This window comes from Oryctolagus cuniculus, chromosome 1, assembly GCF_964237555.1.
Source record: "Oryctolagus cuniculus chromosome 1, mOryCun1.1, whole genome shotgun sequence".
Classification (NCBI taxonomy): Eukaryota; Metazoa; Chordata; class Mammalia; order Lagomorpha; family Leporidae; genus Oryctolagus; species Oryctolagus cuniculus.
Genome location: NC_091432.1, coordinates 16,138,248 through 16,210,336, shown reverse-complemented (window position 1 = coordinate 16,210,336; position 72,089 = coordinate 16,138,248). Strand labels below are relative to the sequence as shown.

Genomic DNA, 72,089 nt, shown 5'->3' with positions numbered 1-72,089 from the left:
TGGTAAGTTAGGCTCTAGAATGGAATTTTTAACTGAAAGCAATGGACAGTAACTTTGTTAAGTTATGTGATAACAGGGTCATATAAATGAAATTCCTTAAATTTTTCGATAATGTATTTGAAGAGTTTCTCAAGGGTTAATAAGTAAAGCCCTGATTGAAAATTAAATGATATGCTTTAGGGAAATATTTATAATGTCACTTTTATCAACATGTTGGAAGGTAGGTAGAATAAGTTGAAGGGGGAAAATACACAAAATTATAGAGAAATAAAATTATTCTGAGTAGATCAGTGTTGTAGACCAGCAATAAAGAGAAGGGGACATATGCAAAGAGATATTTCATCAAGGTTATCAACAGAACTTGAGAAATGCTTAGAACTGTGGTTTTATTTTCATTTTATGGAGAAAAGGTGTATAATAACTGGAAAGTTTTGATTCTGTGATTAGTTTGATTCATTACTTAGAAGGAAAAGCAATGTGGTGAGAATCTGAGTGTCACACAAGTTTTATAGAGAAGGCTTTCTAAAGGTTCATTTATTAAAAGGTAGAGATACAGAGAGGCAGAGGCACAGAGAAAGAGAGAGGTCTCCATCCACTGGTTCACTCTCCAGATGGCCGTAACGGCTGAGCTGTGCCTATCTGAAGCCAGGAGCCAGGAGCTTCTTCTGGGTCTCCCATGTGGGTGCAGGGGTCCAAGACTTGGGCCATCTTCTACTGCTTTCCCAGGTCAGAACAGAGAGCTGGATCTGAAGTGGATCAGCTGGGACTCGAGTCAGTGCCAATACGGGATGCTGGCACTGCAGGTGGCGGCTTTACCCGCTATGCCACAGCACTGGCCTGGAGAAGGCTTTCTAAGGAAAGGGTTTGGCCAGGAACTAAGCTCCGGTGTCATAAGATGTTCACATATCAGCAGTAGGATCAGAACTGGAGCAAAGAGCAGACAGAGAGAAAAGTCTAAAAGGTAGACCCAATCATTTGTGATGTAGTAACTATGGGACTCCTAGCTCCAGTGAAGTGAAAGACAAGTGACTTAATTTATACATGAAAAACTGACATTCACCAGGATTAAATTCCTGGCTTCTAACTTTAGCCTGGTCCAGCAAAGGCCATTGCTGGCATTTGGGGAGCAAACCAGTGGATGGAAGATTTCTCTCTTTCTCTTTGTGTCTCTCCATTTTTTTTTAACTATTATTTAATGAATATAAATTTCCAAAGTACGATTTATGGATTACAATGGCTTCCCCCCCATACCGTCCCTCCCACCCACAACCCTCCCCTTTCCCACTCCCTCTCCCCTTCCATTCACATGAAGATTCATTTTCGATTATCTTAATATACAGAAGATCAGCTTATTATACATTAAGTAAGGATTTCAACAGTTTGCCCCCACACAGAAACATAAAGTGAAAAATAATAGATGATTTTTTTTAAATGATGATGAAATCAGATCAGACCTATTGTCATGTTTAATCCCAGTGAGAGTCAAGTTGGGAGTTGATAATTTCTTTTTTCTTTTTTTTTTTTTTTTTTTTTTTTTTTTTTTTTTTTTTTTTTACAGAGGATCAGTTTAGTATGCATTAAGTAAAGATTTCAACAGTTTGCACCCCCATAGAAACACAAAGTGAAATATATTGTTTGAGTACTCATTATAGCATTAAATCTCAATGCACAGCACATTAAGGACAGAGATCCTACATGAGGAGTAAGTGCACAGTGACTCCTGTTGTTGACTTTACCAATTGACACTCCTGTCTATGGCATCAGTAATCTCCCTATGCTCCAGTCATGAGTTTCCAAGGCTATGGAAGCCCTCTGAGTTCTCCGATTCTTATCTTGTTTAGACAAGGTCATAGTCAAAGTGGAGGTTCTCTCCTCCCTTCAGAGAAAGGTACCTCCTTCTTTGAAGACCTGTTCTTTCCACTGAGATCTCACTCACAGAGATCTTTTTCTTAAGTGTTGAAATTTAACTGAAATGTGATCCCTGTTAAACATAAGAGTAGGAATAAGAGAGGGAAGAGATATATAATTTGGGACATGCTCAAGCTGACTTGCCCCAAATGGTAGAGTTAGAAACATACCAGGGGACTCCAATTTAATCCCATCAAGGTGGCATGTACCAATGCCATCTCACTAGTCCAAGTGATCAATTTCAGTTCACAATTGATCATAATGAAAGGACTAAGAGTCAAAGGGAGCACATAAACAAGTCTAGTACCTGCTAACACTAACCGATAGAATAAATAAAGGGGAGAGTGATCCAACATGGGAAGTGAGATACTCAGCAGACTCATAGAATGGCAGATGTCCTAAATAGCACTCTGGCCTCAGAATCAGCCCTAAAGGCATGTGGATCTGGCTGAAAAGCCCATGAGAGTATTTCAGGCATGGAAAGCCAAGACACTCTCCATTTTTTAAATAATAATATATTTCATATATTATTGTTTTATATTTTATATACAATGTATATCATTTATACATAATCCAAACATATATAATATGAATATGTTATTTAAAATATTTAATTTATGCATTTATATATTGTTGCTATTATAACAATAAATATTTTAAATACATGTATTTAAAAAAAAAGGTTGCCTCTGGCTACTGTATTAATACAAATGAAGGTTATGAAAGACTCTTGAGGGAAGGAAGGAGCGGGTGGTGCAAGGCTAATTAACAGGTACTAAGTTATAGTTAAACAGGAGTGAAAAGATTTGGACTTACACTACACAGTATGAGACCACAGATAATGCTAACAGAATGCATAATTCTTTTTTAAAACACTGGAATAAAATATTTTGAATGTTTTTATCATAAAGAAAATTTAAAAGCTTTAAATATAGACATTACACAATGCATTTAATATATTGAAACTTTACACCATGCTATAAAATGTGCAATATTTATGTCTATTAAAATGTTTACAAAATAAAATGATAATAATAAACAGACCATAGAATGGCAAGAGTAGGAAAAAGAAGCCTAGATAAGAGGCAACATAATAATTCAGGTGAGTAGGTATCACGTCAAGCAAGAGCTGTCCTAATGAGGCTTGTTGAAAATAAAAATACAGGATATATTGTGAAAGGCCACCACAAAACACACCAAACACCGGAGTAAGGGAGAGGATTTAGTGACCAAGGAAACTTGAAGGCTGAAGGGAAAGAGCGAAAAGAGGCCTTATTAGAGATTTGCAGGGATGAGGGAATGAGAACAGCAGATCCCCTTAGAGTGGGGGTGGGGTTGCCACTTCCGGTTGGGCCATTTGGTCACCTGAATCCTAGGAAGCCAGGCTGGGTCCTGGAGAGGCCAAACTTAGCACACAAGTTGGCAGCTGGGCCAACTTGGGCTCTAGATGGCACCTCAGATAAGATGGCACCATTTCACTAATGTGATACAGAGAGTGGCAGGTTAACAAAAGAAAGACAAGTCAAAGAAGACTACAGTATTTTTTAAAGAAGGCTACAATATTTTTTCAACGGACAAGGAGACACAGATAAAAACAGCCTCCCAAATTTATAGACCCTTACATGATACTTACAATGCTGACTGTGGGGAGCAACTGGGAGCAACTCGGACTAGACTAAGTTACTCGAATTAAGACTTATTCTATGCATCTGCTCTCCCACAATATGGCACTGAGAAGGGAGAAACAGCTTTTACACAGCTGCCTCCAGTTCAACCAATAAACTGTAGGACCTACTCCTGATTGGAGGAGAGCAGTGTACTTGGCGTGTGGGTAGCAGAGTTGGGATTGGCGGAAGAGGACTATAAAGGAGGAGAGAGACAACATGCACCAGGAACATCTATGGGGAACATCTAAGGGAACCCGTGCAGCCCCCGAGAAGAGCCGGCCGGCGGTGTGCCGCTCCCCTGCGGAAGTGGGGAATGCGGCCAGGGGGAACTGCCCTTCCACGGAGGTGGAAGGGATAGTAGCCAACCCGGGAAGAACCAGCAGCAAACCCGGGGAGGGCCGAGCAGACGAAAGAACAGCGCAGGGTCCTGTGTTGCTCCTCCACGAAGAGGGGGAGCGACATAATGGTGCCGTGACTCGGATATGAAGCCTAGGCAGGGTTCAGTGTCGTTCCTCCATGAAGAGGGGGAGCGACATAATGGTGCCGTGACTCGGATAGGAAACTTAGGACGGATAGGAAACCTAGGAGGGAAGAAATGGGAAGAAGTGGAAAATACCGGAGAGAGAGACTAGCAAAGAGCCTAGGGAAAAGCCGGACAGAAAAGGTGCCGGAAGAAGCTATCGAAAGCCTAGGCATAGACTCGGATACGGACTGTGGGAAAGAAGTTAGGATTTAAAGTGAAAGCAAGAAGAAACTTAGACTCAGATACGGACTGCAGGTTGAAAGTGAAAGTGAAACCTATAAGAAACTTAGACTTGGATACGGACTGTGGGGAGAGGCCAGGAGAAATGAGGGAGGAATATTGTTGGAAGAAAACTTAGGGAAACGTACCGGGTAGAGAAAAGTGTTAGGGAAATTGAAGCCACGGGGGGCAGGCCGAGGCGGATACGAAAGCCACTTTGGGATTCTCAAGTTAGCCCGGGAATAGGGGGCGAAAAGTTGAAACCAGAAGCTGAGACGCAAGCCAGATTGGGATCCGTCTGATTAGCCCGGGGAGCAAAGGACGGGAAGCCAGACCGAAAGGCGCAGACGCGTGAGCTAGGTTGAATTTGCCAGGTTAGCCCGGGGAACTTAGATTGAATACCAGTGGTGGCGGAAACGTAAGCTACGCTGTGTGACTCGCGGAAGCTGCCGCGTGCAGAGAGAGCATGGGGCGTGAATAGATAGGGAACGTGGGGCTAGTGCGAGGCCGTGGTGTAGGCGCGAAGGGGCGCGGAGACCGCAGAGTGCGCACGCGAAGCCGGGAAGCCGCGCAGATGAGAGAAGCGCGGGCTGAAGCGGCTCAGAGCCAGGAAGCCGCCGAGAAGCAGCCTCAGGGCGGGCGCTGGGAAGCCGCAGGGATAAGAGAAACAGAAGTTTAGAAGTAAAAGAGAAATAGGAATGCTGGAAGATAGAAGTAAAATGGGAGAAATAGGAATGCCCGGAGATAGAGAAATAGAGAAATAGAAAGGCCTCCCCACAACATGGCAATTAGAAAGCTTGGATTCGGTCTGCCCGATAAGTGAGGCGATGAGCACCTGCGGCGGCTAGCAGCTTATGCGCCGCAGGTCACCGAAGACAGGCACGAATTAACATCAGTAAGTCTCCCCACAAGACGGCAATGGGAGGGCTTGGATTCGGTTTGCCTGATTGCTAGGGCTTGTAAGCACCTGCAGGCAGTTCTAGCAGAGCAGAGATGCGCTGCAGGGCACCGAACACAGGCACGCATCAGCGCCTAAAAACCTCCTCACAACATGGCGAAGAGAGGACCCGGATTCGGTTTGCCTGATTGGTAGGCTTGTAAGCACCTGTGGGCAACTCTAGCAAGCAGAGTAGAGTGTGTGCCGCGGGGCACCGAAGACAGGCGCGTATCAACGCCAAAAATAAAAAGAAAGGGGGATCTGTGGGGAGCAACTGGGAGCAACTCGGACTAGACTAAGTTACTGGAATTAAGACTTATTCTATGCATCTGCTCTCCCACAATATGGCACTGAGAAGGGAGAAACAGCTTTTACACAGCTGCCTCCAGTTCAACCAATAAACTGTAGGACCTACTCCTGATTGGAGGAGAGCAGTGTACTTGGCGTGTGGGTAGCAGAGTTGGGATTGGCGGAAGAGGACTATAAAGGAGGAGAGAGACAACATGCACCAGGAACATCTATGGGGAACATCTAAGGGAACCCGTGCAGCCCCCGAGAAGAGCCGGCCGGCGGTGTGCCGCTCCCCTGCGGAAGTGGGGAATGCGGCCAGGGGGAACTGCCCTTCCACGGAGGTGGAAGGGATAGTAGCCAACCCGGGAAGAACCAGCAGCAAACCCGGGGAGGGCCGAGCAGACGAAAGAACAGCGCAGGGTCCTGTGTTGCTCCTCCACGAAGAGGGGGAGCGACAGCTGACCATATGACACATCAAAAAAGTCTCAATGTGTTCCAAAGGATGACATGTACACATTTTATAATGACAGACAACATTCTTAAATTTGCTAAATCTTTTTTTTTTTCATTTGAAAAGAGGGAAAATGTTATCACCTCAAAATTTCACAGATGCCAGTCATTGTGGGAAGATAAATGCTAAATTATCTCATATTACATCTCACACTGGGGGAAAGTGTGAACATGTACTGCATATTAAATATCTCACTGTTATATAAACATAAATATTGGTATACACACAAAGACACACACACAAATAGAGAGGGAGAGAGGAAGAGGGAGAGACAGATAGAAATGGGTAAAGATAAACAGCATTTCAGCAAAAATACCTGGAAAAGCAGGATAAGATAAAAAAAAAATTATCTCTTGAAATGCGACTAAACAGCCGTTAAGGAAAAGAGAACTAAAGTGGCTGCAAATTTAGAGCAGTGTAACCTCAGAGAAATGGGACAACTTTTACAACACTGATTCAGGGCAGACTTTAAAATCCATGGTATCTTGCATAAGGACTTTGCCAGTGTCAGAGGAAGCAGTAGTCTTTTTGAAGATACTATGTGGCTGGCGCCACGGCTCAATAGGCTAATCCTCTGCCTGCGGCGCCAGCATACCGGGTTCTAGTCCTGGTCGGGGCGCTGGATTCTGTGCCAGTTGCCCCCCTTCCAGGCCAGCTCTCTGCTGTGGCCCGGGAGTGCAGTGGAGGATGGCCCAAGTGCTTGGGTCCTGCACCGGCATGGGAGACCAGGAGAAGCACCTGGCTCCTGGCTTCGGATCAGCGCCGTGTGCCGGCCGCAGCGGCCATTGGGGAGTGAACCAATGGAAAAAGGAAGACCTTTCTCTCTGTCTCTCTGTCTCATTGTCCACTCTGCCTGTGAAGAAGAAGAAGGAGAAGGAGAAGGAGAGGAGAAGAAGAAGGAGAAGATACTTTTCAATTTTCATCTCATAAGATTCCGTTTCCACTCAGGACAAATCCTTAGCCAAATCCTGCACCTGAAGAGGCCTAGAGACTATACAAATAGAGAAAGCAAAAGATGGATATAGACTGGTACAGACACACATAGAAAGATACAGAGATACACCCCTAGATGCCAGGTGATTACGTGGACAACTGACAAGCAGACAGGTGCTTCTGGTGAGTCTCAAGCAACACAAAGCCATGACCCCCACAGGTGGGCTACCGCTTCTGGTCATGTGTCCTGTGCCTGTTTTGGGGAAGGAGAATACAGTGGATTGTTGAACATTTAAGTGGGCTGGGAGGTGAATTTGCTTCTATAGGGGCTTAATCAGACACTTGGTTTGGGGTGGGGGGATATGGGGTAGAGGAAATTTATAGGGACTGAAGACAGTGAGAGATACAGAGGCAGAGAGAGGGAGACCTCTTATTAAAAACTCTGAGAAGTCCATGGCCAATAACAGGGACAAGCAGAACAGGATGGGTTCTAACTCCGAACAAGTCTAGCAACATCCCGATTAATAACTGAATTAGCATGATCCACAATCCACCTTTAAGCTTATAGGAAAAACAAGACTCTCTCCTGTTGAGAATAAAGGTATCTTCCATTTCTATGATTCATTTATTTATACACGTATATTCAGAAAGTATAATCAAGTGTAAAAATAAGCAAAGTGAAAACAGACTCACAGAAGATCTTCCTGGTGGAGTTAGAAGAGGATGTCAAAAATGCTATGGTTAAGATATTGGGAAAAATTTAAGATGAAAAATTTTAAGAAAATTTAAATGTGTAAAATTCTAAACAAATGAAATTTTACAAATAAAACAAAATCCCATGAACTATGACGATGAGAACTGATTGGGAAGATTTAAGATCACATTGGAAAAACAATTTAAAAAGGGGGTTGTTAAATCCAAATGCATATCAGTACAAATTTATGTAACTGAAAAGCAGAGAGAAAACAGAAATCAGAAGCACACATCAGAGCATAAGTGACAGGTGTTCACCCAATCAACTGAATTGTGGTAAATGTGCTCAACCCTGATAGAAATAAGAGATAATGGATAGAATAAATATTTTGATTCAACAAAGATAAGGTTGCTAAATTTTTTCCAAAACTGATTTCCTCAAAAACATAATGCTGAATTTAAAAAGATTCCACTGCTTTTATCAGTTTTACGGAAAATATTTATTAAGTAGAAATAAAAAGTCAAGTTTAAGAAAATGAATAAATATTTTGATATATTAAAAATTATAGGCCACACAATGTTTTCTAAAAATTACTAATACACACAAATGGCGTAACAATTTCACAAATATTATGCTTTATAAAAGAAGACAGTTACTCTACAAAAACAATCAAACACCTTGGAATAAACTTAATCAAGGATGTTAAAGATCTCTATGATGAAAATTACAAAACCTTAAAGAAAGGAATAGAAGAGGATACCAAAAAATGGAAAAATCTTCCATGCTCATGGATTGGAAGAATCAATATCATCAAAATGTCCATTCTCCCAAAAGCAATTTATACATTCAATGCAATACCAATCAAGATAACAAAGACCTTCTTCTCAGATCTGGAAAAGTTGATACTGAAATTCATATGGAGACACAGGAGACCTCGAATAGCTAGAGCAATCCTGTACGACAAAAACAAAGCTGGAGGCATCACAACACCAGATTTCAGGACATACTACAGGGCAGTTGTTATCCAAACAGCATGGTACTGGTACAGAAACAGATGGATAGACCAATGGAACAGAATTGAAACACCAGAAATCAATCCAAACATCTATAGCCAACTTATATTTGATCAAGGATCCAAAACCAATTCCTGGAGTAAGGACACTCTATTCAATAAATGGTGCTGGGAAAATTGGATTTCCACGTGCAGAATTGTGAAGCAAGACCCCTGCCTTTCACCTTACACAAAAATCCACTCAACATGGATTAAAGACTTAAATCTACGACCCGACACCATCGAATTATTAGAGAGCATTGGAAAAACCCTGCAAGATATAGGTACTGGCAAAGACTTCTTGGAAAAGACCCCAGAAGCACGGGCAGTCAAAGCCAAAATTAACATTTGGGATTGCATCAAATTGAGAAGTTTCTGAACTTCAAAAGAAACAGTCAGGAAAGTGAAGAGGCAACAAATAGAATGGGAAAAATATTTGCAAACTATGCAACAGATAAAGGGTTAATAACCAGAATCTACAAAGAAATCAAGAAACTCCACAACATCAAAACAAACAACCCATTTATGAGATGGGCCAAGGACATAAATAGACATTTTTCAAAAGAGGAAATCCAAATGGCCAACAGACACATGAAAAAATATTCAGGATAACTAGCAATCAGGGAAATGCAAATCAAAAAAACAATGAGGTTTCACCTCACCCCGGTTATAATGGCTCACTTACAGAAATCTACCAACAACAGATGCTGGCGAGGATGTGGGGAAAAAGGACACTAACCCACTGTTGGTGGGAATGCAAACTGGTCAAGCCACTATGGAAGTCAGTCTGGAGATTCCTCAGAAACCTGAGGAACCCTACCATTCAACCCAGTCATCCCACTCCTTGGAATTTTCCCAAAGGAAATTAAATTGGCAAACAAAAATGCTGTCTGTACATTAATTTTTATTGAGGCTCAGTTCACAATAGCTAAGACCTGGAATCAACCCAAATGCCCATCACCAGTAGACTGGAAAAAGAAATTATGAGACATGTACTCTATAGAATACTATACAGCAGTAAAAAAACAACAAAATCCGGTCATTTGCAACAAGATGGAGGAATCTGGAAAACATCATGCTGAGTAAATTAAGCCAGTCCCAAAGGGACAAATATCACATGTTCTCCCTGATCAGCAACAACTAACTGAGCTCCAAAGGGGAAACCTGTTGAAGTGAAATGGACACTATGAGAAACAGTGACTTGATCAGCTCTTGTCCTGACTGTTGATGTACAATGTAATACTTTATCCATTTTAGTATTTTTTTTGTTCTAGTACTATTGGGTGAACTCTGTAATTAACACACAATTATTCTTAGGTGTTAACTGAAAAGTGATCCCTGTTAGGAATTTGGAAAACATTATGCTGCGTGAAATAAGCCAGTCCTAAAGGAAAAATATCATCTGTTGTCCCTGATTGGTGACAACTAACCGAGCACCAAAAAGGAAACCTGTTAAAGTGAAATGAACACTATGAGAAACGGTGACTTGTTCAGCCCTTGCCCTGATTGTTGATGAACAACTTAATATGTTATCCCTCTTAGTATTTTTTTTTGTTTTTTCTACTTAATACTTTAGGTTGAATACTGTAATCAATACACAATTATTCTTAAGTGTTGAAACTTAACTGAAAAGTGATCACTGTTAAATATAAGAGTGGGAATAAGAGAGGGAAGAGATGTGCAATTCGGGACATGCTCAAGCTGACTTGCCCCAAACGGTAGAGTTAGAAACATACCAGGGGATTCCAATTCAATCCCATCAAGGTGGCATGTACCAATGCCATCTCACTAGTCCCAGTGATCAATTTCTGTTCACAACTGATCATAATGATAGGACTAAGAACCAAAGGGATCACATAAACAAAAATAGTGTCTGCTAATACTAACTGATAGAATCAAAAAGGGAGAGAACTATCCAACATGGGAAGCGAGACACACAGCAGACTCATAGAATGGTAGATGTCCTAAATAGCACTCTGGCCTCAGAATCAGCCCTTAAGGCATGCGGATCTGGCTGAAAAGCCCATGAGACTATTTCAGGCAAGGAAAGCCAAGACACTATGAAAAAAAAAAAAAAAAGTAAATGAAAGATCTCTGTGAGATCCCTGTGGAAAGAATGGGTCATCAAAGAAGGAGGTACCTTTCTCTGAAGGGAGGAGAGAACTTCCACTTTGACCATGGCCTTCTCTAAATATGATCAGAGTCGGTGAACTCAAAAGGCTTCCATAACCTTGGCAACTCATGACAAGAGCCTAGGGTGATTACTGATGCCATAAACAAGAGTGTCAAATTGTTAAGTCAACAACAGGAGTCACTGTGCACTTATTCCTCATGTAGGATCTCTGTCCTTAATGTGCTGTACATTTTGATTTAATGCTATAACTAGTACTTAAACAGTATTTTTCACTTTGTGTTTCTATGTGGGTGCAAACTGTTGAAATCTTTACTTAATATATGCTACACTGATCTTCTGTATATATAGAGAATTTACAATGATTCTTGATATGTGGAAGGGAAGAGGGAGTGGGAAAGGGGAGGGTTGTGGGTGGGGGGGGGAAGTTATGGGGGTTAGCCATTGTAATCCATAAGCTGTACTTTGGAAATTTATATTCATTAAATAAAAGTTAAAAAAAAGAAAATTAGGTATACCAAAATCACAAAATCTATTTTTAATAAAGTACAATTTTGTTAAACTTCCAGAACTATAAAAACCACTGACTTCAGCATATGAAGGGGTTTCTATTGATATATTTAGTGGTGCTAAACAAATAAACTAGCAGATATGGCTTCTTATTCATTATTTGCCAACAAGTACTTGGGTCAAATAGCTAAATCCACAGCCCAACCAAGGAGTTAAAATGAATCTGAGTCACAAGAAAGCAATATAAGGGGACATTGAGAATTTGCTTTTTCTAAAGCTCAAACTTCCCCATTTTATCAAACACATAATAATTCACCACTAGATCTTGATTTGATTTTCAAAATACATGAGTAAATTGTCTACCAAGGTATAAGGATTAAAATATTCCACAAACTGTAACATGTAATATTGGACCTTCATAGCCTGGGTCAGTAGGCCATGGACTGCAAAGTACATCCACACCATCCCCCATCAATAGCACAATACACTATTTCCATCTTTGACTTTTTATACAGTACCAAAAAAAAAAAAAAAAAAAAAAAAAAAAAAAAAAAAAGAAGACAGATTCTGTGGCTGGCACTGTGCTGGAGTGGATTAAGCCGCATCAAAAGTACCAACATCCCTTATGGGCTCTGTTTGGAGTCCTGACTGCTCCACTCCTGATCAAGCTCCCTGATAATGGCCTGGGAAAGCAGTGGAAGAGGGTCCAACTGCTTGGGCCCCTGCACACACGTGGCAGACCTGAATGTAGCACCTGGCTCCTGGCTTCCTTCTGGTCAATCTCTGACTATTGTGATCAGTTGGGGAGTGAACCAGCAGATAGAAGATTCTTTTGATCTCTCTCCTTCTCTGTTTCTCTCTCTTCCTCTCTCTCTCTCTCTCTCTCCCTCTCTCTCAACAAATAACCAATTGTTACGGTATAATCATCATAAAAAAGCATTGTTCTTAAAGAATTACTGATTTTTACATTTTCATCTATTCTTTTTTTTATTTGAAGGGCAGAGAGATACCAACAGAGACCTCCCATTTTTGTTGTTAATTCCTTAAATGTCTTCCATAGCTGGAACTTGTTAATACAAAGCCAGGAGCTCAACCCAGGTCTCTCATGTGGCTGTCAAGTGAGCCATCATCTGTTGTCTCTCAAGTTCTGCATTTGTCAAAAGCCTAGATCAGAAGTTGAGCTAGTAATCAAACTCATGCACTCTGATATGGGATGAAAATCTCCCAAGTAGCATCTTAACCACTACAGCTGCCCCTAAAAAGACATTTTGAAGTGCTGGAATTACTGGTATCATGATATGAGGGGTATTATACTGGTGTAAGTAAACATAAGATTTTAATATTCTTTAAACATAAAATTAGGGTGTTTTACAATGTATTTTTGTGCATGTGTGTTAAACTTCCTTCTCAGAAGAAACATTCAAAACATATACCCTCAATCAAGACAACATGGGGGCTGGCCCTGTGGCACAGCAGGTTAACACCCTGGCCTGAAGCACTGGCATCCCATGTGGGCACCGGTTTGAGTCTTGGCTGCTCCACTTCTGAACCAGCTCTCTGCTGTAGCCTGGGAAAGCATTAGAAAATGGCCCAAGTCCTTGGGCCCTTGAACCCGTGTGAAAGACCTGGAAGAAGCTCCTAGATCCTGGCTTCGGATCAGCACAGCTCTGGCCATTGCAGCCATCTGGAGAGTAAGCCATCAGATGGAAGACCTTCTCTCTCTCTCTTTCTCTCTGCCTCTCCTCTGTCTGTGTAATTCTGACTTTCAAATATATAAAATAAATCTTTAAAAAAAAGACAATATGTGAAGTGTAAGGAACACTAAATATGAAATTAATGCATAATTATACACAGTGGTTGAATTTTAACACATAGTAATAATATTTTAGTGAGAGTTTTACAATAGGTAGACTTTGTATTCATGGGGAAATAATACTCTATATATGTTTTATTAATTGAGACAAACATAAACTAATGGATGAAATAATCAGAAAAGGTGAAGATATACCAATAGAAATTCTCATTTGAAAAATAAAAATAAATGAAAATCTGTACAGCTTCATAAAGTGTATCAATAGACACATAGTTCAGGTCCCAGAAGAAAAATCTGAGAAATAATTACATAAAACAAAACAAAACAAAGCAATCTGAAGTAACAGACACAACTTCTTGAATTTGAGAGAAAAAGTTTATTCAATATTTTACTGGAGATTGTTAATACATAAAGAATGATACTCAAAATAAAGTCTAGCACTCTAGGCATAGATAGACATAAATGTGAAAGGAGAATACTAAAAAAAGTGATGAAAATTAAATAACAAAGGAATGAATATTAAAAAAAAGAATGTAAAGACCTCCAATGGCAAAGGAAGCTATACAACTCTCATTTTCCTTAGAAGACAGCATTGTTTATGTTGAAAATCTTAAGCAATACTTACAAAATCAAAATACAAAAATCAACTGTGTCTCTATATATGGTTAGCAAGCAATCTGAACTGAAATTAAGAAAATATTTCCATTAATAACCATATTGGCATACAGTATTTAAAAACAAGTTCCATTACTGAAGTCAAAATTAACTGTCAGACCTAAGAACTGTAATAATTGATGACAGGAATTAGAGTAGACCTAAGCAAATGGAGAATTATACAATGTAAAGGGACTGGATGGCTCCATTCACAGATACTTACTCAGGAGGACCGAGCATGTGTATCTACAGTTGGTCTTAGCCAAGTATTGAGCCATTATCTGCTCTCTACCAGTGTGTGCATTATCAAGAATCTGGATCAGAAATGGAAGTGATAATGGGATACAAGAGTCCTACGCAGTAGCTTAACCTGCGGTATCACAATGCCTGCACCAGTTTGGATTTACAGAATGCATTTATTTGTTTATGGTTTTTTCATTCTTGCCAATTGTCTTGTCACTTTTTTGCCCATAATGTACAATATTCTAAGAGAAAAGAAAATATTGATCAGAGAAATTAAATGCCTTTTTTTATATTAGGATAGGGAGTAAATTATAGTTTACAATAATGGAGAATGCATCAGGTACTAAGATTATTCTAGGTCTTCCAAAGGAATGGATCATGGATCACCATCTATCCTTCTTCAGTCTTAGGTTACGGCTCAGTCCCCACCCTTACCACCTGCCTATTAGTTTATAATTTAAGAAATTTGCAATTAAGGTTAGTTTCAGCATAAAATGAAAGTCAACTCTTATTTAAATACATGTGTAAACCCATATGTACAGTTTCAAATATTGCTATCAAAATCCTTCTTGATGCAGTTTAATCTGATGGCAGAAACTTCAATAGTGTTTGTCAGCAGACATGTTTGACTGAAGAAACAGACGCTCAGGAGATGGATGGTTGGGGTCTTCTTAAGAAATTCTACAAAGGAGTAGATTAAATTTTCTCTGATAACACTCTTGCCATATAAGTGAGTCAAGAATTGGAATTTATTAGGTCTTACTCTACTACCTTAACCTTCTTCGATTTTCAGGTTTTGTTTCTGCTTAATTTTTTTCTGTCATGGAGGACCAAGCAATGTGCTCTTTCAAAGTATCCATACTCAATTACTGAGCAGGCATCACCATCCATATTATTGCATTTTTTTTTTTTTTAGAGTCCATACATTCTGTTTTCCCCCACACTTATTCTGCATTTACTTCCATTCATTATAGTATGCAGGAAATGAAATGCCTCAGGGAGTCATTCTATTCTTTGGAGTTCCCTAAATCCCTCAAGAAGCATGAGGGATTTTGTTAATACAAGTATTGTATCTTTTAATCAGAAGATTAACTCTGGGGAGTCTATTCCCATTTGAACTAAGGTAAATATATCACTGAACTTTTCATCTCAGCATATGATGTTTTTTAATCACCTTGATCTTACTTTCAGACCAAGGATGCTATGCCTTTGATTCTTATGTGTTAAATAAGTTTAAATTTCAGTCTCGCTCTCTGTCAGTACTATCTTACTCAATTTCTGGATCACTTTAAAAGTAAGATGTGCTTAATGGACTTGATGGGTTCTTTTGTTTGCCTATAATTGTTTTGGGGGAATATTAAGAAGTAAACTATGAGCATGGGTAGTCATGAGGTTCCAAATTGAGCTGAAATGTTTAATATTATGCCTTACATTGGCAAGTTAAAATCACTTATTTGTATATCTTTTGTAGACACAATCTACAAATCAGTTAAAATTTTGAAAAGGAAAAAGGAGGGATTTTTTTTTTTTTTCTAAAAGAAGAATTATAACCAGCTGGTGCTGCAGCTGACTAGGCTAATCCTCCGCCTTGTGGTGCTGGCACACCGGGTTCTAGTCCCGGTCGGGGTGCCGGATTCTGTCCCGGTTGCCCCTCTTCCAGTCCAGCTCTCTGCTGTGGCCAGGGAGTGCAGTGCAGGATGGCCCAAGTGCTTGGGCCCTGCACCCCATGGGAGACCAGGAGAAGCACCTGGCTCCTGGCTTCGGATAGATGTAGCTCCAGCCATAGCGGCCATTTGGGGGGTGAACCAACGGAAAGAAGACTTTTTTCTCTGTCTCTCTCTCTCACTGTCTAACTCTGCCTGTCAAAGAAGAAGAAGAAGAAGAAGAAGAAGAAGAAGAAGAAGAATTATTATTATTATTATTATTATTATAACCTAGGCTGTAACTATATATTTTCATGGAAATAATTTACCTGTCTCTGTAGATAGTCTTTATTTATTTTTTTATTTGAGAGAGTTACAGACAGTGAGAGGAAGCTACAGAACGGTCTTCCATCCATTGGTTCACTCCCCAATGACCGCAATGGCCAGAGCTGTGCCGATCCAAAGCTAGGAGATAGGTGCCTCTTCCTGGTCTCCCACGTGGGTGCAGGGGCCCAAGGACTTGGGCCATCTTCTACTACTTTCCCAGGCCACAGCAGAGAGCTGGATTGGAAGAGGAGCATCTGGGACTAGAACCAGCGCCCATATGGGATGTCAGCGCAACAGGTAGAGGATTAACCTACTGTGCCTTGGCGTGGGCCCTAATCTGTAGATAGTCTTGAAACAACGTTTTGATTGTCTTATTTGCTATAATTCAGTAGACCTCTAAGATTGTTTTTGTTCTGAGTTTTACCCACCTTAAAGGCAATGTGTCTTTCAGTGAAAGGATCATGTTATGACAAAACAAAGGCATCAATATCCTGATTTGTCTGAATTTTTAAAAATGTGTTTTCACCTGGCCCCGAGGTACCCAGAGACGTTTGCAGCCTTTCCATCCTTACTTAAGATTCACTTTTGAGATTTAATGCTATAACTAGTACTCAAACAGTACTTTTCACTTCATGTTTCTGTGTGGGAGCAAACTGTTGAAATCTTTACTTAATGTATGCTAAACTATTCTTCTGTATATAAAGAGCATCGAAAATGAATCTTGATGTGAATGGAAGGGGAGAGGGAGGGGGAAAGGGGAGGGTTGCGGGTGGGAGGGACGTTATGGGAGGGAGCCATTGTAATCCATAAGCTGTACTTTGGAAATTTATATTCATTAAATAAAAGTTAAAAAAAAAAGATTCACTTTTGCCCAGGTTGTCCTCACAGCAACTTCTCACTGGCAAAGGCTGACAGTGACTGCTGGATCAGCCTGGATGACCCAAGCACACAGAATCTTGCTGGATCTGGCTCCATCAGGATACTGGTGCCTTTTGAAGGTCACCCCTTCCTTGTTCTGTTTTTTATGCTTCTAAAATAAGTAAGACTTGATTACAAAAGCAAGTAAGTCAAATAAAGTAGCACAAAGTTCTGAAATACTAAAACCCTAGTCAGCAATGAAGACTTTTCCTTTTAGCATAATGCAGAATAATGAGTAAGAGAAATTATTTGAAGGACTGTGTGAGGAAAAAGGTTATAGATTCCTCTTATGATGGAGGAACCAGGTGAGAAATATTTTTGAGCATGATTCTGAGTAAGTAAAACTTCACTGGATTTCAAAACATGACAAATGGTACGCCAGGCAAGATTCTGAACCACGCAAACTAAAAGCACAAAAATCTTACCCTAAAATGTACTACTAATTTATATTTTATGCTTATCAATGTTTGTGTTATAGATATGAAAAGATAGTTAAAATTCTCAGTCAAAACATAGTACTAACAAATAGATATGCACTGGTAACGTGGGAAATAATCGGGTGTTCTAAGAATTGTGTTGCAAATGAAAGTGAGGAAGTGGTACAAAGAAGTATCTGCCTATTTCATGAGCTTATTTTATTCTACAGGTTTTCTTTTGCTTCTTTTTTTATAATAAACATAAGCACTTCTCTTTCCTGAGTATCTGTAAGGTACTGCTGTTGGTTATCAAAGAGCTCTTTTTTTTTAAAAGAATTATTTATTTTATTTGAAAGTCAGAGTTACATAGAGAGAGAAAGAAAGAGACAGAGAGAAAGAGAGAGAGAAAGAGAGAGAGGTCTTCCGTCCGCTGGTTCACTCCCCAAGTGGCTGCAACTGCCAGAGTTGTACTGATCTGAAGCCAGGAGCCAGGAGCTTCTTCTGCATGTCCCAAGGACTTGGGCCATCTTCTATGGCTTTCCCAGGCCATAGCAGAGAGCTGGATCGGAAGTGGAGCAGCCAGGACTCCAACCGGTGCCCATATGGGATGCTGACACTGCAAGTGTCAGCTTTATCCGCTACATCACAGTGCTGACCCCTGGACTTTTTTTTTCTTTACAATGTCTTTATAATAAAATTCACTTTAGTTTTTTGTTCACATTAAGACCAGCAATCTGGGACCTTCATTGTAGTGTAGCAGGTTAAGCTTCTGCCAGCAATGCTGGTGTCCCCTATGGGCTTCAATTCAAAACCTGACTGTTCTACTTCCCATCCAGCTCTCCGTTAATGTGCCTGGGATAACAGTGGAAGATGACCTGAGTGCTTAGGCCCCTGCATCCAAGTGGGAGATCCAAAAGAATCTTTGTGCTCCTGGATTCAACCTGGTCCAGCCCTGGGCCTTTGCAAGCATTGGGGGAGTGAACCAGTAGATGGAAGATTTTCTCTCTCTCTCAGGTCCACCTCTAACTCCTCCTCTTCCTTTCCCTTTAACTCTGCCTTTCAAGTAAATAAATAAATAAATAAATGTTCAAAATGTGTTTGAAAATACCAGAGTTTTGAATGCAATCTGAAGTTAATTTCTTGACATTTTCTTTCTTCACTTACGGAATTTTGATGTAGTGGAAAAATAAAGTACTTGAAGAGGCTAGAAACTACTTGGTTACTACTTGGTTTCTAATATTATAGGTAAGACAACTGGGGAAGAGAGGCCACTATCTCAAGTCACACAACTGTTCAAGAGTTCCTGGAGGTATCATAATTGCAACACTGTTACTCTTCAGTTTATGCCTATCTTCTTGTCATTATCAGGTACCAAGAAACACAAACTCATGGCTGATGCCAACCTCACACTGGTGACTGAGTTTGTCCTTTTGGGACTGACAGATCGTGCTGAGCTGAAGATGTTCCTCTTTGTGTTGTTCCTATTGATCTACACCATTTCCTTGGTGGGAAATCTCGGGATGCTCTTCCTCATACAAATTACTCCCAAACTCCACACACCCATGTATCATTTTCTTAGCTTTCTGTCATTTGTTGATGCTTGCTATTCATCCATTTTTGCGCCCAAAATGCTGCTGAACTTCTTCGTAGAACAGGAGACAATCTCATTTTCTGCTTGCATTGTGCAGTATTTTTTATTCGTGGCACTCCTTACCACAGAGGGTTTCTTGCTGGCAGCAATGGCTTATGACCGTTACGTGGCCATTGTGAACCCTTTGCTTTATACGGTGGCTATGACTAAGATGGTTTGTGTAGTGCTCGTATTGGGATCATGTGTGGGAGGTATAATCAACTCACTGACACACACAATTGGCTTAACAAAACTGACTTTCTGTGGGCCAAATGTTATCAGTCACTTCTTCTGTGACCTTCCCCCGCTGCTAAAGCTATCCTGTTCTGACACATCCCTGAATGAACTGTTGCTTTTAATCTTCTCGGGTGTTATTGCCATCATCACTTTCTTGACTGTAATGATCTCCTACATCTTCATTGTTGCTGCCATCCTGAGGATCCGCTCAGCGGCGGGGAGACACAAAGCCTTCTCCACCTGTGCCTCTCATCTCACTGCAGTGACGTTGTTCTACGGCTCCATAAGCTTTAGTTACATTCAACCGAGCTCCCACTATTCCCTAGAACAGGAAAAGGTGGTGTCTGTGTTTTACACCCTGGTGATTCCTATGTTAAACCCATTGATTTACAGCCTAAGAAACAAGGAAGTGAAGGAGGCTGTGAAAAGAACCGTAGAAATGAGACCTTTTTCTTGCTGATTCCACACCATGTATGTCCAAAAATGGGATCCACAACAGTGCTTCCTGTAATAATGTCTATACATTTCTAATACAGTTTTAACCCCATAGATGTCTTAGCCTTTATTGAATTTGACTCTTCTTATGTTTCACTGCCGGAGAAAGAGACCTGGAAGAATAACACGCCATAGGACACATGGTTGACACATGGTCCAGATCTGGGGTAGTTACCTCTGGACAACTGATTGTGTTTTGATCCATTATATATGGGTAGAGATGACTACATATAAACACAAAATTCATAAGTAATAAAATATTAAATTTCTCTTAGCTTAGTCTTTGTATTTAGATTAGAAATAAGGAAAAACCCTTTCAAGACAAAAATGTATTTGTACTTGTATTACTCAGAAAATAGATAAACACATGTTCAGGCATTAGCAGGGATTATTTACAGCTTGGTCTTCTCTAAAACAAATGTGCACACTTAAAGCGCCCAGGATGTTTAGCCTAGAGGTTGTGAATCCCATGTCCCACCCGAGGGTCTAAGTGTGGTTACCGGTCTTGTCTTCCTGCCAGTGTACACCCTAAGAGGACAAGCTGATGGCTCAGGTACTTAGGTTCCTGCCACCCATGTAGGAATCTTGGATTGTGTCTGGGCTCCCAGCTTTGGCCCAGGCCCAGCCTTAGCCCTCTCAGGCGTTTGGGGAATGAACCAGTGGATGAGAACTCTGTCTTTTGATCACTCTCTTCCTCTCTCTTTCTTTTTCTCTCTCTTCTAGATTGCTTGGCCACTCCCAGTGATTTGTCTAAATCATTCTCCCTGTCTGACTGTCAGTTTCCACTACTGCCTATAAAATCAAACAGGACAATTGCCATAGTTTTATTATCACATGGTATGGAGGCATTACTAACACTCAGAGAAAGCCTATTCTGAAGAGTCTTCCTTTACATTTAGAAAAAATGAATAAGGTCTAAGGTCTGTAGGAAGTCATTGACAATCAGATTTATTGTCCCCTTTCCTGTAAGGATCCACTGGTGTTTTTTGTAGACATCCAAAGAGGTGTTCTAGAAAAGGAGAAACTGGGAGGAGAATGTTTTCCCTTCAACTCGCATTACACATATGTGCACATCACCATAAAATCGTCCCCACAAACACTGATTATTCCATAGTGATCTCTCCTGAAATTGTAGTGAGCCACCCTATCTGGTGCAGGAAAAAAGTATTATAGAGAATATTTTTGCTTAAAACAAAATAATATGGAATTTTTGGAGTTCATTTTAAATATTGAAATAAGCCAAGACAATCACATCAAGTAGCACAATGTGACACATGATGACTCCATGTTTGTTAATTCATGTTTATTCATGACAGGCTAATTAACCTTTTACATTTTCTTCTCAGTGATAGCCATGGTCACATAAATGAATATCAGCATCAGTTAATATCATACCCATAGCTGTATAAATGATATTGAAATTATTATTATATAGGACATTCTTGAAAGAAATTGATATGAAAGTCTAACTGTGAGAATGAAATAATACAAATGACGAGAACATATGAGGGCGCATCAAAAATTGTATGCAAAATGTAATTAAATGTTTATTTTTATAAAAATATATTTGGAACTGACACAATGTTTTCATAATATGCATTTCCATGAAACATTAAAATGTTAATTATTTATTACTTATTTGAGAAACAGAAAAAGAAAGAAAACATGAACTTTTTGAATGTTTCTCTCAAAACACTTGTATAATCCTCTTGATTTTTCAAACATTCAACACATTATTTGAAACTGAGTCCCTGAAAGTCATATATTTGTGGCATCTGTGTGTGTGAGGTATTCATATAAGTGTGATCATATGAAAGTTTTACCTTTTAGAATGAAATAAAACAAACAAACAAACAAACAAACAAAATGATACTAAGTGAACTTGATTTCTATAGGCTGTTACACTTTTTTAATAGCATTCAGTGCATTTTATCCTAGAGTATGCAATGCAGGGGATCTTGTAATTGTAAGATAATTAAAACTCACAAAAATAAAATGAACTGGCCGGCGCCGCGGCTCAACAGGTTAATCCTCCGCCTAGTGGCGCCGGCACACCGGGTTCTAGTCCTGGTCGGGGCACCGGATTCTGTCCCGGTTGCCCCTCTTCCAGGCCAGCTCTCCGCTATGGCCCAGGAGTGCAGTGAAGGATGCCCCAAGTGCTTGGGCCCTGCACCCCATGGGAGACCAGGAGAAGCACCTGACTCCTGCCTTCAGATCAGCATGGTGCGGCCGCAGCGCGCCGGCCACAGCGGCCACTGGAGGGTGAACCAATGGCAAAAGGAAGACCTTTCTCTCTCTCTCTCTCTCTCTCTCTCTCACTGTCCACTCTGCCTGTCAAAAAAAATGAGCTATTTATATTTGCAAATACTATTAAAATAAGCTCCCTATCAAAGGTGGGACTGGGCTACCAAGATACAGATAAAACATTTCCCTGAATGTGGGAGGAGAAGATAATTTATGGGGCAAAAAAGATTCTTTTTATCTTGCACTGACCTTCAACTCATCCTTACAATTACTATACTACACTATTTTAAAAAACTAAGTGTTTCAATGAGGAAAATAATTTTTTTTCTCCTGGGATTCCGATGAACACTGGAGACTGTGGCAGATTTTTATAATGTAGACTGGGAAGTGAGTAAGCTATTACTACTTTTTGTTATGTGTTTATATATTTCTAATTTATAGATAAATATATAATACAGTTTCATTCTGAAGGTAGATGAAACTGAGTTAGGTATATTCCAAATTTTTTAAACAGTAGATATATTTGGTCAGTAGGAAATAAATGATATCATCAGTGAAATAGCTGTTGCTTTTTCAATGAAACACAGAATATCTATCCTCTACTACTTTCCCAGGTGCATTGTGGGGAACTGAATTGGAAGAAGGGCAGCTGGGACTTGAACTGGCACTCAACTATGGGATGCTGGCATTGCAGCAGTGCCTGAATTTGCTGTGCTACATTGCCTTACCCCATAAAATGCTAACTGTTCAAAATCAACACAAATACTCATAAACTAGGACTCAGCAGATATTTATGGTACATGATTTTCCTCTAGGCACACAGGAAACTCTATCAAATAAGTGCTAATTTTTCATTCTGTGTGAGTAGTGTTGGAATTTGCAATTTGGATAGTACCCTAATTCATTTGGGAAATGAGTTAGAAATATGTAATTGTTGTCTGGACTAATCATAGCTATATTTATTTCCTGGCCACTTTTCGATTTACGTGCCTCTTGTTCTATAAGCATGTAGTGATTTCGTCAATTCTAGCTATAACAGCAATGTTGGGCATGCTTATTGGAATGTGACCTGGGCACCAATGTCAATAACCAGAATCAAGAGACACGTAAATTCTTATAATCAACCCACCATATTCTAATTTCATGTGTAAAATATTCAAAAGTATTATGACTAAATTAAATAATTACACTTTTTTTTTCCATTCAAGTGAAATGAATCTCCTTCCCAAAAACTTGGCTAAGTTTCAGATAATGTGTTATGAAATGTGAGAATTCTTATATTCTCATTCTCTTTTTTTAGACTTCTTGTAAACTCAGTTTTTGCTAGATTTAAAAATTTCCTACTGATTTAAAAATTTCCTAATATACAAAGTTGGATAATTTCTTTAGCTATTGTAGGTGGGGATGGGTGTGGGCACAGTAGGAAGAGATGAATTCCTTCATATGGATTCTTAAAACCTGGAGAAAAATGCAGGGCTTGGAGTGGGGAACAATAGGCTGTGAGCCTGAGTTAGGATTCAGACACAAGGGATAAATTCTGACTTTATCTTTTGGGTAACAGTGAGAATCACTGAGGCTTAGGAAACAAATGTGTTTCAGGCTAGAGTTTGGAGAGAGGGTACCAATCCTGGTTACCACTTAGGTTGGTGACTAGGCCTGTGAAGGATAAAGAAGCAGAACTGGGGAATAAAAATGCTTCCTAGCAAATCTCCTCTGAGGTTTTATCTACACAAGAAGGACCTGACACAGGGAGACCGAAAGAGAGACTTGAGAAAGAAGGTAGGGGATACCAGAGACGTGCTGAGACCTGTGTGCACAAGTCTTGAGGGGAGCTGCATTTAAGCGGAGTCTAGAATGAAAAGCTACCTGTTGAAAAATAGGATAATTAAGCTTTAACCTAGAACTAACAAACAAAATATCCCTACACAAGTTAGGGTTACATGAGAACTTAATGGGAGACTAGATTGAAAAAGGGATAATTAAACTCTAACTCAGAGCTAATGAACAAAATATGTAGGAAACACCTGCTGATGGAACCAAGAATTTAAGTTTGTAGGAACTGAGGAGACCTGGTGAGGTACGGGAAGCATTTAGAAAGGGAGAGAGACAGTGATCTTGTCAGGGTCTGGGGTACAGGCAAAACTCTTTGAGGCATGGAGCCCAGAGCCCATGGCTTCACTTGAAGCCTCTCCCAGTGCCTTAGGCCTTCATGTTGCTTATGTTAACCCATCAATACAAGTGATATTTATTATTCTGTTCACATAGAAAGGCATTACAAACTAAATTCAGAACAACAGCTTTGCTAAATGACAAATTTGAAATATGTAGTGAACAATGCTTTTGAGTTTGTGAAGATGATGATATATTTAACAAATAAAATAATAGTGAATTCATAGCTGTAAATCTCCAAGTTCAAGTCTGCAGATCTGTTTCTTTTATGTCATGTAACTTAAAATCTTTTAATAAGTTTTTGATTTTATAAGGTGAACAAATTTCATTTATACAGATTTAGGAGCAGAGTGATACTTCCCACCCTCATTACTCCTTCCTTTCTAATTTTCATAATTTTTGTAATTGCATACTTTCAGTTCATTTTATACTCATAAATTGACCTTCTACTAAGTAAAGAATTCAACCTATATTAAAAGGAAATTAAACCATGGTTCCTCAACAGTAGAGACAGGGCCATAAAAAATAAGCAATTCTCTAAATGCCAATTTTGCTCATATACATTACATTTTTTTTTAATTCTACTAGTTACCACAGAGTAGGAAAACATATATTTGTCTTATGGAGACTGGTTTATTTCACTAAGCATAATGGTTTCTATTTGCATTCACTTTGTTGCAAAATACAAAATTTCATTCTTTTTTATAGTTGAGTAGTACTCCATAGTGTATATAAACCACATTCTTACAAATTACTTTCCAAAACAGGTGTATAGAAATAGCTTTGTCAGTGCAAATATTATATTAATTTTGTTATGTGTTTTTGCTATTAAGTCTATTATATTCTAATATACTGGAATAATAAACATACAGAACAATAAGAATGAGGGAATGAGTCAAAATCAAAAATGTGAAAATTAATGAAGATAGAATCTGTGATCATGCTCCTCTTTCTAGAAATTATTAATTGATTTCATGAGAGCCCACTTGAGGAACTAGGGTTTCTATTTTGATTTAAGTAATAAATTGATGTGAAAATAGGGTCATTGGGCCAAAAACATGGAAAAATAATATCAACTCAAGGATAACATATGAAATCATAGCACATGGCTTTTGCTGTTCAGAAACATAATCAAAATGGCTGAAAATACAGTTGTTTTAAAATATTGCTGACTTAACTTGTAAATTGTTAGGGTGAATATTCCAAACAATTTTAAATTATAAATGGGAAACAAAAACTAACTTCTCAGATCTACAAGATTTTATGTCCTAATGATAGTTTTTCTAATAGTCACCAAGCATTGGTCAATAATATTTTTGTGAAGTTTGCTTCAACTGTTTCTGAAATATGAGATAAACTTGTTATTGACAAGAAATTTTATGTTTTCTGGGAATCAAATTAGTTAGATCTAGCTTTTATAATACGTAAGTGTCTGTGATTTCTTGTTTTTTATAGATCTACATCCAATCTGAAGGTATGTGTTTGTTTTTCTTTCAAACCAAAGTCTGTTAGTAGTGGAATGCTGAAAATATATGAATGTGTGTGTGTGTTTGAGAATGTTCATATCATAAGATTAAGATTTGTGATTACATACACATATATATTTACACACACACATATACACTAATGAATGTTCCATGTTCAACATGCTCCAACTTAAGTTATTTTTTAGGTGTAAACGACAAAAATAAAAAAAAAATCACAGAAAAATATTGAATTGAAAACAACTTCGAATGCTGTATTAATGAAGGGATCATATTTTTGTAGAGTTCAATACAGTGCAAAATTTTAAACACATGCAATTGACAGTCAACCAAATATGGTTTAACAATGTAATGACTACTCAAAGGTACATGCAAACACATTTTGACTCAATGTGCTAATCTAATGAGATGTCACAGGAGACAAAGACTGCTCAAAAGACTCAAGTCAGATGGCCAATGATTAGTGATGCCTTTTTGTGATTGAGGATTTTAATATCAGATAGAAAATTGTATAGTACTTTCTGCATGTTGTTCCAACAACAAAGCAATCTGTTGGTGGCTAACAATGGACTATTGATAAGTGGGAATCTCTGCATAGGTGAATCCCAAGAAGATGTTTCAAACAACTAAATAGATTTTTAAAATAATTATAATGCAAATTCAGCCATGCAGTTTGACTTTTGCTTCAAAGGTTTTGTTCTTTTTTTAGAAGGCTTTTTTATCTCAATCAATAATTTAGTGAATACAACATTGGGCAGTTAAAAAAAAAAAAAAAAAAAAAAAACTCTAGGCCGGCGCCATGGCTCACTAGGCTAATCCTCCGCCTAGCGGCGCCGGCACACCGGGTTCTAGTCCCGGCTGGGGCGCCGGATTATGTCCCGGTTGCCCCTCTTCCAGGCCAGCTCTCTGCTGTGGCCAGGGAGTGCAGTGGAGGATGGCCCAGGTGCTTGGGCCCTGCACCCCATGGGAGACCAGGAAAAAGCACCTGGCTCCTGGCTCCTGCCATCGGATCAGCGCGGTGCGCCGGCCGCAGCACGCTGGCCGCGGCAGCCATTGGAGAGTGAACCAACGGCAAAGGAAGACCTTTCTCTCTGTCTCTCTCTCTCACTGTCCACTCTGCCTGTCAAAAAATAAAAAAAATTAAAAAAAAAATTAAAAAAAAAAAAACAACTCACAGGGAGCTGGCCTGTAGTGTTGGCATTCAGTCCCAGCTGCTCTATTTCTGACCCAGATCTCTGCTATGGCCTGGGAAAGCAGTAGAAGATGGCCCAAGTCCTTAGGCCCCTGCAATCATGTGAGAGACCTGGAAAAAGCTCCTGGCTCCTGGCTTTGGAGTGGTGCAGCTCCAGCCTTGTGGCCATTTGGGGAGTGAACCAGTGGGTAGAAGACCTCTCTGGCTCTGCCTCTGGCTCTGTAACTCTGCTTTTCAAATAAATAAGTAAATCTTTTGCAAAAGACCACAGAATTCTTGTTTTAAATATGATGCATAACTTGTTAACATAATTTCACACATAGTCACAGCATGAAAACAGTGAGTAGGAAAGCTCACATCTCCTTGCTGGGTGATCAATCTGAAAGTACCAGGTGGAGGTTATCTGAGATTGTCTAGAGCACGTGTTTCACTTTGTCATGATATTGTGATATTTTAGAAAAAGTTTCATGGACAAGTCTACTGGTAACATACAAATGTTTCAAAAACTATTTCAGTTGAATTTCCAACACATCTGGGGCCATCACAATAGTGAGGAGTATGCATTTCTGTTTACTTCCCTTTGGAGATGTATCCCAGGCAAACTGGGAATGGACCATGGGGTACAATTAAAATACAACTCTCAAGAGATCAAAGATGCTAATTGACCAATTCCTATATGAGGTGAGTTTAAAGGTTTGAGGATAGGATGCTTGCATAAGTGGACCGTTTAAGACACTGGATTTCAGAAGGAAACGCTTTTTCATTGGACTTCCTAAGAGATACACTAATAGTAAAGACTTTTACTTCTCAATAAGGCATAAAATAAAAATTATCTTTGCATGTTTTATCCTTATTGGTATCCTGTGAATAGAAAATAATGCAAACAACACCCAGAGCTACCAAAACCAGTAAAATTTTCTTATTAACTTCATACTACTTATAAGGCTACATTCTATAGCAAATAAAGCTCTAAGCTAAATAGCAAATACAATAGAAGCAGCAGCAGCAATAAAAATAAAAGACCCAAGCCATTATTTTGACATTTCATGGGATTCACAATTACAGATCAGACAAAAATAATAAACTTAATAATCAGTTGGTTATAATAAAAGCTATTAGATTATAGCAGAAAAGCAAGGGGGATTAATTTGCAGGACTGAATCCAAGGTAAGTCTCACTCAGAAACCTCTTCTTTCCTCACTCTTGTGTGTGTTTGTGCTTTTCACATTGAATAACTGTTCCTATTAATATCTTTCATCTTCTGTTAGGCCTTGAGAGAAGTATCTTTAGTGATATGCAAGGCTATGTTTTCAATGAACACATGTTTATGAAATAAATAAATAGGAACACCTGTGAGCATGTATCAAATTCAATTAATAAGTATTGTTGATAGAACATGATATTCCTTTCAGTTACTCTGTTAGATGTTTGAAAACCAGTTTCACTTTTCTTTATTTTTGTCAATTGGATTAGGAAAAGAATCCTCTCATGTCAGTGAGATCATCTCAGAATTTCATCCTGTTTTAAATGTTTACCGTACTCTTTTTGTCATTGACTTAACAAATTAGCTCAGTAATGAACTGTTGATCACCTGATGTCCTATGTGCTTTTCGTTGGAAACAGTCACATAAGATTGGAAAGAATTGAAGTGCAATATAGACTAAGTTCCTCAAGTGGTCCTAGGTCAGTGGTTGAAAGAAAGGGTATGTGCCAGAAGAAAAAATTGTATGAAATTTTAGCATTGATATGTAATAGAAGCAAGGTGCTTCAGATTTCATTTTTCCTTTCTTGTCATCAAAATCTAGCAAAGCTATATTGAGTCTAAGGAAATATTAGTTGTGTTCATCTACATTTTATTAAGAACCTCAAATAGCACTGGAAACTAGCTGTGAAATGTTAAGAAAATTGGACTGTTACATAAAGGTATCATTAGATTTCATTTCTCCAAATGATGTAACTCATTCTGTTATATAAATTACTAGTTGGATAATTTTGGGTCCCATAATAGACTGAGATAGAGGACTAAAAATCTCAGGAGGTCTCTGTAAATCATTGCAAAAGAATATTTTTAGAGTGCTACTAATTCTATACAGTTATTAGCTTGGAAACTTGGGAATTTTTATTAGTGTTTGTCAGTTTTATAAAAAGATAGTATACATTTGCAGCTAACTTGAAGTTGTTATAGATTTACTTTCCATTTGTCATTGTCTAATTATTAGAATCTAAGTTGATTGGTTATTTGATCGTTGAACTTGAATCTTTCTCTGACTTTTGTCATTGTTTATTTAGCAGGAAATTCAAAATTTGCAGTTGATGTATCTGACTGGGAAAAATCTCACTGAGTTGAGTGTCTTCATCCTCTCTGGATTTGCAGATCACCCTGAATTACAAGTCAGTCTTTTCCTGACATTTCTCTTCATCTATCTGTTCACTATATTGGGGAACCTGGGACTAATTCTGTTAATCAGAGCTGACTCCCAGCTTCACACTCCTATGTACTTTTTCCTTAGCAATTTAGCATTCATTGACATATGTTATTCCTCCACTGTAACACCCGAGGCACTAGTCAATCTCCAATCCAACCAAAAAACCATCTCCTTTGTAGGCTGCTTTGTTCAAATGTACTTCTTTGTCGGTCTGGTGTGCTGTGAATGTTTTCTTCTGGGATCAATGGCCTATGATCGCTATGTAGCAATCTGCAATCCCTTATTATACTCTGTAGTTATGTCCCCCAAACTGTGCAACTGGCTGGGCGTACTGCCCTATGCGGTAGGTTTCACGATTTCGCTGGTGTCCGTCTGTGTGATCAGCCGTTTGGCATTCTGTGACTCCAGCATCAATCATTTTTTGTGTGACACTGCAGCTCTTTTGGCCCTGTCCTGTGTAGAGGAATTCGACACAGAAATGGTGATCTTTTTTTTAGCTGGCTTCACTCTTCTTAGTTCTCTCTTGATCATCACAATTACATACATCGCCATCATCATAGCCATCCTGAAGATCCAGTCTGCGGCAGGCAGGCAGAAAGCCTTCTCCACCTGTGCCTCCCACCTCATGGGTGTGACTATCTACTATGGGTCCCTGATCTTCACACATCTGCAGCCTGATAACACATCTTCCTTGAATCAGGCTCAGGTGGCAACAGTATTCTATACCATTGTCATTCCAATGCTAAATCCACTGATCTATAGTCTGAGGAACAAAGATGTGAAAAATGCTCTTTTGAGAGTCTTAAAAAGAAAATGTTTTCCATGACAAATCAAGGCAGGTTATAATTAAATAGAAACATATGGGGATTGAGCGTTCCAACAATTAGAAAAATTAATAGTAAATTTCAAAAACATGAAAGTCAATGAATGTGCACTAAGAGCCTTGAAATTATTATATTATTTCACTGCACTAGGAGTTTTCTTAGCATATAAACTATTCTTTCTTAGATATGTGCAAGAAGGAAAGTGGCATTGAACATCCCTTGTGACCACGCCATAGCACTGAACCATGTTTCAAGATTGTTGAATTTACACTTAGCATGGTTTGGCATTCTGTTTTCTTAGCTGTTGGCAAATCGAGAATAGAAAATTAGAATGATGAGAAGTCATAACCTAAAGTTTTACTAACATCTAGAAATGGCAATGAATTAACCGAGAGCAAAGAAAAGAGCACAAAATAAACAAAAAATTATCAAACATTAGCTACAAATGAGAATAATAAAAGACTGAAGTCATTTCAACAGACACTAATGGGGACAAGGGACATCATGTAGCATATGTAGACATCTCTTAGTAACGGAGAGTCTCTTTGTTTTAACGCTTAATTTTTTATCATTAATATTTCAGACATATTGGTTGCAGAATATCCTAGAATTGTGTTGGTTGCAATTACCATTTTTCTACTACACAATGTTACAAAAGCAATGTACAATCAGAAATTGTCACTGAAATTTTGAATTTTGATCTTTTCCTATGCTATGATATGTGGTATATGTGTATCTATATTTATTTGTGTATATGGATACATGGATCACTAATGGTGGTATTATACCTGGAAGAACATGAAGATACATATTTATGTGTGTGTGTGTGTGTGTGTGAATGTATTCTCACATCTCTGACACACAAAATTACTTTTAGGCTTATATTGTTATAGAGAGAAACTGTGTGTATGTGTGTGAGAACTTTTGCCTTCAAAAAGACTTTAACATAAACTTGGTTTAATGAACACACAGGGATTGTTACAAATTGACTATTGGAAAAGATGCATTGTGTCATACTGCCCTTAGTGTCTGTGAATTATCAAATTGGCGTATCATGTTTAAAAAATGTTTTGAAAGAAACTAAAGGTTAATTTGGGAATGGCATTTGACACAAAAGTTAAGACACTGCTTGGGATATCCTCAGTCCATATGAGAGTGCCTAGTTTCTAGTTCTTGCTCTGCTTTGGTCCAGTTCCCTGCTAATGTGCACCCTGGGAGGCAGCAGGCGCAGGTGAAGTATTTGGGTCTCCACCACACACAGGGCAGACTTGGATGCAGTTCCAGGCTCCTGGTATTGGCTCAGGTCAGCCCTAACTGTTGTGGCCTTCATAGGAATGAACTAGTGGTTGAAAGGTCTCTCAGGCTCTGTTCCCTTTCCTTCAAATAAATTAAAGGTAAAGAAATAAACAGATTTTAAAAGCCATCTTCTAAAAAGGGTTTTTTGTTATTGAAAACATCTATAATAATATTTCTTTCAAATAAGACTATAATCACTGAGAGGAGTTGGTTTATTATTGTTTGTTCTTGTAACATCTAACAAATGCATCAGTGTGAAATGCTAACTAAATATATTTAGTAAGTTCAAGAACTTCATATTGTTCACATTTGTATAGATTATGGCGATTGGATAGTCATGTATTTATTGACTTTCAAAGTAATTGTCTATTTATCAATTAAATGTGTTATAGTAATTAACATATATTCCAAAATACATAAAATCAATGTGAAACAATTATTAAGAGTTAGGATCAGCCAGGAAAGCGTACTTTACTCCTTGGTTATTCAATTTTAGTTAAAGAATGAGTTATTAATGAAAAAGGGATGCCTCATAAAAGATGCAGGGAAATTTTTGAAAGAAAATTCCATTTACCAAAGTCTTTCAAAGTATTTTGGGAAATTTTACCACACAGAAAATGAAGGCAATAAAAGTATTTGGCAGATTCATGTATATTGATTATGGTATCTTTGCTTTAAGCATTATTTCTCCAAAGAATTTTTCTGAATGAAACCTCTCATAGAGAGAACTCATCTTCTATCTTGGACTGTATGAAGGGATCTGTGTATATGCACATATGTGTATATTTGTTTACTTTCTTCTCTGATCATGTAACCAAGTTCTGACTCCTACAAACTTAATTTTACAGTGTAACTTCTTAGATTGAAACTAAGGAAATGATAATTTACTAATTAATTTATGAAATATACCACTATATTGCACAGAGTATTATGGTCTACCTCATCACTCCTTTTTAGTAACCCCACGTGAGGTTTTAGATTGTTCTATTAATAACAGTATTAATTGAGATTAATTACTGTGAGGATTTTTGTCATAACCATTGAGAAGTATGAAACTATTTTTATTTCTTCCTCTTTCACTAAAATTACTTTGATTCATGCATTCTTAATATAATGTTCATTTTTTATGAATGTGTGTAACATCAAAGCTTTCACACCTTATTATATTTATCTTCATGCTAATTCTGTGTATTTTCATTTCCAATTGTTCTGAGTATTTAGTTTAGTAATAATTGTTTACATAGCATTAATTAATGTAATTGTTTTTATATTACCCATTCTGACTTGTTAGTCTTTCAATAGTGGCAAAATAAACATTTGTTCTCATTCACTGTAAGAAATTGTAAGACAATTTATTTGCTCCAAATTATCCCTAAGTGTCCATAGATATGCTGTTTCTCACACATTCCTCATATTGGCCCCTGTTATGCCTCCCATCATTCTCTGCTAGTATCTTTCTGCATCATCTGCAAAATCCTGTAATTTTTCAGAGTGAGCTTCCCTGTTTCTTCAGTCATTTTCTCTGTCTCCCTTTAACAGCACTCTTGGTCTCTCCCAGTCCAGTAGCTTAATCCCTAGACCTGGGGACTATGTCTCCTGCAGCAACATCCTACATAAGATTTTCCAGAAATCTTATTTTTTCCTTTCTGATGAGGAAAAAACACTCAGTTTAAAGAAGGTTGGAGGCATCCAGTTTCAAAATACTCAGTTTATGTTAAGAATGTTATATGTTGGCCGGCGCCGCTGCTCAATAGTCTAATCCTCTGTGCCAGCACACCAGGTTCTAGTCCCAGTCAGAGCACCGGATTCTGTCCCGGTTGCCCCTCTTCCAGGCCAGCTCTCTGCTGTGGCCCGGGAGTGTAGTGGAGGATGGCCCAAGTGCTTGGGCCCTGCACCCCATGGGAGACCAGGAGAAGCACCTGGCTCCTGGCTTTCGATCAGCGTGGTAAGCCAGCCACAGCGGCCATTGGGGGGTGAACCAACGGAAAAAGGAAGACCTTGCTCTCTGTCTCTTTCTCTCACTGTCCACTCTGCCTGTCAAAAAAAAAAAAAAAAAAAAAAAAAAAAAAAAAAAAAGCTATAGGGGCCCAAGCACTTGGGCCATCTTGCATTTCTTTCCTAGCCATAGCAAGGAGCTGGATCAAAGAAGAGCAGCCTGGACTAGAACTGGCGTCCATACAGGATGCTGGTGTAGCAGTCATAGGATTGACCTGAGAGCCCCACAGCACTGGTAACCTAAGAACATTTTAAAAAATCATGGCTGGCCCTGTGGCTCACTTGGCTAATCCTCCGCATGCAGCGCTGGCACCCCGGGTTCTAGTCCCGCTTGGGGTGCCAGATTCTCTCTCAGTTGCTCCTCTTCCAGTCCAGCTCTCTGCTGTGGCCCAGGAAACCAGTGGAGGATGGCCCAAGTGCTTGGGCCCTGCACCCGCATGGGAGACCAGGAGGAAGCACCTGGCTCCTGGCGACTATTTGGGGCGTGAACCAACGGAAAAAGGAAGACCTTTCTCTGTGTTTCTCTCTCTCACTTTCTAACTCTGCCTGTCAAAACAAAATCACTTTTCATAATGTTCATTATTTAAAAAAATATTTCAAGAATGCCTAAAGAAACAAATTAGTCAATGAAACTAAAACAAATTTAATTGCATTTAATTTTGATATCTTCCTGTTTCCCTTGTCTATAAAGGTTAAGGACCTTTTCAAAAATTCCATGAAGGAATGAAAATATTCTGAAATAGTATGAATGCCAATAAAATTTCTTAGAATATGCATATTATGTAAAATTTCATAAGTTATAACATTTTTGTATGGAAAAATTATCTTAATACAATTTCTCTATGAGCTTTTCGAACTGACATCAATGAAACAATTTATGCAATTTTTACTAAAATAAAGTGATAAGATACATCATGAAAAAGGAGCGAGTTTTGTAGATCATTGATATTGGTTTTGAAGACCCTCACTCCAAGAATTTCAAAGTTTCTCTACTTCCTTTCTGTAAGTGTGACCTGATCACTAAGGACTTCCTGAAACATTCTTTTTAAAATGAGAAGGCTCCTGGGCCAGCACGGTGGCGCACTAAGTTAATCCTTCGCCTGCTGCGCCAGCATCCAATAATGGTACCAGGTTCTAATCCCAGCTGCTGCTCTACCAGTCCAGCTCTCTGCTGTGGCAAGGGAAGGCAGTGGAAGATGGCCAAAGTGCTTGGCCCCCTGCACCCGCATGGGAGACCAGGAAGAAGACCTGGCTCCTGGTTTCGGATTGGCACAGCTCTGCCCTTGGCAGCCATTTGGGGCGTGAACCAACAGAAGGAAGACCTTTCTCTCTGTCTCTATAACTCACTATCTGTAACTCTGTCAAATAAATAAATACATAAATAAAAATCTTTTTAAAAATCTTAAGAAAATGAGAAAGCTCCCAAATTCCCATGTCTGCCTTCTCTCTTTTCATTTTTTTTTCGCACAGTGCTTATCATAATCAATACAGATTCTTCATAATTCTTTGTGCCATTTTGTATACACATGGTCCCTTCTTCACTGCTCCTACTGATGGTTCCTCTCTGGAGCTTGTCTCCCTCTTTCCTTTCTTGACAAACCCTTCTTTTGCCCTTCCAGTCTTGGCTACATCATGAAATTGTCAATGATGTCTACCTTGACCACACTATTTTGATGACAAAATGTTTACTACTCTCATGACAGATTTTATCTTATGCTCTCATTTTTCTTGTTTAAAATGGAAAACTGCATTAAGTTGTAATGCGTGCTGCACAAATAGTACATGCCAAACAAATGTTACATTGCCAAACCCAAATGGAGAGTCTACACTATGTCAGTGTCTCAACATCTCTATTTACCAGCTGGTGAACACCTAGCTCACTTAAATAGGAGACGCTACCTCATATGTAATTCCTAAAATTGTGAGATTTATAAAAGGTTAATATAGCATATATTATGGTATGTTATGAAATTTTATACATTGGGGCCACCAATATGGCACAGCAGGTGAAGCGGCTTCCTGATAAACTGGCATGCTCCACTTCTGATCCAGCTGTTAATGTGCCTGGGAGAGCAGCAGAAGACAGCCAAAGTGCTTGGACCCCTGCATCTGCATGTGAGACCCAGATGAAACTGCTGGCTCCTGGCTTCAACCTGACACAGCTCTGGCTGCTGCAGGCATTCAGGAAGTGCAACAACGGGTGGAAGAGTCTCTCTTTCCCCCTCTCTGCCATTGCGCCCTTGCTCCTGCTCTCACTCTCTCTGTCTGTCTCTCCCTTTCTTTCTGCAAATCTACCTTTGAAATAAATAAATCTTTAAAACCATTTAGAAATAAAGTGAAGATGACCTACTGAATGTACACTATAATGACAACTATGAAAATCTTATTACACCTACAAGTAATTATTATGTACACAAAATGAAATAATTGGGAGAAATTATAATTGTGTTCATAACATATTAGCAGCAATTTAGAATTTCATTCTTAGTCTTTATATTTTGCTGTATTCTCATTTTTTCTGTGTGAACCTGTGTGATTTCTGTGATACAATGAAACTTTTATCTGTAAAAATGTTTAATCACTAAGCAATGTTATTCTGTTCTTGAGGTTGTCAGTCATAGAATAGAGATTTATTTGTAAAGAATTTCTTTCATCCTAGTTGAAAATAGACAGATTTGATCATTACACGTGTGGGCATGTACAACACATCACGTTGTACCTCCATAAGTAGGTATAACTCTTAGGTGTCAATTATAAATGAATAAATAAAAACTGCATTTGAAATCATCACAGAAGATGAAGTAATTTGTTGTTCTTCACATGGGGACTTCTAAATGTTCAACACCTAACTCGGCTTCATTTCATCCTTGAACTTTTGCCATTGGGAACACACCAAGCAATCTTCTCTAGAAATTGGTCTCTGAGGATGACCAAGTGTTGCAACATCATCAACCTCCTGCATAAGGAGGCTCCAGATAGGATCCAGATGAGAGGCAAGCCAGCGGATGCTCTGTTTATAGCCACAGGATCTGCTTGGTATTTTTCTGTCTTTGGGACAGAACTTCCTGTTAAATTGTCAGTTTGACCAGGAGTCACACAAACTTTCTAGGTTGCAAATTTGACTTCAGAATTAACAAAATGAATGCACAAAAGTGTAAAATTTACTCTTCTCAAAGAAAACATCACATAGCAGAAATGTTCTGTTATGCAAATGGTGTTTGTATCTTATTTGTAGGAAATATTGATGCTGAAAAATTTTTATAAGATGATATTGGAAGAATTTCCATTTTCACTAGCTTTGGCTCACAGTAAGTATTATTCACAAAATGGCCATGCTTTCATTCAGATGAAATAAAATGAGGTCTTGAAGAGAATATCTCATTTAGTCATTCTTTAAGGATTGTCAGGATTTATAGCAGGAAACACAAAGACTTGGTTGAATTAATGTCTGCATGTAATGTTAATATTTGAAAATAAAATTTTTGGAGGATTTTTTAATGAGTTATGTGAGAAAAACATCATGTATTCTAGAAATGAATACTTAGAAATGATTTATAGGGCTGGCGTCATGGTTCAATAGGCTAATCCTCCACCTGCAGCGCCGGCACCGGGGGTTCTAGTCCCGGTCAGGGTGCCGGATTCTGTCCCGGTTGCTCCTCTTCCAGTCCAGCTCTCTGCTGTGCCATTGGAAGGCAGTGGAGGATGGCCCAAGTGCTTGAGCCCTGCACCCGCATGGGAGACTAGGAGAAGCACCTGGCTCCTGCCTTCGGATCAGCGCGGTATGGCAGCTGCAGCTGCCACTGAGGGGTGAACCAACAGAAAAGGGAGATCTTTCTCTCTGTCTCTCTCTCATTGTGCACTCTGCCTGTCAAAAAAAAAAAAAAAAAAAAAAAAGAAAGAAAGAAAAAGAAAAAGAAATGGTTTATAACTTTAATGCATCAAAGTCCTCTAATTGTGAAATTTATTTTTAATAAGTATAAATGTTTTCACAAAGAAGAACATGATAAATGGTGCATCAAATGTTTTCTAGTAGTGCTTATTATATATTCAGTATTTTTATCAGATTTATAAAATTAGTTATTAACAGAAATTGAATATGAGTAACAGGTTTTGGGAATCTACCAATCATGGTATAATTGCAGAGTGGACAATTAATATCAATTATTTTAAATAAGTTATTTATGTTCAATGCAGCTATCCTCATAAAAATGCAGATTTACAATATAAACCATACCCTCAATTTTAGGAAAACAAAGCTAATTATGCAAAATAGATTACTTCTTTCACATAAGACCTTTTCTTGTTCAAATCATTTCTTCTTTAGATTTTTGAATTTCTTAACATCTTAGAGCAGTTGGACACAATGAGTAGAAGGAACAACACAAATGTGCCTGACTTCATCCTTATGGGACTGACAGATGCTGAAGAGATCCAGCTGCTCCTCTTTGCGCTGTTTCTGCTGATTTACCTGGTTACTGTGCTGGGGAATGTGGGGATGATATTGATAATCCGCCTGGATCTCCAGCTCCACACGCCCATGTATTTTTTCCTCACTCACCTGTCATTTCTTGACCTCACTTACTCAACTGTCATCACACCTAAAACCTTAGAGAATTTACTGACTTCCAACACATATATTTCATTCATGGACTGCTTTACCCAATTATACTTTTTTGTCTTCTTGGCTGCTGCTGAGTGTTTTCTTCTGTCCTCGATGGCCTATGATCGCTATGTAGCTATCTGCAATCCGTTACAGTACCCACTTATTATGTCCACAAGACTCTGCTGTGCCCTTGTCACTGGGTCTTATATGATTGGCTTCATGGTTTCCTCTATCAATGTGCTTTGCATGAGCAGGCTGCACTATTGTGACTCCAATGTAATCCACCACTTTTTCTGCGATACACTCCCAATCCTAGCCCTGTCCTGCACTGACACATTTGACACTGAAATCATGATATTCATTGTTGCTGGCTCTACCTTAATGGTGTCCCTTATTACAATAGCTGTGTCCTATGTTTCCATTCTCTCCACCATCCTGAAAATAAATTCCACTTCAGGGAAGCAAAAAGCCTTCTCTACTTGTGCCTCCCATCTCCTGGGAGTCACCATATTTTATGGCACCATGATTTTCACTTACTTAAAACCAAGTAAGTCCTACTCCTTGGGAAAGGATCAAGTGGCTTCTGTTTTTTACACTATTGTGATCCCCATGCTCAATCCACTCATTTATAGTCTCAGGAACAAAGAAGTGAAAAATGCTTTATTTAGAATCATGAAGAAGGGAGACACCGCCAGGCAATTAAAATAGAGGTATTGCTAATCATTGAAACTCATGCATGCTTTCTTTCTTTCCAGGTGCATAGTTTTTTGGTCTTGCTCTGATAACTGTCAAACATTTTAATTTTTAATTCTGTGGAATGGTCCTTTAGTTGACCATTCATGATCTTGGACATTTCTAGTAGTAAATTTATAGAATTCCTTATTATATCTGGAAATTAGGAGATGTACTGTTAATTGTGTTCACCGGATTGGTCACTTTCTGTTGTGATGTTTTGAATTTCTGATTCAATTTGGGTATTTATTCTTTGTCAGATAGACAGCTTACAAATATTTTGTTCCTGCTCTGTATAATATCTCTTCACTCTGTTTATTGTTTCATTTCAAAAAGTGTAGAAGCTTCTGAATTAGCTATGATCCCATTTGTCTGGTTTTGGTTCTATTTTTTTTTTCAAGGTTTGTTTATTTTACTTGAAGTTCAGAGTTACACAGAGAGAGGAGAGGGGGAGAGAGAGAGAGAGAGAGAGAGAGGTCTTCCCTCCGATGGTTCACTCCCTAGTTGGACTCAACAGCCGGAGCTGTGCCGATCCGAGCCAGGATCCAGGACTTCTTCCATGTCTCTCAAGCGGGTGCAGGGACCCAAGGACTTGGGCCATCTTCTATCCTTTCCCAGGCCACAGCTGAGAGCTGGATTGGAAGAGGAGCAGCCAGGACTAGAAGCTGCACCCATATGGGATGGCGGACCTTCAAGTCAGGGTGTTAACCCACTGCGCCACAGCGCAGGCCCCTGGTTTTTTTTTGTTGTTTTTTTTTTTTTTTTTTTTTGCATGTGTTTTGGGATCTTGTTCAAGAGGTCACCACCAACAAATTTGATATTAAAAAACTAATTCAAATTTATTAAGTCTATACATGAAAAATCAATATCATATTGAATGGGAAAATCTGAATGCATTTCCCTCCGATCTGGAACAAGGTAAGAATGTTCACTTTCACCACTCTTGTTCAATATTATATTGAAAGTGTTACCTTGGGGCCGGCACTGTAGCACAGTGGGTTAACGCCCTGGCCTGAAGCACTGGCATCCCATATGGGTGCTGGTTCTAGTCTGGCTGCTCCACTTCAAATCCAGCTCTCTGCTATGGCCTGGAAAGCAGTAGAAGATGGCACAAGTCCTTAGGCACCTGCACCTGAGTGGGAGACCCAGAAGAAACTCCCGGCTCCTGGCTTCGGATGGGTACATCTCCGGCCGTTGAGTCCAACTGGGGAGTGAACCATCGGATGGAAGACCTCTCTTTCTCTACTTCTCCTCTCTCTGTATAACTCTCTTTCAAATAAATAAATAAACCTTTTAAAAAAAGAAGGTATTACCAAAAGCATTAGGGAAGAGAAGGAGTAAAGGATGTCAAAATTGAAAGAGAAGAAGTAAAATATCCATGTTTGCAGATGAGATGATGTTGTACATGGAAATCCTAAGCACTCCACCAAAACGCTGTTAGATCTGATAAATCAATTCAGTACAGCTGCATTTTACAGAATGAATACAGTATTTAAAGTACACTAATGATGAACTTTCTAAAAGAAACCATAAAAAAATCCCACTTAATTTAGCCACAAAAATCAAATATTTAGAAATAAATTCAGCAAAATAAGTGAACAACCTCTGCAGTGAAAAATAAAATATTAATAAAGGAACTAAAAAGGAAACACAACAAATGGAAAGATATTCTTGCTCAGGAACTGAAAGAATTTAAATAATTAAAATTTTATACAACCTAATGCAGTCAACGGATTCAACTCAATACCATTGGCATTCTTTAGAGAAAAAAAAAATACAATCCTAAAATTCATATGGAATCACAAAGGAACCAGAATAGCCACAGAGATACAGAGCAAAAGAAATAAAGCTGTAGGCATCCCAATATCTGACTTCAAAGCATACTACAAAGGAATCGTGATTAAGACAGCATGGTGCTGTCATAAAACTGACACTCAGTACAATGGAATTGGACAGAGAGCACAGAAATTAATCCAAATACATACAGCAACTGATTTTTCACATAGGGGCCAAGACCATGCACCGGATAAAGGATAATATCTTTAATAAATGGTGCTGGCAAAACCGGATATATACATGTAATAGAATGGAATTTTATCCTGTCTCTCACCAAATACAAAAATCAACTCAGGATGGATCACAGATGTCAATTTCTGACCTGAGATTGTGAAGTTGCTGGAAGAAAATATAGAATAGAAACTTCAACACATTTCTGTAGGTGATGACATTATAGATTTACAATAGTCTTTAAAATTAGATTCTTAAATGAATTGTTTGGCATATGTTTCCTAATTTTTTAATAAGCAAGAGTAGTAAAGCAAATGTTTGAGGGAAGGATAAAGCAGGGAGGGAAATATGGTTATCTTCTTAGAATTGCACCTATGAAATACAAGAAATCCTGTTCTCGTGATATTAATAAAATTTTAAAGTTAAAAGAAGACAGTGAATCCAGATTTTATGACATCCACGTCCATAAACATTCATGAGGAAGAATGTTTTTTAGATTTCTCCCCTATGTATTCAGGAATTGAAATTTTATTTTGCTAGTCATTTAAAGGTAATTATAGAGGATATTGTTTCATTTCCCAATATTTGGACTTCTGTTTAAATTTTTGGAACAGTTACTAGATGGACTGTCTTCATTTGAGAAATATGATTACATACTTTTTAAAAGTTTATGTTGACCATCGCCGCTGCTCACTTGGCTAATCTTCCCCCTGCAGCACCGGCACCCCGGATTCTAGTCCCAGCTGGGGTGCCGGATTCTGTCCCGGTTGCTCCTCTTCCAGTCCAGCTCTCTGCTGTGGCCTGAGAAGGCAGTAGAAGATGGCCCAAGTGCTTGGGCCCTGCACCTGCATGGGAGACCAGGAGTAAACACCTGCCTCCTGGCTTCAGATCAGTACAGGGCGCTGGCCTCAGCGTGCATGCAGTAGCGGCCATTTAGAGGGGTGAACCAAGGGAAAAGGAAGGTCTTTCTCTCTGTCTCGCTCTCTTTCACTGTCTAACTCTGCCTGTCCAAAAAAAAGAGAAGAAAAAAAGTTTATGCTAACTTTTCTTTGTAAAATTATACTTGACTCCTTCTCCTAGATGATTCTGATTAGATTAAATTAAATGCAACCTCTATTATGAGTTAGTTCAATTTTCACTAATTTGTTCAAATAGTTTTCCTCTTATTTTAGAATTTTAGCTTATATAGAATAAAATATAAATATTTATGATTTATTTTCACTTTGCATATTGTCTCAAATCAATAATTGTATTGAAACTTACGTGTTTGTGTTTGTAACTAGAAATAAGTAATAAATATTTGCTGTTTAATAAGATATTATTTTGGCTCATCGCTCCTCTTTTAAATCCATTATATCATTTCATAAGTTTATAGACTTTTCAATTTTCTAGACATTTTGATAAACTACTGTTTACCTTGCTTTTGGTTATGTCTATTTCTGTGATTTTGAAAATGTATCTTAGGCCAGTACTGTGGCATATGTTAAGCCTCCTCCTTTTTTTTTTTTTTTAAGGGAAAGGGTTTATTGGGGAACACCCTACAGACTGGAGTGAAGGGGCAGAGAAGGAAAAGAGAAGGAGACAGTGAGAGAGAGACAGAGAGGAGGGAGAAGAGAGATGAAAGGAGGAGAGGAGCCAAGAGAGGCCAAGAGCAAGCCTCCTCCTGTTGCCCTGGCATCCCATATGGGCACTAGTTCATGTCCGGCTGCTCCTCTTCCAAACAAGTTCTTTCCTTATGGCCTGGCAAATCAGTGGAAGATGGGCCAAGTGTTTGCACCTGCAGGGGATACCCAGAAGAAGCTCCTGGCTCCTGGCTTCAGATCAGTTCAGCTCTGCTTGCTGCGATCAACTTGGTAGTGAACCAGCACATGGAAGCCCTTTAGCTCCATCTTTCTCTGTCTATTACTCCACCTCTCACATAAATAAATACAACCTTTAAAAAAAAGAAAATGTATCATCATTTTGTGTTGGAAAAGTTGGTGAACAGAATCTATAATTTGTACACAATACTTGCATTGAGAAACTCTTAAGTCCTAAAGAAATTAAGACTACACTAAACTTTTTATGATATAGAATAAAAAACATCCAAGAATTTTATTAGATAGATAAAATAATATATAGACAACATAATGTATTTTGATTACTTTTATTTCCTATCTGATTATCCTACTAAACTTAAAATAATGCTTATCATAATTTACATAATATGTTGTATGAATTAATGTTATGAGTCATGGTACCACAACAAAATGCTATGTAAGGCAAACACAACATAAGACTACAATACATCATGCAAAATATGAAGAGTTGTACAGGCCAGCCATACCAGTCGAACGGAACCTAAGGGAGGGGGAGGGACTGAAAAGAGGGACAAGAGATCGCAGAGAATGGAGCCAAGACAACAAGGCTGATCAAGGCTCATTTATTCCAGTGTCTCGGTGGTATTTATACATAACCAACACAAAGAAGCACAAAGTAGCACAAAAGATAACAACATACGTAAGCAACTTATCGGGGCCTCTGATGGAACAGATAATTTTAACAGAGCGTTCTTGATTATCACCCTCCTTCAGGATGGGAGTATGTGACTTTCTTATCCCAAGAACTCCACAAGCCAAGACTGGCCTTGATTTGTCCAAAGACTGCCTACAAAGAGTGATTTTTACTTCCAAATTATTTGACTGCATATTTGTAGTGGAATGAGAAGGCCATGTCAAGATGGCCGCTGGCAAGCGAACGTCAATTACTCAGGAATGGCTTTGAAACCCACCTGGCAAAGGAGCCTACCTGGCAACAGGCTGTGATTGATGGCTTCGGATACTGCCTGGCAACAGGTTGGACAAAGATTTTCCATAGTATTAACTAGAACAAAAAAATAGTATTGAGTAGAACAAAAAAAAGTACTAAAAGTGGTAAAGTATTAAGTTGTTCATCAACAGTCAGGGCAAGGGCTGATCAAGTCACTGTTTCTCATAGTGTCCATTTCACTTCAACAGGTTTCCTTTTTGGTGCTCAGTTAGTTGTCACCGATCAGGGAGAACATAGGATATTTGTCCCTTTGGGACTGGTCTATTTCACTCAGCATGATGTGTTCCAGATTCCTCAATTTTGTTGTAAATTACTGGATTTCATTGTTTTTTACTCCTGTATAGTATTCTATGGGGGTACATGTCCCATAATTTCTTTATCCAGTCTACTGTTGATGGGCATTTGGGTTGGTTCCAGGTCTTAGCTATTGTGAATTGAACTGCAATAAACATTAAGGTACAGATGGCTTTTTTTGTTTTCCAATTTCATTTCCTTTGGGTAAATTCCAAGGAGTGGGATGACTGGGTTGTATGGTAGGGTTATATTCAAGTTTCTGAGAAATCTCCAGACTGACTTCCATAGTGGCTTAATCAGTTTGCATTCCCACCAACAGTGGGTTAGTGTCCCTTTTTCCCCACATCCTTGCCAGCATCTGTTGTTGGTAGATTTCTGAATGTGAGCCATTCTAACCGGGGTGAGGTGAAACCTCATTGCATTTCCCTGATTGCTAGTTATCCTGAACATTTTTCATGTGTCTGTTGGCCCTTTGGATTTCCTCTTTTGAAAAATGTCTATTGAGGTCCTTGGCCCCTCTCTTAAGTGGGTTATTTCTTTTGTTGGAGTTTCTTTTTGTTGGAGTTCCTTGATCTCTTTTTAGATTCTGGTTATTAATCCTTTATTGGTAGCATAGTTTGCAAATATTTTTTCCCATTCTGTCAGTTGCCTCTTCATTTTCAAAGAATCCAAAAAAGAGCTGGTGTAGCCATCTTAATATCAGACAAACTAGATGTTAACACAAAAACTGTTAAAAGAGACAAAGAGAGGCACTATATAAGGATTAAGAGATCAATTCAACAGGAAGATATAACTATTACAAACAGATATGCATCTAATTACAGGGCACTGGTCTACTTAAACGATATGTTAATGAACTTAAAGGGAGACTTAGACTCCAATACTGTAGTATTGGGGGACTTCAATACTCCACTTTCTGCAATGGACAGATATACCAGACAAAAATCAACAAGGAAAGAGCGTATTTGATTTACACTATAGATCAAATGGATCTAACAGTTATCTATAGAACTTTCCATCCCACAGTTGCAGAATACACATTCTTCTCAGCAATGCATGGAATTTTCTCTAGGATTGACCACATACTAGGCCATAAAGCAAGTCTCAGCAAATTCAAAAGAATTGAAATCATACCATGCATCTTCTAAGGCCACAAAGGAATAAAGCTGGAAATTAGCAACGCAGGAATCCCTAGAGCATATGCAAACATATGGAGACTAAACAACTTGCTCCTGAAAGAATAATGAGTCAAAGAAGAAATCCAAAGAGAAATCAAAAACTGTCTAGAAACAATTGAAGATAACAACACAATATTAAAACTTATGGGATACAGCAATAGCAGTGTTAACATTAAAGTTTATAGCAAAAGGTGCCTACATTAAGAAATTGAGAAGGCACCAAATAAATTATCTATCAATGCATCTCAAGGATCTAGAAAAAACTACAGCAAACCAAACTCAAAACTAGTGAGAAAAAAATTAAAATTAGAGAAGAAATAAACAGGATTGAATCCAAAAAAATTACAAAAGATCAGCAAAACAAAGAGCTGTTTTTTGAAAAAAATAAAGAAAATTGACACACCATTGGCCAAACTAACCAAAAAGAGGAGAGATGACTCAAATCAATAAAAACAGAGATGAAAAAGGGAATATAACAATGGTCACTGTCGCTCCCCCTTTTCATGGAGGAACGACACTGAACCCTGCCTAGGCTTCATATCCGAGTCACGGCACCATTATGTCGCTCCCCCTCTTCGTGGAGGAACGACACAGGACCCTGCGTTGTTCTTCTGTCTGCTCGGCCCTCCCCGGGTTTGCTGCTGGTTCTTCCCGGGTTGGCTACTGTCCCTTCCACCTCCGTGGAAGGGCAGTTCCCCCTGGCCACATTCCCCACTTCCGCAGGGGAGCGGCACTCCGCCGGCCGGCTCTCTCGGGGGCTGCACAGGTGTTCCCCTTAGATGTTCCCCTTAGATGTTCCTGGTGCATGCCGTCTCTCTCCTCCTTTATAGTCCTCCTCTGCCAATCCCAACTCGGCTGCCCACACGCCAAGTACGCTGCTCTCCTCCAATCAGGAGCAGGTCCTGCTGTTTATTGGTTGAACTGGAGGCAGCTGTGTAGAAGCTGTTTTCTTCTCTCCCAGCACCATATTGTGGGAGAGCAGATGCATAGAATAAGTCTTAATTCCAGTAACTTAGTCCAGTCCGGATTGCTCCCCACAGATCCCCCTTTCTTTTTATTTTTTGGCGTTGATACGCGCCTGTCTTCGGTGTCCCGCGGCACACACTCTGCTCTACTTGCTAGAGTTGCCACAGGTTCTTACAAGTCCTATCAATCAGGCAAACCGAATCCGGGTCCTCTCTTCGCCATGTTGTGAGGAGGTTTTTAGGCGCTGATGCATGCCTGTCTTCGGTGACCTGCAGCTCATACTCTGGTCGAGCTGCCTGTTGGTGCTTACCGCCCTAATCAGGCAGACCGAATCCAAGCTTTCTCATTGCCATATTGTGGGGAGGCCTATTGGTGTTGATTCGTGCCTATCTTCGGTGACCTGCGGCGCATAAGCTGCTAGCCGCCCGCAGGTGCTCATCGCCTCACTAATCAGGCAGACTGAATCCAAGCCTTCTTATTGCAGTATTGTGGGGAGGCCTTACTGATGTTAATTCATGCCTGTCTTCGGTGACCTGCGGCGCATAAGCTGCTAGCCGCCCGCAGGTGCTCACCGCCTCCCTAATCAGGCAGACCGAATCCAAGCTTTCTCATTGCCATGTTGTGGGGAGGCCTTTCTATTTCTCTATTTCTCTATCTCCTGGCATTCCTATTTCTCCCATTCTACTTCTATCTTCCAGCATTCCTATTTCTCTCATTTTACTTCTAAACTTCTGTTTCTCTTATCCCTGCGGCTTTCCGGCGCCCGCCCCGAGGCTGCTTCTCGGCGGCTTTCTGGCTCTGAGCTGCTTCAGCCCGCGCCTCTCTCATCTGCGCGGCTTCGCACTAGCCCAGCGTTCCCTATCTACTTGAGCCCCGCACACTCTGTCTGCGCGCAGCAGCCTCCACGAGTCACACAGCCCCAGCTCACGTCTCCGCTACTAGCATTCAATCTAAGTTCCCCGGGCTAACCTGGCGAATTCAACTTTTCGCCCCTTATTCCCAGGCTAACTTGAGAATCCCAAAGTGGCTTTCGTCTCCGCCTCGGCCTGCCCCCCGCGGCTTCAATTTCCCTAACATTTTTCTCTACCTGGTATGTTTCCCCAAGCTTTCCTCCAACAATACTCCTCCCTCATTTCTCCTGGCCTCTCCCCACAGTCCGCATCCGAGTCTGTTTGTTCTAGCTTTCACTTTCGCTTTCGACCTTAGAGATTTCTCCCAGCTTCCCCCCGTAGTCCGTATCCGAGTCTATGCCTAGGCTTTCAATAGCTTCTTCCGGCACCTTTTTCGTCCGGCTTTTCCCTAGGCTGTTTGCTAGTCTCTCTCTCCGGTAATTTCCCACTTCTTCCCGGTTTCTTCCCTCCTAAGTTTTCTATCCGTCCTAAGTTTCATATCCGTCCTAGGTTTCCTATCCGAGTCACGGCACCATTATGTCGCTCCCCCTTTTCATGGAGGAATGACGCTGAACCCTGCCTAGGCTTCATATCTGAGTCACGGCACCATTATGTCGCTCCCCCTCTTCGTGGAGGAACGACACAGGACCCTGCGTTGTTCTTCTGTCTGCTCGGCCCTCCCCGGGTTTGCTGCTGGTTCTTCCCGGGTTGGCTACTGTCCCTTCCACCTCCGTGGAAGGGCAGTTCCCCCTGGCCACATTCCCCACTTCCGCAGAGGAGCGGCACTCCGCCGGCCGGCTCTCTCGGGGGCTGCACAGGTGTTCCCCTTAGATGTTCCCCTTAGATGTTCCTGGTGCATGCCGTCTCTCTCCTCCTTTATAGTCCTCCTCTGCCAATCCCAACTCGGCTGCCCACACGCCAAGTACACTGCTCTCCTCCAATCAGGAGCAGGTCCTGCTGTTTATTGGTTGAACTGGAGGCAGCTGTGTAGAAGCTGTTTTCTTCTCTCCCAGCGCCATATTGTGGGAGAGCAGATGCATAGAATAAGTCTTAATTCCAGTAACTTAGTCCAGTCCGGATTGCTCCCCACAGTCACCACAGAAATAAAAAGATTCATCAGAAAGTACTACAAAAGTTGTATGCCAACAAACAGGGAAATCTAAATGAAATGGATAGATTCCTGGACACATACAACCTACCTAAATTGAACCAGGAAGAACTAGAAAGCCTAAACAGATCCATAGCTGAGTCAGTACATGGAATCAACCTAAATGCCCATCAACAGAAGACTGCAAAAAGAAATTATGGGATATGTACTCTATAGAATACTATACAGCAGTAAAAAAAAAAAAAGATGAAATCAGGTAATTTGCGACAAAATGGAGGAATCTGGAACACATCATGCTGAGTGAAATAGGCCAGTACCAAAGGGACAAATATCATATGTTCTCCCTGATCGGTGACAACTAACCGAGCACCTAAAAGGAAGTGAAACTGACACTATGAGAAACAATGACTTGAATCAGCCCTTGTCCTGATGTAGAGGAACAACTTACTATTTTATTCTTTTTAGTATTTTCTTGTTCTACTTAATACCAACATTGGTTGAACTCTTTAATTAACACACAATTATTCTTAGGTGTTTGAATTTAACTGAGAAGTGATCCCTGTTAAAAATGAGTGGAATAAGAGAGGGAGGAGATGGACAGTTTGGCACACATTCACTCGGACTTGCCACTAATGGTAGAACTAGAAACATGCCATGGGATTCCAAATCCATTGAGTCGGCATGTACCAATGCCAAATTCTAGTTAAAGTGTCAGTTTAAGTTCATAATTGATCACAAAGATATGATTGTCAAAAGCATCACACTAACAAGACCAGTGTCTGCTAATACTAACGGATAGAATTAAAAAAAGACAGTGATCCAACATGGGATGTGGGATACCCAGTAGACCCTTAGAATGACAAATGCCCTAAACAGCACTCTGGCCTCAGAATCAGCCCTTAAGTCATTCAGATCTGGCTAAAAAGCCCATGAGAGTTTCTCAGGAATAGAAAGCCAAGACACTGTGACAAAAAATGACCTAAATGAAATATCTCTGTTAGTGAGATTCCAGTGGAAAGAACAGGCCATCAAAGAAGGAGATACCTTTCTCTGAAGGGAGGAGAGAACTTCCACTTTGGTTATGGCTTTGTCCAAATAAAGTTGGAGTTTATGAGCTCAAGAGGCTTCCATAGCCTTGGCAACTGATGACAAGAGCTTCGAGTGATTACTGACGTCATCTTTACTTAGTATATACAACTTAGTAAAAACTAACTTTATCTTATGTATACAAATATAATTAAATATGAATTTTACTGTAGAATGAGAGGGGAGAGGGAGTAGAAGATGGGATGGTTTGTGATTGGGAGGGTTGTTATTGGGGGAAAACTGCTGTAAATCAAAAGTTGTTCTTTTGAAATTTATATTTAATAAATAAAAGTTTTCAAAAATGTAGATTTTAATGTGTGATGGAAATCCATCCTTGTTCAATCAAATATTTAGATTTCATACTGAAAATTTTAAACCTAATACACATCACTGTCATTCTATCAGCATATTACTGATTCTAAATACAGATGTATTTGTTATGTACTTGAACACATTCCCTGTTACCATCCTGGTCCAAGGAACTATCAATTCAGTTTTAGAATTACTGCTAAGGACTCCTATATTGTACCTAACTTTTCTTCATAACCCTTCAGGTTAATCTTAAGGTAGGAACCAGAGTTACGTTGTTAAACAGGAGATTGGGTTGTAGCACTTTTCTTCACTAACAATACAAGAGCTGCTATTCATCTAAGAGTAAAATTTGTATGACTGCTCACAGATCAAAAATGATGCTATCCTCATTCCTTACATCTATGAACTTATTAATATATCTTATTATTATTATATCTGTCACACTCTGTTTGTACTATAAGACATAAACTAACCCCTAATGCTTCCTTATCAACTTTAGCCATGATCTTGCCTGAAATTTTCCATTTTCTCATATTCTTGAAACTTCCATCCTGCAGGTACCTGCATAGTTATTTTCTTAACAATGACCATCCCTCACCAACCTGATCTGAAATTTCACCTGTCCACAATGTTTTCCGTGCTTTGTTTTTTTCCTATCAGCTAAATCAATCAGCTGTTCCCATTTCACATTGTGCGTATGTTGATCAGGCTGTTATTTCTTGTCTGTATCTCCCCATGATCATGCAGTCTCAATGACTGCAGGATTTTTCCCAGCACCTAGGACAATGTCTCAATAAATAGATTGAAAGTTGAACTTTACAGAGTACAAAATTTGACCATAAAGATATTGAATAATTTGTTCACAACCACTCCACTTATGAAAGAACAAGGTGCCAGAGAAGGCAGGCTACAGAGCCCTTTCGTCACCACTCTTTGATGTCACATGGTTTTCTACAGGAGGATACTACTAGCATCTTGGAAAAAATGTATTGGGTTATATGTATTAATTGAAAATGGATAAATAAAATATTTTAAAACCATAAAGATATCAGACAAAAAGATCAAGTCTTCATTTGCTCTTCATTCAGTGGCTTCCAAAGGAATGACAAAGCATCTGCTCAGAATCTAACATGGCTTCATTTAATCCTTGCCATTTTGTCCTTGGAAATGTGCCAAGCTATCTTCCTTGGAAATTTGTCTCTAAGGATGAGCAAGTGTTGCATGATCATGAATCCCCAGTACAGGAGGTCCCTGAATTACTAAAGGGAGAGTCAAGGCTTTCAATTTGCTGTTTATATACAGAGTAGCTCCCTGGCTATTTTTTCTTGAGACATAAGTTGCTGCTAAATTTTCCAACTTAACACAAGTCATAAAAATTCTGGATTTATTTGTTTTACCTCAGAATAAAATAGCATGAATTCATGAAAATATAAAAATTACCTGTCTCAATGAAAGAACTATCATATGGCATGGATTTTCAAGTCCTTACCTGCTTTTCATATTTAATCTGTATTAAACATTTGATGTTGACAAATTTCTAGGTGGAGAAGATTAGGACTATTTTACCCACTGGGGCCCACAGTAAGTATTATGAATAAATTAGTGAGCTGTGATTCACCTTAAATAAATGGAGGACTTAGCCAAAAAATATATGTACCATTTAGTCCTTTAATAAGTAATTTCAGGATTTTGACCGAAAAATATAGAGCTGATGGAATCACAGTGTAGAAGCAATTTTCACATATTAAAATGTAATCCATGGAAAATATCTGATTTTAAAAGGCATATTAGGAAAATGTCCTCAAGAATTCAATACTTATATGTAGTCCAAAAACTTATTTAATCTCACCAAACTCCCTTACTTTTTAAAAGTATTTTAATAGGTATAAATATTAACTGAAGCAAAAGTGTTTCAATTGATGCACCTAAATTGTTTTATGTTGTTTAGTATATATGCAAATTTCTATCACATTTGTTGAAATTAGATGTGTGACTATATAATATTAATAGGATCTCTGGAAACAATTTTGGTGGAATTGCAGGTCAACAGTTGGAAAGATGTAGCACTAAATAGACTGTTACACTTTCTGTGCTCCAGTTCCCATATAAACATTACATAATGATAATATAAGAACTACTACATTAACATATTTTTGGGTAAAGTAATTGTGATAATAATAGGTATAATTTCAAATAGTAAAACCAGTTCATTTGAATTATGTAAGATTTGCCATTCATTTTATAATATCTAGACAACAATTTATACCTCTATCTATATAGAACTGGTCAGAACCTCAGACCCTGTTGGCCTCACACTAAAAAGCCCTTCATGCTGCCCAGTTCCAAAGTAACCACCTATGGCCGGTGCCATGGCTCACTTGGTTAATCATCCGCCTGTGGCGCTGGCATCCCATATGGGCGCTGGGTTCAAGTCCTGGTTGCTCCTATTCCACCCTCTCTGCTGTGGCCCAGGAAGGCAGTGGAGGATGGCCCCAGTGCTTGGGCCCCTGTACCCTCATGGGAGACCAGAAGGAAGCACCTGGCTCCTGGCTGAGGACCAGCGTAGTTCCGGCCGTAGCCGCCATTTGGGAGATGAACCAATGGAGGGAAGACCTTTCTCTCTGTCTCTCTCTCTGTCTACTCTATCTGTCAAATAAATTAAAAAAAAAAAAAAGTAACCACCGCCATCAGGGGACAGCCTAGAGTCAGTAACATTGCACACAGAGGTGGAAATTTGCCTTTAGAGATCTTCCTATTCTATACCGAACCACCTGTTCGGGCCAGCCTCCTCCCAAGCCAGCTAGGTAATGAGAGTCAACAGGGCATCTCCTCTAAGGAGGTTCACACTTCCCTGATGATGTCTCTTCCTGTGCCCCATGTGAAGAGACAGGTCTGGACCTCACATATACCTGCCCAGGCCTTAATGCCCACCTGATTATTATCCAGCCCCTCCTGTCAGTTTCTGTTTGCCTCTCAATGGAACAATTTCCCTCCCGGTTTGGATGGCACCTTAGATCTCTAATAAGGACTCTGTCCTTAGTTTGGACCTTGTGTATCTAATCTTGTTAGATTCAGTTCTTAAAGATTTAAAACAAAAATTCTAGATGGCCTTGCACATGAAAACTGGAACGGAGACAGTTTCTGTGAGCTGACACGGCAGCCCCCTCAAGAGACCACCTTCTGCTGGAGCCCTGTCTTGACCACAGGTCCCTACCTCACCCCTACCCAGCTTCATACCGCATCCTAACCCCTTACAGTTCCTGGGAGTCCAGAAGCAGAGGGAGGAAAGGTGGGAGACCAGGTTAGAAGCAGGCCATTCTAACTCCATCTCACAGCTCCCTGCCAGCAGGTGCACACTAAACACATCAGGAGTGTTCTTTCTCTGTGACAACCAGGCATGTACCTGTCTTCCTACTGACTGACAGGTACTTGCACCCTTGCTCTCCTGTTTCCTCCTCTGTCCTCATCTGGGCCATCTTGTCTGCCACAGGCAATGTCTCTAACTTTCCCTTTCATCTTCATAATCATAATACCAATATTTCTACCATTTATAATTAATTTATTCCAAAGGTTCTGGCAGGAACAAATGACTACTACATTTCAAGCCATCATGCGAGCAGTATAAGACTGCTTGGAGCTGGCACAGTAGCATAGGGGGTAAAGCCTCTGCCTGCAGTGCAGGTATCCCATATTGGCGCCAGTTCAAGTCCTGGCTGCTCCATTTCCAACCCAGCTCTCTGCTATGGCCAGGAAAATCAGTAGAAGATGGCTCAAGTCCTTGGGCCCCTGCACCCACATAGGAGACCCAGAGGAAGCTCCTGGCTCCTGGCTTTGGATTGGCACAGCTCCAGGCATTGTGGCCAGTTGGAGAGTGAATCAGCAGATGGAGGACTTCTCCCTCTCTCTCTATCTCTCTGCCTCTCCTTTCTCTGTGTAACTCTGACTTTCAAATTAATAAATAAATCTCAAAAAAAAAGCCTGCTTGCTCTCAATCTCTCCTTTTCAGAATACAGATACCTCACCTATATCAATGCCCTTTATCAGCAGGAAGTGGCCAGAAAGAAACCAGCACTCCATCTCCTTATCTATAAGCAGAGTCAGGATTGAGGGAACAAGGGCATAAACCTCAGCCATTTCCAGTTCTTGTTACCCCTGCCTTCTTTCAAGAGACCAATTCAGTCTCACACCCTATTGTTCCCCATCCCACCTCCTGCATTCTTCCCCAGTCTTGTAAACTGGTGGGCTAAACTTGAAGAACCTGTATGGGAAGCTCATCTTTCCCTACCGCACCCACCTCCCTGCTCCTAGCCCACCTAAGATATAAAATGGCTCAGCTACTGGGGTCTGGGCCCTCTGCTTATGTTTAGTCTGTATGTACACTGGCTGTTGGTCAACCTCTGAGAGTTTACACTCTCTGATTAGATTCGGTCTGGCTGTGTGTGAGTTCTTATTCTGTCTCCTCTCTATCTGCACTTTTTCCCTTACATTCGGTGCCCCATGTGAGGAGAAACCAGTCTGCATGCCTTTTCCATACACGTATTTGGCATACTATTTAACATGTCTGTTTAGACACTCATGTGCCATAACGGAGTACCTGGATTAGAGTCCCTGATCCATTTCTGATTCCAAAGTGAGGCTAATGCAGACCCATGCATAAGATAGAAACACCAGTGGAGTTAATTTTTAACAGGTATTTTTTTTTTTTCCTTTTAGGCCCTCATGTAGGTGAAACAAGAGCATCTGCGACAATTTCTTTCCAAAACTCAGAATTTGTCAAATAACAGAAATGCTATACTTGCAAAAGACAGCTGGGGCTTCAACTGCCTCAGGTCTCTCTTTGCTGTTCTAATGAAACCTAGGGGATTCCATCTCCAAAGGCCCTAAAGCCAAATATAAACCCAATAATCAGGAAATTAATGCAGAAGACTGAAGGCTTCCTCTCATCACCCGGTAGGTGGCATGTGTACGTCTCCTAAGAAAGGACTTATAAGTGCCTGGATTCAAACAGACAACCTCTCAGTACTCTATGTGAATACAGTGAGGAGAAAAATCATCTGCTTCAGATCCATTCTAATTATTGACATAACTCAGAAAGAATTAGCGCATGGGCAGAGTCTCTGGTTTTCCTGAAATAATCTGTAGAGTTGTTCTCTTTAAGCTTCATATCTTTGATTTAGATAATTTCAAGAGAAAATGTATTTTAAAAATTCTTTTGGAATCTAAAATTAATTATTATAAACTACTGAATTCTGTTAAGTCTGAGGAAAAAGCAATTTCATTGGTCCTGTAGCAGACAGAAATTTTACACTCAAATGTTAAGTTATTATAACTAATCTTACAGCTACAGAGAAACACCACTTGAATGATTTTCCAGATTAAAATTATTCTTTATTAAATAAAAAATGAAGGATAAAATATGAAACAAGGAACAATCTTGAGTCCATGTGACAAATTTGGTTTGTTTCATAAAAATTTAATCAAGACAAAGTTACTAAACAATATGAAAAGACCAAAAGAAAAATAAAATCTTAACTCAGTTAGTTCAAAAAGCAAAGAATGAGAAGTATGCGAAAAAACTACCTACTCAGACTCTCTTTATTCCTTTGTCTTTGAATACGTAACAAATATTAAGAGTCCTATGATATGCCAGACCATGTTCACCTATTTTCTTGCTTATTCTCACAACCACCTCTTGTAAAAGGTTAATAGGTAAAACTAATACTTTATTATGAATTCACTTCTTATTCTGATAAAAAAAATCACTAGTCATTCTTTCTAAACATAGAACATAGTCTAAGCCATTGCATAGCATTCTTTACAGTATTGGAATTCTATTAAGCATCTGACTTCACATCATACCAGCAGTGAGGGATAGCCCAGCTCAAGTCTCTACCACTCTTTATTCAGATTATTGATTGTGAAATACCATATTCATAAATGTTCATGGAAGCATATTTAGTTGTGAGATAAATGTGAAAAATTTTTGTATTTCCTTTTTTGTAAGTCCTCAAATAGTAGCAAATTATGTACACTTGAAAGATTTAAATTAAGTGAATTTACCAATAAATTTATTTTTTCAAATATTTCCAAAATATATTAGATTTTACCTCTACTTCCATGTTTTTGAGCTTATATGACAAAGTTGAAAATAAAAAGATAATGGAATGATTTAATGTTTCTGGATAAAAACCCAGATAAACATGCAACGGATGTACAGGAAGCATACTCATTGTCCCTCGTATTGGATTTGAGACTTTGACTGCAGTGGTTAAAACATACTGAAGTTTTCCTTATTCAATCATAATGAGAAAATTCAACATTACGAAAACAACTGATGCAAAAGAATCCAAAACCTTCAATAAGGAATATAGCAAATCTGAGGATGACGTGACAAATACCATTTGGATTTGAAAAGAACTTCCTATAATAAGCAAGTTTTATAAAATAATGTATGCGATAGAAAATGTTTGACTTGCTTTCATTTCATATCCCAGACACCCCTGATTCTCATTTTTTACATAACCTATGTTTTATTAGGTGACATCATAAAATACTCAAAATGATTACACATAGATATGACCATATAGCATAAACACACACACCTTTATTTATTTTATAGTTTAACGTATGCATCATATGTATTAATTATCTAAATATCAGAGAATAATTTTGCTCAATGTCTCAAAAATTACCTTTTAAATATTGAGAACTTTTTTTTTGACTTTGTTCTTTGCTAAAGGATGTTCTTTCTCAAAAGATGAGATCCTTACTTAATCTTTGGTATCTGGATGTACTTTTGTCACCGACTAACTTTCTGAATTCTCTGTGTTTTGAACAAACATTGCTATTATAACTCTGCGAGAGGATTCTAATTCCTCCCCTAGTTCTTTTGTACTAATTTCAATTAATATCACAGGATGAGAGACCCAGCTGAATTTGTATATTGGGTGAACTTTTCATGTTTGCACGATTTGCGTTTACCATACACTCTTGTCTCTGATCACTAAAATCACACAATTTTCTAAGGATGCTAAATATGTAAATCATAAATTTAAAACTGTACTCTGTATTAATTTTCATCTTGTTCTTTGCAGATTCCTCAAAAGAGAGCCACATAAATGGCTCATAGAAATGACAGTATGGTAACCGAATTCATTCTCCTTGGGCTGACTGATAACCCTGAGCTTAATATGGTACTTTTTGTGCTTTTTCTTCTAATCTATCTCCTTACTGTGGTGGGCAATGTTTGGGTTATCTCAATAATCCTAGCTAGTGCCCAGCTCCATTTGCCCCAGTACTTTTTCCTTAGCCACTTGGCTTTCTTGGATTTCTGCTATTCATCAGTCTTTATTCCTAAAATGTTGATGAATGACATCACAGGAAGGAATGTCATCTCCTACCATGGTTGCCTCCTTCAGTATTCCTTTGTCAGCATGTTCCTGACCACTGAGTGCTTTCTTCTGTCTGCCATGGCATATGATCGGTACCTTGCCATCTGTCATCCGCTTCTCTACAAAGGCCTCATGACCCCCAAGATCAGCATTTGCTTGGTGACTGCCTCCTACCTGCTAGGCTGTGCCAATTCAGTCACCCACCTAAGCAGCTTGCTCTGCCTGTCTTTCTGTGGGCCCAACATCATTAACCATTATTTTTGTGATATTCCATTGCTCTTTCAACTCTCCTGTTCTGACACCCAACACAGTCAGCTTCTATTTATCGTCCTCTCTGGAGCAACATCAGTGTCTACCTTCTTGATAGTGATTAGTTCATACTTGGGAATCCTTCTCGCTGTCCTGAAGATGCATTCTGCTAGAGGCAGGTATAAAGCCTTATCCACATGTGCCTCCCACCTCACAGTAGTGACCCTCTTCTATGGAACAGTGATATTCACTTATCTGGGAACCAGCTCTAGCTACCCACAGGATACAGCCAAAATCCTCTCCATGTTTTATACCCTTTTGCTGCCAATACTGAATCTTCTGATATACAGCATGAGAAACAGAGAAGCCAAAGAAGCTATGATAAGAATTATTAAGAGAAAAATACTTGCTCAAGGAACATGAATTTTCAACTAGGAACTTTTAAAGGATATTTGATGTTGCTGCAACCAGGTACATTGTTGAACACAACGTGCTCCTATGGGAGAGTGGTGGGGACAGGTATTTTAAGAGCAGCTTACATGCAAGAATGTATTCATCACTGGCTTTTAGAGACTCACATGTGTGCGTACAGGTGCATGCATGTATGTACAGAAACATTTGCTCATGTTTACACAGAGAAAACTTTTAGGTCTGGCTGGGAGGAGCCTGAGAACTACAAAAGAATGATTAACAGGACAAAAGACTTCAGTTTATTCCTGTGGACAAGAACACACAGAAGACATGGCTAGCTGAACATTTAGATATAGAGGTTTATCTATCCACATTGAAACAGGAAAGGGAGTTGGAGAAAAGGCTTTTATAGGAAGAACAAATGAGTTTATAAAGGAAAGGGGGACTTCTAATCCTGTTTTTTGTTTGTTTGTTTTTTGGTTTTTGGTTTTTTTTTTGTAAGGTGTTAGTGATCTCTTTGTTCCTCCTGATAGGAAACATTCTCAAGTGGGGAATGACAGCAGTTTAATTCTCAGGAGTTTTTTTTAGTCATATAAAGGAAAACCTGCTAGAGCATCTTTCTGCCTCTGTTGAATCTCAAAAATCTTCAATCAAACAAAATTTTTATTCCATTTGCTATGAATTTGATCCCTTCAGGTCACAAATTACAATTTTGCCAAATCAAATTTCCCATGTCATAATTTGACATAATTTTCTGTGAGTTAATAATAAAAATGCAATCTTTTGCTTTGAACTAGCAAGTATACAATGAAACAAAGCCACAACACTCGCAATAAACACCTTTAGAGGAGAATTGGTTACAGAGTGAACTTAATGTTCTTTTCCTTAAAGCTCTTCAAGAATGAACCACTTTATAGAGGAGGAGACTAAGTATCAGTAGAGACAAAGGCAGATATTCTGGTGCAGCAACTGAACCTTTGCTTAGAACAACTGCATCTCATACTGCAGTGCCTTGATCCATTTCTGGCCACTCTAGGTTTTGATCCAGCATCTTGTAAGACCATCTGAGAGGAAGCTGATCAGAATTCAAATACTTGGGTTTCTGTCACCCATGCAGGAGACCATAATGGTATTCCTGGCTCAGTTGAATTTTAAATGTTCAGCTGGTTAGCCTGGCCCAGTCCCACCCACTGCAGGCACTTGGGGGAGTGAACCATCACTCTCTCTCTCTCTTTCTCCTCTCTCTCTCTCAATCTCTCTCTCTCTGTCTCTTCCTCAGCTCTCTCTCTCTTTCCCACTGCCTCTCTCTATGTCTCTCTCTCTCTCTCTCTCCACCAAATGAATAAAGAGCACTTTTTTTTTAACTTTTATTTAATGCATATAATTTTCCAAAGTACGACTTATGGATTACAATGGCTTCCCCCCCATACCGTCCCTCCCACCCACAACCCTCCCCTTTCCCACTCCCTCTCCCCTTCCATTCACATCAAGATTCATTTTCGATTATCTTAATATACAGAAGATCAGCTTAGTATACATTAAGTATGGATTTCAACAGTTTGCTCCCACACAGAAACATAAAGTGAAAAATAATAGATGATTTTTTTAAATGATGATGAAATCAGAGCAGACCTATTGTCATGTTTAATCCCAGTGAGAGTCAAGTTGGGAATTGATAATTTTTTTTTTTTTTTTTTACAGAGGATCAGTTTAGTATGCATCAAGTAAGGATTTCAACAGTTTGCACCCCCATAGAAACACAAAGTGAAATATATTGTTTGAGTACTCGTTATAGCATTAAATCTCGATGTACAGCACATTAAGGATAGAGATCCTACATGAGGAGTAAGTGCACAGTGACTCCTGTTGTTGACTTTACCAATTGACACTCCTGTCTATGGCATCAGTAATCTCCCTATGCTCTAGTCATGAGTTTCCAAGGCTATGGAAGCCCTCTGAGTTCTCCGATTCTTATCTTGTTTAGACAAGGTCATAGTCAAAGTGGAGGTTCTCTCCTCCCTTCAGAGAAAGGTACCTCCTTCTTTGATGACCTGTTCTTTCCACTGGGATCTCACTCGCAGAGATCTTTTGCCAGAGTGTCTTGGCTTTCCATGCCTGAAATACTCTCATGAGCTCTTCAGCCAGCTCTGAATGCCTTTAGGGCTGATTCTGAGGCCAGAGTGCTATTTAGGACATCTGCCATTCTATGAGTCTGCTGAGTATCTCACTTCCCATGTTGGATCACTCTCCCCTTTATTTACTCCATCAGTTAGCGTTAGCAGGTACTAGACTTGTCTAAGTGCTCCCTTTGACTCCCAGTCCCTTCACCATGACCAACTGTGAACTGAAATTGATCACCTGGAACAGTGAGATGGCATTGGTACATGCCACCTCGATGGGATTGAATTGGAATCCCCTGGTATGCTTCCAACTCCACCACTTGGGGCAAGTCAGCCTGAGCATGTCCTAAATTATACATCTCTTCCCTCTCCCATTCCCACCACCATGTTCAACAGGGATCACATTTCAGTTAATTTTCAACACTTAAGAATAACTGTGCATCAATTACAGATCTAAACCAGTCATATTAAGTAGAACAGATAAAAAAACTACTAAGAGGGATAATGTATTAAGTTGTTCATTAACAGTCAGGGCTATGCTGATCAAGCCACCATTTCCCATAGTGTCCACCTCACTCCAACAGGTTTCCCTCTTGGTGTTCAGTCAGTCGTCACCGATCAGGGAGAACATATGGTATTTGTCCCTTTGGGACTGGCTTATTTCACTCAGCATGATGTGTTCCAGATTCCTCCATTTTGTTGCAAATGACTGGATTTCGTTGTTTCTTACTGCGGTATAGTATTCTAAAGAGTACATATCCCATAATTTCTTTATCCAGTCTATCGTTGATGGGCATTTAGGTTGGTTCCAGGTCTTAGCTATTGTGAATTGAGCTGCAATAAACATTAGGGTGCAGACCTCTTTTTTATTTGCCAATTTAAATTCCTTTGGGTAAATTCCAAGGAGTGGGATGGCTGGGTCGAACGGTAGGGTTATATTCAGGTTTCTGAGGAATCTCCAGACTGACTTCCATAGTGGCTTGACCAGTTTGCATTCCCACCAACAGTGGGTTAGTGTCCCTTTTTCCCCACATCCTCGCCAGCATCTGTTGTTGGTAGATTTCTGCATGTGAGCCATTCTAACCGGGGTGAGGTGAAACCTCATTGTGGTTTTGATTTGCATTTCCCTGATTGCTAATGACCTTGAACATTTTTTCATGTGCCTGTTGGCCATTTGGATTTCCTCTTTTGAAAAATGTCTATTGAGGTCCTTGGCCCATCTCTTAAGTGGGTTGTTGGTTTTGTTTTTGTGGAGTTTCTTGATCTCTTTGTAGATTCTGGTTATTAACCCTTTATCTGTTGCATAGTTTGCAAATATTTTTTCCCATTCTGTCGGTTGTCTTTTCACTCTCCTGACTGTTTCTTTTGCAGTACAGAAACTTCTCAATTTGATGCAATCCCAATAGTAAATTTTGGCTTTGACTGCCTGTGCCTCCCGGGTCTTTCCCAGAAATTCTTTGCCTGTGCCAATATCTTGAAGGGTTTCTCCAATGTTCTCTAGTAACTTGATGGTGTCAGGTCGTAGATTTAGGTCTTTAATCCATGTTGAGTGGATTTTTGTGTAAGGTGTAAGGTAGGGGTCTTGCTTCATGATTCTGCACGTGGAAATCCAATTTTCCCAGCACCATTTATTGAATAGACTGTCCTTGCTCCAGGAATTAGTTTTAGATCCTTGATCGAATATAAGTTGGCTGTAGATGTTTGGGTTGATTTCTGGTGTTTCAATTCTGTTCCATTGGTCTATCCATCTGTTTCTGTACCAGTACCATGCTGTTTTGATTACAACTGCCCTGTAGTATGTCCTGAAATCTGGTATTGTGATGCCTCCGGCTTTGTTTTTGTTGTACAAGATTGCTTTAGCTATTCGAGGTCTCTTGTGCCTCCATATAAATTTCAGCACCATTTTTTCCAGATCTGAGAAGAAGGTCTTTGGTATCTTGATTGGTATTGCATTGAATCTGTAAATTGCTTTTGGGAGAATGGACATTTTGATGATATTGATTCTTCCAATCCATGAGCATGGAAGATTTTTCCATTTCTTGGTATCCTCTTCTATTTCTTTCTTTAAGGTTTTGTAATTTTCATCGTAGAGATCTTTAACGTCTTTGGTTAAGTTTATTCCAAGGTATTTGATTGTTTTTGTAGCTATTGTGAATGGGACTGATCTTAGAAGTTCTTCCTCAGCCATGGCATTGTCTGTGTATACAAAGGCTGTTGATTTTTGTGCATTGATTTTATACCCTGCTACTTTGCCAAACTCTTCTATGAGTTCCAATAGTCTCTTAGTAGAGTTCTTTGGGTCCCCTAAATAAAGAATCATGTCATCTGCAAAGAGGGATAGTTTGAGTTCTTCCTTCCCAATTTGTATCCCTTTAATTTCTTTTTCTTGCCTAATAGCTCTGGCTAGAACCTCCAGAACTATATTGAATAGCAGTGGTGAGAGTGGGCATCCCTGTCTGGTTCCAGATCTCAGTGGAAATGCTTCCAACTTTTCCCCATTCAATAGGATGTTGGCTGTGGGTTTTTCATAGATTGCTTTGATTGTATTGAGGAATGTTCCTTCCAAACCCAGTTTGCTTAGAGTTTTCATCATGAACGGGTGTTGTATTTTATCAAATGCTTTCTCGGCATCTATTGAGATAATCATATGGTTTTTCTTCTGCAGTCTGTTAATGTGGTGTATCACATTGATTGTCTTGCGCACATTAAACCATCCCTGCATACCAGGGATAAATCCCACTTGGTCTGGGTGGATGATCTTTCTGATGTGTTGTTGCATTCTATTGGCCAGAATTTTATTGAGGATTTTTGCATCTATGTTCATCAGGGATATTGGTCTGTAATTCTCTTTCAGTGCTGCATCTTTCTCTGGCTTAGGAATTAAGGTGATGCTGGCTTCATAGAAAGAATTTGGGAGGACTCCCTGTTCTTCGATTGTTCAGAAGATCAACAAGGTCAGAAGATCAACAAGGATACAGTAGATTTAAATGACACTATAGCCCAAATGGATCTAACAGATATATACAGAACTTTCAATCCTACAGCTAAAGATTTTACATTCTTCTCAGCAGTACATGGAAGCTTCTCTAGGATTGACCACATACTAGGCCATAAAGCAAGCCTCAGCAAATTCAAAAGAATTAGAATCATACCATGCAGCTTCTCAGACCATAAAGCAATGAGGTTGGAAATTAGCAACACAGGAATCCCTAGAGCATACGCAAACACATGGAGATTGAACAACATGCTCCTGAATGAACAATGGGTCATAGAAGAAATCAAAAGAGAAATCAAAAACTTTCTGGAAGTAAATGAGGATAACAGCACAACATACCAAAACTTATGGGACACAGCAAAAGCAGTGTTAAGAGGAAAGTTTATATCAATAGGTGCCTACATCAAGAAATTGGAAAGACACCAAATAGATGAGCTTTCAATTCACCTCAAGGATCTAGAAAACCTACAGCAAATCAGACCCAAATCTAGTAGGAGAAGAGAAATAATTAAAATCAGAGAAGAAATCAACAGGATTGAATCAAGAAAAACATTACAAAAAATCAGCCAAACGAAGAGCTGGTTTTTTGAAAAAATAAACAAAATTGACACCCCATTGGCCCAACTAACTAAAAAAAGAAGAGAAAAGACCCAAATCAATAAAATCAGAGATGAAAAAGGAAATGTAACAACAGACACCACAGAAATAAAAAGAATCATCAGAAATTACTACAAGGACTTGTATGCCAGCAAACAGGGAAACCTATCAGAAATGGATAATTCCTGGACACATGCAACCTGCCTAAATTGAACCAGGAAGACATCGAAAACCTAAACAGACCCATAACTGAGACAGAAATTGAAACAGTAATAAAGGCCCTCCCAACAAAGAAAAGCCCAGGACCAGATGGATTCACTGCTGAATTCTACCAGACGTTTAAAGAAGAACTAACTCCAATTCTTCTCAAACTATTCAGAATAAAGAGCACTTTTTAAAACAGACATGAGACAATGCTAACATTTAAGAGCTCAATTCATATATACTTTTACTCATATGCTTGTACATTGTCATCCTTGTCATTTCACATCAACAAGTAGAATTTTCTGTATGTATATGTATTTCATCATTGCCTAGAACAGGGAACATTTACATATTTAATTAAAAAATAATTCCTCAGCCAACTTCACTTCTGCCAGTTGACAGAAATACCAAAATAGCAGTGGAAAGACATTCCTTCCCATTAGAGTATATGGGAATTCCTTAAAAAGTCACCTTTCAGTAAACTTTCATAAAATAGTAAAGGAGTTCGAAAATGTAAAACCACTATTTTTTAGAAAAATGTTCTTAAGCCTTCCTATTGCTTATGTTCACCCATCGATACAAGTGGTGTTTATTATTCTGTTCACATAGAAGAGCATTACAAACTCAATTCAGAACAACTGCTATCCCAGATGAGAATACAGAGCTTTGCTACATGACAAATTTGCAATATGTAGTGAACAATGCTGGTCCCTCCCTCAGCCTCATTAGTGCGTCAGACAACCTCTTCCATGCAGTGGAAACCAGCAGCTCTGAATGTAATCACCATGACAGCCATCTGTGTCCCTGAATGACCTTTAACGCATTGCAAAGCCATTAGACTAAGATTATCAGAATAGAGACATCTATCATCTACTGCATGAACATGATGCTATGACACTTTGGAGATGTCCAAAAATGGGCAAAGAAATGGGTGGTACACAAACCTCACCTCAAACGCTTCCTTCTTTGCATATTCAATTAAACTGCAACCCAGACACCACCCACAGTGCCTCCAGTTCATATAAAGGGATGTATCCACAACGTATGGACCAAACCTCTCCCTATGCTCCATCCTGAGTGTGCTTTCACTTTGCATGTAAACAGATCTTGCTGCTCTGCTGGCCTTGTCATCGTCATACCATTTTCTAGCATTGGAAATGAGAACTTGGAGCTAATCACCTCAGGATATGACCAAAAACTTTCTAATTTTTATCTCCTCATCACACACTAAAATTTTAATATTCATTGAGCTTACCAAATTATCCATCTACTAATATTAGATACTTCGGAGATTTACCTTTGACAAAGTAACTCACAGCAAATTCACAAAGTTTGTATATCAGAGTCCTCCTACGCATGGTTTCACTTACTTCCCATTGTTAGAATCCCCAAAGTTGAACGATATCATTCACATATCTTGTATCATAGTATATTATTCTATTTTATTATATGTATTAATGTCTTATACTGTATACAATTTATCAGTTAAACTCTCATATGCATAGGGGAAAATATTGTATACATAGTGTTCAGTAGTGTCTGATTTTAGGCATCCACTAGGGGTCTTGGAATGATTCTGCTGTGAATAAAGAGGTTACTGTGTATAAAATGTCTCCATTTCTAAATTGATGACTTCTCTTTTTTTTTCAAAGATTCCAAATAATAAAATTCTTTGGGAAACTATATAAACATATTTATTTTTTATTTGTTTTCATTTATTCCTTCTTGGTTGCTCATCTTTTCTCTTTGGAGATTGGTTTATTTTATGTCATTTTAATAAATTTTTAATTTTTAAAAATATTTATGTATTTATTTGCAAGTCAGAATTACACAGAGAGAGGTGAGGCAGAGAGAGAGAGAGAGAGAGAGAAAGACAGAGAGAGAGCGAGAGGTCTTTCATCCAATGATTCACTCCCCAATTGGCCGCAACGGCCAGAGATGCTTGGGCCATGCACCTACATGGGAAACCAGGCACTTGGGCCATCTTCCACTTCTTTCCCAGGCCAAAGCAGAGAGCTGAATCAGGAGAGGAGCAGCTGGGACTAGAACCGGCGCCAGTATGTGATGCCGGCACCTCAGGCCAGGATGTTAACCCACTGTGCCACAGTGCCGGCCCCTAAATTTTTAATTTTATAAGGTGAACAAATTTCATTTATATAGATTTAGGAGCACAGCAATGCTTCCCATACCACCCTTATACCCATTCTCTCACCCTCCCTCCTCCTTCCTTTCTTATTTTCATAATTTTTGTAATAACGTACTTTCAGTTTATACACATAAAATGACCTACTAAGTAAAGAATTCAACCTATATTAAAAGGAAATAAAACCACAGTTCCTCAATAGTAGAGACAATAAGCAAATCTCAAAATGCCAATTTTGCTCATATACATTATATTTTTTTTTTATTTTACTAGTTACCACAGAGCAGGGAAACATATATTTGTCTTCTTGGGACTGGTTTATTTCACTATGCATAATGGTTTCTATTTGCATTCACTTTGTTGCAAAATACAAATTTCATTCTTTTTTATGATTGAGTAGTATTCCATTATGTATATAAACCACATTCTAACAAATTTCTTTCCTAAACAGGTGTATAGAAATAGCTTCATCAGTGCAAATATAATATTAATTTTGTTATTTGTTTTCTATTAAGTCTTTTATATTCTAATATACTGGAATAACGAACATACAGAACAATAAGAATGAGGGAATGAGTCAAAATCAAAAAATGTGAAAATTAATGAAGACAGAATCTGTGATCATGCTCCTCTTTCTAGAAATTATTAATTGATTTCATGAGAGCCCACATGAGGAACTAGGGTTTCTATTTTGATTTAATTAATCAACAGATTTGAAAATATGGGAATTGGGCCAAAATAATGAGAAATATCATATGAACTCACTTATAAAATATCAATTCATAGCACATGGCTTTTGCTGTTCAGAAACATAATCAAAATGGCTGAAAATACAGTTGTTTTCAAATATTTCTGACTTAACTTGTAAATTGTTAGGGTGAATATTCCCAACAGTTTTAAATTATAAATGGGCAACAAAAACTAACTTCTCAGATCTACAAGATTTTATGTCCTAATGATAGTTTTTCTAATAGTCACCAAGCATTGGTCAATAATATTTTTGTGAAGTTTGCTTCAACTGTTTCTGAAATTTGAGATAAACTTGTTATTGACAAGAAATTTTATGTTTTCTGGGAATCAAATTAGTTAGATCTAGCTTTTATAATACGTAAGTGTCTGTGATTTCTTGTTTTTTATAGATCTACATCCAATCAGAAGATATGTGTTTGTTTTTCTTTCAAACCAAAGTCTGTTAGTAGTGGAATGCTGAAAATATATGAATGTGTGTGTGTGTTTGAGAATGTTCATATCATAAGATTAAGATTTGTAATTACATACACATATATATTTACACACACACACACATATACACTAATGAATGTTCCATGTTCAACATGCTCCAACTTAAGTTATATTTTAGGTGTAAACGACAAAAATAAGTAAAACATATCTCACAGAAAAATACTGAATTGAAAACAACTTAGAATGCTGTATTAATGAAGGGATCATATTTTTGTAGGGTTCAATACAGTGCAAAATTTTAAACAAATGCAATTGACAGTCAACCAAATATGGTTTAACAATGTAATAACTACTCAAAGGTACATGCAAACACATTTTGACTCAATGTGCTAATCTAATGAAATGTCACAGGAGACAAAGACTGCTCAAGAGATTCAAGTCAGATGGCCAATGATTAGTGATGCCCTTTTTTGATTGAGGATTTTAATATGAGATAGAAAATTTTATAGTACTTTCTGCATGTTATTCCAACAACCAGGTAATCTGTTGGTGGCTAACAAAGGATTGTTGTTAAGTGAGAATCTTTACAGAAGTGAAACCCAGGAAGATGTTTCAAACAACTAAATAGATTTTTAAAATAATTATAATGCAAATTCAGCCATGCACTTTGACTTTTGGTTCAAAGGTTTTGTTCTTTTTTTAGAAGGCTTTTTTTATCTCAATCAATAATTTGGTGAATACAACATTGGGCACAGTCAATTAAAAAAAAAAAACTCACAGGGAGCTGGCCTGTAGTGTTGGCATTCAGTCCCAGCTGCTCTATTTCTGACCCAGATCTCTGCTATGGCCTGGGAAAGCAGTAGAAGATGGCCCAAGTCCTTAGGCCCCTGCATCCATGTGGGAGACCTGGAAGAAGCTCCTGGCTCCTGGCTTTGGAGTGGCTTTTTGGAGCTCCAGCCATTGTGGCAATATGGGGAGTGAACCAGTGGTTGGAAGACCTATCTCTCTCTCTGGTTCTGTAACTCTGCCTTTCAAATAAGTAAATCTTTTTCAAAAGACCACAGAATTCTTGTTTTAAATATGATGCATAACTTGTTAACATAATTTCACACATAGTAACAGCATGAAAACAGTGAGTAGGAAAGCTCACATCTCCTTGCTGGGTGATCAATCTGAAAGTACCAGGTGGAGGTTATCTGAGATTGTCTAGATCATGTGTTTCACTTTGTCATGATGTTGTGATATTTTAGAAAAAGTTTCATGGACAAGTCTACTGGTAACATACAAATGTTTCAAAAACTATTTCAGTTGAATTTCCAACACATCTGGGGCCATTACAATAGTGAGGAGTATGCATTTCTGTTTACTTCCCTTTGGAGATGTATCCTAGGCAAACTGGGAATGGACCATGGGGTACAATTAAAATACAACTCTCAAGAGATCAGAGATGCTAATCGACCAATTCCTATATGAGGTGAGTTTAAAGGTTTGAGGATAGGATGCTTGCATAAGTGGACTGTTTAAGACACTGGATTTCAGAAGGAAACGCTTTTTCATTGGACTTCCTAAGAGATACACTAATAGTATAGACTTTTGCTTCTCAATAAGGCATAAAATAAAAATTATCTTTGCATTTTTTATGCTTATTGGTATCCTGTAAACAGAAAATAATGCAAACAACACCCAGGGCTATCATCAAAACCAGCAAAAATTTTTTTATTAACTTCATACTATTTATAAGGCTACATTATATAGCAAATAAAGCTCTAAGCTAAATAGCAAATACAATAGAAGCAGCAGCAGCAATAAAAATAAAAGACCCAAGCCATTATTTTGACAATTCATGGGATTCAGAATCTCAGATCAGGCAAAAATAATAAGCTTAATAATCAGTTGGTTATAATAAAAGCTATTAGATTATAGCAGAAAAGCAAGGGGGATTATTTTGCAGGACTGAATCCCAGGTAAGTCTCACTCAGAAACATCTTCTTTCATCACTCTTGTGTGTGTCTGTGCTTCTCTCATGAATAACTGTTCCTATTAATATCTTACATCTTCCATTAGGCCTTGAGAGAGGTATCTTTAGTGACATGCAAGGCCATATGTTTAAAATGAACACATGCTTATTAAAAAATAGGAACACTTGTGAGCATGTATCAAATTCAGTTAGTAAATATTGTTGAGAGAACATGATATTCCTTTCAGTTACTGTGTTAGATGTCTGAAAACCAGTTTCACTTTTTTTTTGTCAATTGGATTAGGAAAAGAATCCTCTCATGTCAGTGAGATCATCTTAGATATTCATTCTTGTTTTTAATGTTTAGGTACTCTTTTTGTCATCGATTTAAAAAATTAGCTCAGTAATGAACTGTTGATCACCTGATGTCCTATGTGCTTTTCGTTGGAAACACTCACATAAGATTGGAAAGAATTGAAGTGCAATATAGATTAAGTTCCTCAAGTGTTCCTAGGTCAGTGGTTGAAAGAAAGGGTATGTGCCAGGAGAAAAATTGTATGAAATTTTAGCATTGATATGTAATATAAGCAGGGTACTTCAGATTTCATTGGACTTCCTAAGAGATACACTAATAGTATAGACTTTTGCTTCTCAATAAGGCATAAAATAAAAATTATCTTTGCATTTTTTATGCTTATTGGTATCCTGTAAACAGAAAATAATGCAAACAACACCCAGGGCTATCATCAAAACCAGCAAAAATTTTTTTATTAACTTCATACTATTTATAAGGCTACATTATATAGCAAATAAAGCTCTAAGCTAAATAGCAAATACAATAGAAGCAGCAGCAGCAATAAAAATAAAAGACCCAAGCCATTATTTTGACAATTCATGGGATTCAGAATCTCAGATCAGGCAAAAATATAGCAAAGCTATATTGAGTCTAAGGAAATATTAGTTGTGTTCATCTACATTTTATTAAGAACCTCAAATAGCACTGGAAACTAGCTGTGAAATGTTAGGAAATTAGACTGTCACATAAAGGTATCACTAGATTTCATTTCTCCGGATGATGTAACTCATTCTGTTATATAAATTACTAGTTGGATAATTTTGGGTCCCATAATAGACTGAGATAGAGGACTAAAAATCTCAGGAGGTCTCTGTAAATCATTGCAAAAGAATATTTTTAGAGTGCTACTAATTCTATACAGTTATTAGCTTGGAAACTTGGGAATTTTTATTAGTGTTTGTCAGTTTTATACAAAGATAGTATACATTTGCAGCTAACTTGAAGTTGTTATAGATTTACTTTCCATTTGTCATTATCTAATTATTAGAATCTAAGTTGATTGGTTATTTGCTAGTTGAACTTGCATCTTTCTCTGACTTTTGGCATTGTTTATTCAGCAGGAAACTGAACGTTTGCAGTTGATGTATCTGACTGGGAAAAATCTCACTGAGTTGACTGTCTTCATCCTCTCTGGATTTGCTGATCACCCTGAATTACACGTCAGTCTTTTCCTGACATTTCTCTTCATCTATCTGTTCACTATATTGGGGAACCTGGGACTAATTCTGTTAATCAGAGCTGACTCCCAGCTTCACACTCCTATGTACTTTTTCCTTAGCAATTTAGCATTCATTGACATATGTTATTCCTCCACTGTAACACCCGAGGCACTAGTCAATCTCCAATCCAACCAAAAAACCATCTCCTTTGTAGGCTGCTTTGTTCAAATGTACTTCTTTGTCGGTCTGGTGTGCTGTGAATGTTTTCTTCTGGGATCAATGGCCTATGATCGCTATGTAGCAATCTGCAATCCCTTATTATACTCTGTAGTTATGTCCCCCAAACTGTGCAGCTGGCTGGGGGTCCTGCCCTATGTGGTAGGTTTCACGAATTCACTAGTGTCCGTCTGTGTGATAAGCAGTTTGGCATTCTGTGACTCCAGTATCAATCATTTTTTCTGTGATACTACAGCTCTTCTGGCCCTGTCCTGTGTGGATGCATTCGACACAGAAATGGTGATCTTTGTTTTAGCTGGGTTCACTCTTCTTAGTTCTCTCTTGATCATCACAATTACATACATCGCCATCATCATAGCCATCCTGAAGATCCAGTCTGCGGCAGGCAGGCAGAAAGCCTTCTCCACCTGTGCCTCCCACCTCATGGGTGTCACTATCTTTTATGGGTCCCTGATCTTCACATATCTGCAGCCTGATAACACATCTTCCTTGACTCAGGCACAAGTGGCATCAGTATTTTATACCATTGTCATTCCAATGCTAAATCCACTGATCTATAGTCTGAGGAACAAAGATGTGAAAAATGCTCTTTTGAGAATCTTAAAAAGAAAATGTTTTCCATGACAAATCAAGGCAGGTTATAATTAAACAGAAACATAGATGACTCTGAGGATTGAGCCTTCCAACAATTAGAAAAATTAATAGTAAACTTCAAAGACATGACAGTCAATGAATGAGAACTAAGAGCCTTGAAATTATTTTTTTATTACACTGCACTAGGAGTTCTTCTCAGCACATAAACTGTTCTTTCTTAGACATGTGCAAGAAGGAAAGTGGCATTGAACATCCCTTGTGACTATGCCATAGCACTGAACCATGTTTCAAGATTGTTGAATTTACACTTAGCATGGTTTGGCATTCTGTTTTCTCAGCTATTGGAGAATCGAAATAGAAAATTAGAATAGTTAGAAATCAGAACCTAAAGCTTTACAAACATCCAGAAATGACAATGAATTAACCAAGAGCAAAGAAAAGAGCACAAAATAAACAGAAAATTATCAAACATTAGCTACAAGTGAGAATAATAAAAGACTGAAGTTATTTTCATGCAAACACTAATGGGGACAAGGGACATCACATAGCATATGCAGAGATCTGCTGGTAATGGAGAGTACTTTGTCATAACACTTAATTTTTTATCATTAATATTTCAAACATATTGATTGCAGAATATCCTAGCATTGTGATGTTTGCAATTACCATTTTTCTACTACACAATGTTGCAAAAGCAATGTACGTTCAGAAATTGTCATTCAAATTTTGAATTTGATCTTTTTCTATTCTATGATACGTGGTATGATATCATCTTCCATTCAGCAATGTGATCACAAAGTAAACAACCAATATGCTACACAGTACTGTATTGCATATGTTTTCAAAATTCAGGCATTCAGCAAGTCAAGTGACTCATTGACAATTTATTATAAAATAGTCTTTTTGCTAGATGATTTTTCACAGCTGTAGGCTATTGTAAGTGTTCTGAGCATGATGAGGTAGACTAAGCTAAGCTATGATGTTAGGCAGATTAGATGTATGAAATGAACTTTTAAATCAGAAATATTTTCAAATTTTTGAGAAGTTTATTTGGACAGAACCCCATTGTTAGTCTGTGAGCATCTGTACACAAAAACAGTGAGCAGCTCATTAAGCTAGGTAGGCAGCC

The 72,089-nt window shown here is 38.7% G+C and overlaps 5 protein-coding genes across 5 annotated transcripts; all 5 read left to right on the top strand.

Annotated features, from left to right (window-relative positions):
- Positions 1–18,777: 18,777 nt before the first annotated feature.
- Positions 18,778–19,716, top strand: LOC100340465 (olfactory receptor 5J3-like). The gene has a single exon (XM_002709125.3). The coding sequence runs from the start codon at positions 18,778–18,780 to the stop codon at positions 19,714–19,716; it is 939 nt and encodes a 312-aa protein (XP_002709171.2).
- A 9,437-nt stretch (positions 19,717–29,153) lies between these two features.
- LOC100340983 (olfactory receptor 8I2-like) lies at positions 29,154–30,092 on the top strand. Its single transcript, XM_002709127.2, has one exon. It carries the CDS (start codon positions 29,154–29,156, stop codon positions 30,090–30,092), a length of 939 nt encoding a protein of 312 aa, XP_002709173.2.
- A 7,652-nt stretch (positions 30,093–37,744) lies between these two features.
- On the top strand, positions 37,745–38,692 carry LOC100340726 (olfactory receptor 8H1-like). The gene has a single exon (XM_002709126.2). The coding sequence runs from the start codon at positions 37,745–37,747 to the stop codon at positions 38,690–38,692; it is 948 nt and encodes a 315-aa protein (XP_002709172.2).
- Positions 38,693–56,483: 17,791 nt separating this feature from the next.
- LOC100345141 (olfactory receptor 5J3-like) lies at positions 56,484–57,428 on the top strand. The gene has a single exon (XM_002708924.3). The coding sequence runs from the start codon at positions 56,484–56,486 to the stop codon at positions 57,426–57,428; it is 945 nt and encodes a 314-aa protein (XP_002708970.3).
- LOC100345397 (olfactory receptor 8I2) lies at positions 57,425–71,832 on the top strand. The gene is made up of 3 exons (XM_008272986.4): positions 57,425–57,607; positions 70,031–70,979; positions 71,813–71,832. The coding sequence occupies exons 1-3, from the start codon at positions 57,425–57,427 to the stop codon at positions 71,830–71,832; spliced, it is 1,152 nt and encodes a 383-aa protein (XP_008271208.4).
- The last annotated feature ends 257 nt before the right edge of the window (positions 71,833–72,089 follow it).

Coding starts and splice junctions, on each gene's coding strand:
- LOC100340465 (XM_002709125.3), top strand. CDS start 18,778: ATGGCTGATGCCAACCTCACACTGGTGACTGAGTTTGTCCTTTTGGGA.
- LOC100340983 (XM_002709127.2), top strand. CDS start 29,154: ATGTATCTGACTGGGAAAAATCTCACTGAGTTGAGTGTCTTCATCCTC.
- LOC100340726 (XM_002709126.2), top strand. CDS start 37,745: ATGAGTAGAAGGAACAACACAAATGTGCCTGACTTCATCCTTATGGGA.
- LOC100345141 (XM_002708924.3), top strand. CDS start 56,484: ATGGCTCATAGAAATGACAGTATGGTAACCGAATTCATTCTCCTTGGG.
- LOC100345397 (XM_008272986.4), top strand. CDS start 57,425: ATGAATTTTCAACTAGGAACTTTTAAAGGATATTTGATGTTGCTGCAA. Junction 57,608..70,030: donor GTGCGTACAGGTGCATGCAT/GTATGTACAGAA, acceptor TTTATTCAGCAG/GAAACTGAACGTTTGCAGTT. Junction 70,980..71,812: donor GAGAATCTTAAAAAGAAAAT/GTTTTCCATGAC, acceptor TTCAAAATTCAG/GCATTCAGCAAGTCAAGTGA.